At 40.9% G+C, this 72,089-nt stretch overlaps 1 long non-coding RNA gene and 1 pseudogene across 2 annotated transcripts; both read left to right on the top strand.

Moving 5' to 3' along the window:
- The first annotated feature begins 27,895 nt into the window (after nucleotides 1-27,895).
- LOC138822169 (uncharacterized) lies at nucleotides 27,896-61,319 on the top strand. Of its 2 annotated transcripts, XR_011370374.1 has the most exons (5): nucleotides 27,896-28,016; nucleotides 50,854-51,025; nucleotides 57,332-57,450; nucleotides 60,041-60,108; nucleotides 60,975-61,319. It is a non-coding gene; the product is annotated as an uncharacterized lncRNA (long non-coding RNA). The 2 variants fall into 2 exon arrangements; XR_011370373.1 differs by lacking the exon at nucleotides 50,854-51,025.
- LOC138822170 (U1 spliceosomal RNA) lies at nucleotides 34,412-34,556 on the top strand (annotated as a pseudogene).
- Nucleotides 61,320-72,089: the final 10,770 nt, after the last annotated feature.

Raw genomic sequence — 72,089 nt, 5'->3', positions numbered from 1 at the left:
TTGAGTGACATTCCTGTCTGCTGGGTCGCTCCATTTGGATGCCTCATTCTCAAATGTCTGAAACCAAAACCAATGCTTCTTTTTCCATTCTCTCTCCAATGGCTAGAGTTAACAAGAATAAAAAATAAAAAAAATAAGTCCCCTTTCTCTATATTTTTATTCCTCACACTATTACATGTCACTCCTACAGTCAGTTTGTATACAGATTCTACCACTTAAAATCAGTCTAAACTTTGTCTTCCGTCCACCTGGCTACCATCCATTCTGTAATACAGGCTCTTTGTCTTCCCTGATCTGGACCCATTGTGTTTGCCTCTTAGCAATTCTGTTCTCTTTTGCTTTTCTCCTCTATCCATTTTCCACACTGCTGCCAGGCATTTTTCTAAAATATGACTGTGACTCTAGGCCTTTCCTCCAGGGCTTCCCAGAAGCCAATCTAGCAAAGACCCATCCCCTTTCCAATGTCATTCCTGCCCCTTTCTCACTTCCCACCTTCCATGAGCCAGAGGTACCCCTCAGCTCCCCAAACATGGCTTCCCATTCCTACAGTTTAGAATAAGATGCTATAAGCATTCCCCCTGTTCGTCTCCACAGGATAATCAACATCCTCTTGAAGATCCAACTCAAAGGTAGGTAAGGTAGGTCTCTCCAGACCTCCTCAAGCAAACAAACTGCAAACTTCTCAAACAACTTACATGTGAGGCTACAACATTTACCATACAGTACTACACTGGCCTGTTTCTAGCTCGCAGGCCATCACTGAAACCTACTCTACAAAACACAATAGTCAGCCTCAGATGCTGTACACCTCAGGCTAGGGTAGTTTCACTCTCCAGGACCTCAACTCTCAATGCTCAGAGACTCCAGTGCCACACTGATGGACTGGTTGTAAGTACATTAAAAGACTTGGGGAAATCATTCAACTAACATATTAGAATGAATATGGGAAACCCATTGAGTATGGGGAAACAGATGAGTATGGTTTAGCCCTTACTTCTAAGGAGTTACTAGTAGAAAAAAAAAAAAGACAAACTGACATGAGTACCAAGTTGAAAAAGTGTAGTCAAAATAATTGGGGCATGGAAGAAAACAATTTTCCTGGAAAGTTTAGGACCCTAGGAATGGAAGAGTTAATCAAAGAAGCTTCTAGATCTGATAGTGCTCAAAAGAGAAAGTACCACAAAAGAGAGATGGAAGAAGCAGGAGACAAGAAAATGAAAAGTGCTTCACTTTAACTAGATTAAAGTTTGTCACGTTTGTCACCTGGCTGAGTGAGTATTCATGGTAAAATTCATGATGTAATCTTTGCAAACATCTAAACCTTCAGTTTTGAAAATAAACCACATAACAATCTCCTAAGTCAGACATTTCAATCCTTTTTCTCTCTCATACCACAAACACAGAAAACAGTTTAGTATCCACATAACAAACATTAAGGACGTGTCTAGCATTACTGACACGTTTACTGCCTAAACCCTTTTTCCATGACTACCTTCATAGTCAGTCTGTGCTCTCTATGGCTACATCTCTCCATGCCTCTCCCTCTGTTTTGTTATTCCCTCTTACATTCTGACCCTGTTCCTCTCCCCTGCAACTTGCAGAATGAGACTGCATCATCTAAGGCTGCTCCACTTACTCAAAGACAATGTGGGTAAGAATAGGCAGGTCTTTTGTGCTACCATAAACTTACCTAATTTTATTTATTTATTTTTTTGGTCTGTCGTGGGGCTTGAATTCTGGGCTTGGGTGCTGTCCCTGCGCTCTTCAGCTCAAGGTGAGCGCTCTACCGCTTGAGCCACAGTGCCACTTCCGGTTTTCTAGTGGTTTATTGGAGAGGAGAGTCTCACAGAGTTTCCTGCCCGGGCTGGCTCTGAACCGGGATCCTCAGATCTCAGCCTCCTGAGTAGCTAGGATTCCAGGCGTGAACCACTGGCGCCCGGCTCCTAATTTCTTTATCATAGTAGAAAAACTACTCTTTGCCAGTTGTCAGTGGCTCACGCCTGCAATCCTAGCTACTCAGGAGGCTGAGATCAGAGGATGGAGGTTCAAAGCCAGAATGAGATTCTTATATCCAATTAACCACCAGGAAACCGGAAGTGGTGCTGTGGCTCAGAGCACTCACCTTGAGCTGAAGAGGGACAGCGCCCAGGCCAAGTTCAAGCCCCATGACCAACAATAAATAAATAAATAAACAAACAAACAAACTACTCTTTCATTTGGAACCATAGTAATTATTGCTGCTGTGGGTTTAGTTTCCCTAAGTCTTTAGTAAATCCGAGATTTGAGTTGTTTTTTTCTTTTTTCCAATAGATAACTATGCCAGAAAAATAAAATAATCAGCATTCCTCCCTGTACTAGAGAATACTCAGATTTAATTTCTGGGGGGGGTTTAATGTTTCACTAGACAATTCCTTGGTCTATTTAATAATCTGAAATCCCTACAGAAACTTTAAGAGATGTTATATCACATAAAGAAATCATAGTATCATGCCTTTGTTCTTGTCTTGGTAGTTATTTTACTAATTTGATTAGATACATGTTTGTACTAACTTTTCAATTTCAAGGCTTTTTTTGTCAGCCACTATTCTTGTTGTATACTATGCAAGTTCAATAAAACATGAATGACAGAGCCATGCCTGAATGCAGAAGTATAGGAAAGAAAATAAGTGATGGCTCACAGTGATGCTTACCCAGGTGAGCAAGGGAGGCAAGTGTAGCTAAATAGCAGTAGGGGAAGAAAACAGATAATGAAGTAAACTGATTTCACTTCCAATTAAGATTCCATGAAAACAAAGGTGGTAAAGATCTACAAATTCTCCTAACCCAAGGACTGAGCAGAAGTACCACTCCTGGGATGCTTGGTGGTCCTAAAAAGGAGGCAAGTAAATATAAAAGCTCAATATCCAGAAGATGAATGGCAGGCCAGCTACTCATCCTCCTACCTTAAGCACTTTTTAAAAATTTAATCATTAAATTAAATGTTATAATCCAATTTCCAAAATTGTTCTACTCCACTTAAACTGCTGTCACCTATAATAACCTTGCAGGCAAATGTATTCATCTCAAACATTCTCTTCAAATTCTGAAACATCTGAAAATTTTGATCACCCTACTTTTTTTTGTTCCTGCTAGGAACACAATTGGCTCTAATGTTACAGATCTGACTCCCCTCCAAACAAACCACAGCTTCTCCGAAAGGTCTACTGTTTAGTTCCCTGATCTCTACATACTCAGGCCTAGCCATCACTGCTGAGGTTGGCAAAAGAGAACCTCTCTCTTGTCAGATGCAGGTGGCTCACTTCTATAATCCTAGGTACTGAGGCTGAGATTGGAGGATCGCAGTTGGAAACCAGACAGAGCAGAAAAGTCCCCGGGAGACTATTATCTCCAATAAACTACTCAAAACAGCCAAAAGTGGCACTGTGGCTCAAGAGGTAGAGGGATAGCCTTGATCACAAAGAGGCTCAGGGATAGTGTCCAGGCCCTGAGTTCAAGCCCCAGGAAGAAGAAAAAATAAAAGTGCCTCTCTGGTTACAGACATTTCAACTGGACACTAGTTTGTGCCTTAGGAAATTCCCTTTCACTGTCTAAAGCTAAACAAGTACCTGCATCACTCTAAGCTGGGTTATCCATCCAATTCTGATATAGCTGACCATTTGCAGGTCAATCTTTATGCTCTTCCTCCTCTCACTGTTCTGCCTGAACTGACTCTATCTGACCCTTCCATTATTTCACTGGGATTTTTTTTTCAACTTATTACTCTGTCTCTTCATTCAGCTTAAGACACTGCTAGCAGATGAATCTTCCTCTAGATACCATGGTTTTTCTCCTTTTCAGAATTATAGCATTACTTTTCTTTTTTTAGAACATAAAATGATGTTAATCAAAATGAACTACAAGATATGGAGACAAGAAGTTGTTATTGTTTTATTGTTTGCAGTTACTTTATTTTTTCTTTTGTTCTCCCCCTTTGGCTTTACCCACCTACCCCCCCCCATTGTCACTTCTTTTAATTTCGGTACCCTTTGTATTGCATATAAGTTTATCTGATTTGGGGATGGGAAAGGGAATCACAGAAATGGTCAGACAAAGGACAAGGGTAAACCAATTCAACAGAGATACTCACTAGACACTCTGTTGGAAATGAACTTTACAACTTGGGGGGGAGGGATAGCAGGAGAAAACAAGGGAGGTGGTAACAATGTTCGACAAGAATTGTACTCATTTCCTTACTTATGACTGTACATCACTTTTACAAAAAAAAATCTTGGGGTGGTTTTAATGTGCTTCTAGTGTTTTTGACACACTCTTTATATTGGGAGGGTTAACTGGAGTTTGAGCTCAAAGTCTAGCAATTAACTTTTTAGTAAATGATGTTAAAATGACTGACTAGCCATATTTTTAAATAAGATTAATCTTAGGTTCACACATCAGCTGATATACTATAATAAACTCCAATTGAATCAGATCTTAATGCAAAATAATTAAGTCAAACTAGTATCAGAGGGGGGGAAATTTGATTATTTCTATAACTATGGAAAAGGCCTACTATGACTTTTTAATGACTAACAAAAAATTCTTTTTTGGGGGAGGGAGGGTCCGGTCCTGGAGCCTGAACTCTGGGCCTGGGTGCTGTCCCTCAGCTCTTCAGCTCAAGGCTAGCGCTCTACCACTTGAGCCACAGTGCCACTTCCAGCTTTTTTTCTTTTTGCTTATGTGGTGCTGAGGAATGGAACCCAGGGCCTCAGGCATGCAAGGCAAGCGCTCTACCACTGAGCCACTTTCCCAGCCCCAACTAACAAAAAATTCTGAGTTGACTAAATAACATTTTTTTCAGATGTATGGTCAAAAAAAAAGCTCCCCAAATTAAACAGAAAAAGTAGATAAAAAGTCTGCAGTATATGACGAATCTTAAAATTAGAGATTAGAGAAAATATACCACAGTATCTTGAGTTAAAACCCCAGTATTGTCAAAATAATTAATATCATATGAAAACTAAGAACTCATCAGAAAAATGGGTAAAGATATGAACTAATACACGTAGGTGTGTGTATACACAAACATATATACATTTAAACATATAAAAAGATGTTCAACTTAATTCATAACACAAGAAATAAAAACTGTATTTAGGTGCTATTTCTTTTTTCTTTTTTCTTTCTTTTTTTTTTTTTTTTTTTTTGTCGATCTTGGGGCTTGAACTCTGGGCTTGGGCGCTGTCCCTAACCTCTTCAGCTCAAGGCAAGCGCTCTACCACTTGAGCTACAGTGCCACTTCTGGTTTTCTAGTGGTTTATTGGAGACAAGAGTTTCACAGACTTTCTTGCCCTGGCTGGCTTTGATCTCAGCCTCCTGAGTAGCTAGGATAACAGGCGTGAGCCACCAGCACCCAGCAGGTGCTATTTCTTAACCATCAAGATTGGCAAAAAATTGAGAAGTTATTGGCCAGGCTAATGAAAACCAAGCATTCTAATTCAGAGCCTTTTAAGAGAAATGGTCAATTTTAGGGTAGAGGCAGAAAAGTAAGAATGTGTTCCAAGAATGATGGTGGTAAGTATAGTAGCACATACCTATAATTCCAACGCTTAGGAGGCAGAGGCAGAGGCAGAAAGAACAAGAATCTTAGACTATATCATAGGAAGACTCTGTCTCAAAACAAGACATTGTAGCCAGCCAAAGAAGTGTTTCACTGCCAAAATGAGGGATAACTCAAATATCAAAAATATGATAATTTATTAAAAATAATGCAAAAAATACATGAGTCTACACTGATAGAAACATATACATGAAAGCACCCGAGAGGTAAAAAGGAGGTTGTTTTGTTGTTGTTGCTGTTGTTCTTGTTGTTGTTTCTGGCAGGTCCTGGGGCTTGAACTCAGGGCCTGGAAACCATCCTTGAGGTCCTTTTACTCAAAGCTAGTGCTCTACCACTTGAGCCACATGTCACTTTCAGATTTTTCTGAGGTAAGAGTCTCATGGATTTTCCTTCCTCAGGCTGACTTTGAACTGCAGTCCTTAGATATCAGCTTCCTGAGTAGCTAGGATTACAGGCATGAACCACCAGAGCCAGCTAAGACACTCTTTTTTTGGAGAAAAAAGCCAACTAATAACAAAAGGAATTGTGACATTTTTTAAATCAAGGCAACCATGGTAAGAACCATTCATCCAGACAATGAGTACCTATAGATTCTGAAGCCTAGGAGCAAAAGTTTGATTAGTAAATGCATAATAATAAACTCTAAAATTCCATTCCTTGAGATAGTTTTCCTGAAAATGAGAAACCTGGCCTTAACTAAGAGATGAAAGTTAACCTTGCCTATGGCAAGCCATCTAGACAGATAGGGCAGGACCTCACATAGTACACTAAGGAGAGCACAGTCCCATCCTTTCAGCAAGCCTAGGAGGGATCATAGTACATCTTCCACCGTGAGGTCAACCTCATTCAGTCTCCCAATCCCCATCAACTCTGAATACACTAATAAAGCGAAATTTCTTCACTCATGAAGTCATACCTAGAACTCCTGATGAAATTATACAGAGTTCCAATTCTCCTGCAGCCTGCCTGAGCAATCAGCTCCTTCCAGACATAGTTGAAATGTTAACTTTCCAGAAGCATCTATTAAAAGCAGATAATCTATCTTCATTAAATAAGGATCACTTAATGGATACTGAGAGTAAGTCAACACATTAAAACTGTAGCGTTCAGGAGAAAAGACACTAAGAATCAATAACTTTGTGTTAATCATATGAAAACAGAAAATAAACTGCAGCTAACTCCAAAGTTAACTGTAACTATTCATGTCACATAACTCAAAATGCTCACAAACAAGTCATTTTAAACACACCTAATTCTAGTTATCTCTTGGTATTTGTGGGTACTAAAGCCCACCATACCACAGATGCTCAAGTACTCCCTATAACATGGTTTAGTATTTGAAAATATCCTATGCACATCCTCCAATGTACCATAATCATTTCCAGATTATTATAATCACTATAAATGTTATGGTGAATAGCTGTTCTACTGCATTGTTAACATAAGGAAATCTGAAGTTGTCAATACATATAACAACTTTTCCTCCAAGCATTTTAATCTGTGGTTGGTTAAATCCAAGGATGAAGAAATCATGGATATAGAGGATTTGTAAAATTATCACAAAATAACCGTATAAATAATTTACTAATAACATAGATAGATTTATTATTTGCTCAATAAAGTTTTCCATTAACCTTCACATAATCTTCAGTAAAACTCAAAATATATCTTTTTTAAAAACAAAAGAGAAAATAGCCAGCGGTCCCTTTTTTCTTTTTTTGTTCAGTCATGGGGCTTGAACTCGGGACCTAGGCTCTGTCCTTAGCTTTTTCCTGCTCAAGGCTAGCACTACTACATTGAGCTACAAATCCACTTCCAGTTTTCTGGTGGTGAATTGGAGATAAGAGTTTCACAAACTTTCCTGCTTGGGCTAAACTGCAATCTTCAGATCTCAACCTTCTAGGATTACAGGTGTGAGCCACTGATACCTGACCAGATGTCATTTGTAGGAGCTTAATTTTATTTTGTTAAGAAATGCTCATTTAAATATGAAATTCTCTCCCTCCCAGGATACTTTGAACAACTGGTCCCCAGGTGGTGGTTCTCTTGGTGGGAGAAGGTAGGTCACTCAGGCCTTTGAAGGTTAAATCTGGTCTTCAGTACTTCCTCACTCTCTGCTTCCTTACTGACACTGAAGCACACATCCTCCCACACATCCTCCCACTGCCAAGGTGTTCTCCCCAAACCAGTGGGAGCCAGCAACCACGGACAGAAACTATGAGCTACTACAAAACAATTAATACCTTTTAAATTGTTTCTGTCAAATATTCTGTCACAATGGTAAGACACCTATTACAATGTACTTAACACCTTTTATTTTCAAAGATACAATGTATACATCTACAAGGTAAATGGAGGTAGTCTCATTACCCATCTTATGTACTTTTCTTTTGGGGGGGGGGTCCGGTTGTGGGACCTGAATTCTGGGCCTGGGCGCTGTCCCTCAGCTCTTCAGCTCAAGACTAGCACTCTACCACTTGAGCCACAGAGCCACTTCCGGCTTTTTTCTTTTTGCTGATGTGGTGCTGCGGAATCGAACCCAGGGCTTCAGGCATGCAAGGCAAGCGCTCTGCCTCTGAGCCACCTTCCCAGCCCCTCTTATGTACTTTTCCATAGAAACAAACTACTGAATTTTTTGTCTCTCTTCCTTTGGTGTGGAAACCCTAGGACCCTGTGGGGACTATGACAGGGTGCAAGAAGTATGAAGGCATATAGAATGATTGCTTCTAGTGGAAAATTGCTGGTTGTAAGAGTGTTAATCCTATAAAGCAAAGGATTATGAGTGTGTGGCTTTCTACAGTAATCTTGTCAAAAGACTGAATGGGTCCTTATATGTACTTATCTTACTGCCTCCTAATATCCTGTTATGTACCTCTTAGAATCTATTGATCTATTCTCCTAATTCCCTTAAACTAGCCCTGGGACAATCTGACCCTATAAAAATGGAGGATGGAAAAGACATCTTCAATGTAAGCATGTCTGTTGGCTAAACTCATTCTTTGTCCCATGGTGCTGGGGTGGATCATGCCTGTAATCCTCAGAAGGATGAGATCTGAGAATCTTGGTTCAAAGCTAGCCTGTACAGGAAAGTCTTTCAACTCTTGCCTCCAATAAATTACCAAAAAGCTGGAAGTGGAGCCGTGGCTCAGGTGGTAGAATGCTAGCCTTGAGCACAAAAGCTCAGGGACAGTATCGAAGTTCTGAGTTCAAGCCTCAGGACCAGCACCAAAAAAAAAAAAAAAAGATTATGAACTGATACTACTTAGGCATTTCTTCATCTATCAACCTAGTATCTGCTGGACAGAACCATCACTTAGGAAGACAAAATTATCCTTTACCTTTAAGCTTCCCCTGTAAGATTCTCAGACTTTCTGGCTATCAGCCATGTCTCCCTCTCCCCACTAGTAGCTCCTAAAATATCTTCTTACACCAAGAACATCTCTTTCCAAGGTACAAATAGTAAATTTCCCTTCTTATGAACTGAATGATGCCTCCCACGTCCAAATTATAGTCGATACTCTCTTATGATGCTCTAGGAAACAATTAAGAGTAGATATAGTAAGCCAAAAGCAGTGGCCATAATCCCACCTACTCAGGAAGAGGTACAAGGAAGATGAAAATTCAAGGCCAGGCCAGGCAAAAAGTTAGTGAGACTCCATCTCAACAAACAAGCTGGGCATAGTGACTCACTCCTGTCATCTAAACTACAAAGGAGGCAGAGGTAGGAGGATTTCACCCATATCAAAAACAGAGGGCACATTGGTCAAGTGCCTTCCTAGCAAGTAAAAGGCCCTGAATTCAAACTGCAGTACTAATCTTCCCCCCCCCCAAAAAAAAAAACAGAGCTAGAGTAGTAAAGCTCTCTTAAGTGGAATCAGTTTAAGTCCCAAAAGTTTGCTGCCCCTCTCTCTCTCTCCCTTCCTCCCGGCTTCTCTTTCTGTGTCTCTGTCTCTGTGTGTGTGTCTGTCTATCTGTCTGTCTGTCTGCTCCCCCCCCCCCGCCCCGTCATGTTTAGGACATAGCAGGGCACCGTTTATGAGGCAGGAAGCAACCTTTACCAAACAGGGAACCTGCCTTGACACTGAACTTCCAGCCATGAGAGGTGGAAGCAGTGAGTGAGTGTGGCTTACAAGCTGACATTGTATGATTGTTAGTCAGTTAGAGCACAGACTACACCAAGTCTGAAAACAAAAAGGTAAAAATGTTCTTCCATGTTCTGGGCTTCAAGCCTCCTCCAAAATTTCTTTAGGTTACAAGGAGAAATATTGTTCTCTATACTACAAAACTAAATAGCTGTGGCAAAAGCAGCCTATACTTGCTATTTGCGATATGTTCAAATAAGTAACAGATTCACATAGTTCAAAAGGTAAAATAACGCTGGGCGCTGGTGGCTCATGCCTGTAATCCTAGCTACCCAGGAGGCTGAGATCTGAGGATCACAGTTCAAAGCCAGCCTGGGCAGGAAAGTCCGGAAGACTCTTATCTCCAATAAACCACTAGAAAACCGGAAGTGACACTGTAACTCAAGCAGTAGAGTGCTTGCCTTGAGCTGAAGAGCTGAAGGATAGCGCCCAAGCTGAAGGATAGTTCAAGCCCCACAACCGACAAAAAAAAAAAAAAAAAAAAAAAGTAAAATAAAATTCAGTCTACCTAGCCAGGCACTGGGGGCTCACACCTGTAATCCTAGCTACACAGGAGGCTGAGATCTGAAGATTACAGTTCAAAGCCAGCCCAGGCAGGAAAGGCTATGAGACTCTTACCTCCGATAAACCACTAGAAAAGTAGGAGTGGTGCTGTGGCTCAAGCAGTAGAGTGCTAGCCTTGAGCTGAAGAGCTGAGGGACAGCGCCCAGGCCCAGAGTTCAAGCCCCACAAAAAAAAAAAAAAAAATCAGTCTACCTGTCCTCCAGCTACCTAATTCCTGCTCTTATGAAAGATATTCTATCTACGGAAATAGTTATGATTTTACTCTTTTCATTCTTCTTTGTCTTGATGTAAAAAGATTAGACAACACAGCAGAAAATAATGAGCTTTACCTTTTTACTTTTACAGCTATATGTGACTTTTTAAATACATATAAACTGGTTTCTGTTGCTCAGGTCTTCAGTATACTAATACATTTACTGTGTCAGGTAAGTCTGGTTTTGAAAAAGAAAAAGGAACTGGGACATAGCTCAATGGTAAAGTACTTGGCAGCATGTTCAAGGACTTGGGCTTTATTCCTACTGGGAGGAGAAGAGGACAGAGAAAATAAAGAGAGGAAGGAAGGGAAGGAAGGGAAGGAAGGAAGGGGGGAGTGAGGGAAGAGGGAAGAAGGGAGGAAGGGAGGAAAGAAAGAGAGGAAGAAAGGAAGAAAGCAAGGAAGTAGAGAAAGGAAAGGAAGAAAAAAGGAAGGAAGGAAGAAAGGAGGGAGGCAGGGACAGAGGGAGGGAGGGAGGAAGAGGAAAAAAAACAAACCATTTCCTCTCACATTTAAACACTTCCTATGTCAGATCATGTTACTATGATGAGGCTAACTTTCTTAGATGCAGCAACCACACTATAGTTATACAGGAGAAAAGTTTTCTTTAGCAAGTATTCAGAGAAGAAATGCCGCCCACATATCTGCAACTTTAAATTCAAATAAATATAGCAAAAATGCTATTAACCAACCGGTAAAGACAGATGAAGGGGATATATATGTTCATAGTATTTTTTCCAAATAAAAAATATTCCCTGGCATTTCCAAGCATTTTGTCTACCACCTTGAAACATACAATGTTCATTTCCCAACTCCTATGTCCTAACCTCTGGCCACATTCCTGTATTGTCCCAGGAAAGGAAATATAAGCATATTCTTTAGCTATTCTTAAGTGACTGGTCCTTCAAACTGTTCAAACTGGCTCCTCAAGGTCCTTCTTTGGTAGTCTACTCTCTCCTCTCTTCTTGCCTGAACATCCTCAGGACCACTCAGACCTTTACATCCCCTCAACATTTCATGGCTGGCACAACCAGTAGGCAATGAACTACCAAGAAAAAAATGATGTGAACATCAAGATTAAACACAGATTGAAACAGCACAAATGTTCAGTACTGTACCAAGAAGGCAACTACTTCATTTTCTTTACCTGAATATGTCACAGATCATGGGGGAAAGGGGATCTTAAAATACATGATGTCCTCCAACATACCACCAACAGGCTAATCAGTTAAGCAACTGCCTCATCTATAAAGTAAAAACTGAATTCAATTAGCTCTGAAGGCTGATAAGTTGCACTGTCCATTGATTCTTGACAGGGCCTTAAGTTTGTATTTAACACAAATTGATTGTCACTCTTTCCATACCAAACTGTTATTTCTTGAACCAAATGAAAACGTCTTTTAAACTTCCATGTGAGATGCACTCAAATGCTTCTTGCAATCTTCACAAGTGCCTAGAAAGTTATGCATTTCACATACGTTTTCCATCAATACATTGTATAAACATTAAACTTCACAAGTGCCAGCATGGAATTTTACTAACTACAATAACCTTAATGATAATAAAAGTTTTCTTTAGCTTTGGACCTATCACTAGTTCAAAAGAAGTGTGGGAACTATAGGCTATGGTTCCAAGGAAAGGGAAAGAGCGAGAGGAAAAGGAACACAAAAAAAGGAGACACAAAGGACTACACAAAGAAAACCCTAGGAAGTGGCGCTGTAGCTCAAGTGGTAGAGCGCTCGCCTTGAGCTGAAGAGCTGAGGGACAGCGCCCAGGCCCAGAGTTCAAGCCCCACGACCGACACACACACACACACACAAAAAAAAAAAAAAATCACAAAGAAAACCCTATTAGGCAACTGAGCAAGGCTTCCACAAAGAGAAAAGCAGTGAGCATCAGGGAGGAGGTGGCCTCTAAGCCAAGGCCTCAATGTCCCTACTTCTCCAGATGTGCTAGAATTTTTGTTTTCCTTTAATTTTGGACAGAAAGTGCACCTACAGGAAACATATTACTTATGCCTTCTTTTAAGACTCATGCTAAAGATCAGAATAGTAACCCACCATCCACAATTCAAAAACACATTTACCTGCCATGTCCCAATCCCTACAAATTACCTGTGAGTATTCTGCCCATAGCCTAGGTCTCTTACTCCCAAGAAACCAATGAGAGAAAAATAGGTTTAGCAAGTAAGTAATAGGTATACTTATACCAGTAAAGTCTATGCTTGAAAACAAGTCGTGTCCTCCAACAACAACAGAGAAGTCAGAACACAAGCATTTCCAGACAACTCTCAGAATGCCACTGTGGCTATCCTCAAGAATGTTAGGATACTTTCTGGGTTAAGAGGCTGGAACCACTTAGACACAGAAGGAGCTCTGGATGTCATGTCACCATCACATCCCATACAGACACTTCAAAGCTATCACTAGGATAGTAATTTAAAACAGTTTAGAGCAATCTTGTTATTCAAGACCCCAAATGACTGTGTGTGGGAAGTGGGGGCGGGGGGGGTGCTGGAGATCAAACCCAGGGCCTCATTTATACTAAGCACATGCTCTACCACTGAGCTGTATCCCAGCCCTGATCTTTCTGGAAAAAATATGTATACACGTATATATGTATATGTGTATCTTGAAACATATATATGTACATATTTTGAAATATATATATATTGAATTTATCTGCAGATGATATGGAACAACTAAATAGATTGATTCAATAAGCCTATCAAATTCTTGCAGCAAACTGTTAAGGAGTAACAAAAATAAATGGTAAAGAACAAATCCTTCTGTTCCTTTTCCAGAAGAATTAAATTAGTAATAAAAGAAATCTCAATTTAGAATTGTTTGAGTTTACTTAATTGGAGGCCAGAGATACTGGCTAAGTCTCACTATGCAATCTAAGCTGGTCTCAAACTGTTGATCCTTCTACCTTAACCACCCAAGTGCTGGAATCACAAAAAGGCCTTAGCACATCTGGCTTAGAACCCCTAAATGGGAGACAAAGATTTTAGTATCTTCCCCTATGAAATCACAGATTCAAGTAAACACACAGCACAGTAACTTTTTATGATCTAAAAGGCATAAACTATAAATTTCAAGGATATAATCCAAAGAGGGGTGATGAACACTCTTTTTTTTAAGTTCCACTTAATACTAGCATTTTCAGACAAAAAATGTAATACGGAAGTAGTACAACTATCAAAATTTGTGAGTCTATGTAAAATACTATAAAAATTTGAGAAGACATAAGAAAGGCAAAAGCTAAAGGAATACAAATGACACTATGGGCAAAAGTGATTACATGCTCAGCACAGCAATAATTAAACGCTGAACAAAAAGGGATAACCAAGTAAAACCCACAGATTAAAAAAAGAACTGCATGTGCAAGGAATGGAACATCTAGGAAAGCAAAACAATTGTCAATGGCCTTGACAAGATGGTAAACATACAGTAAGATTCACTCTCAAATTCCCCTTGAAGTAGGATTCGAGCACTCAAGGTCATAAGCCAGATACAACTGTGCAAGAGAAAAATCTGTGGCGGCGTTTTCTTTTTTTTTTGTTGTTTTGTTTTGTCAGTCGATGGATTTGAACTCTGGGCCTGAGCACTGTCCCTCAGCTCTTCAGCTCAAGGCAAGCAATCTACCACTTGAGCTACACCACTTCCAGTTTTCTGGTGGTTTACTGGAGATAAGAGTCTCATGGACTTCCCTGCCTGCGCTGGCTTTGAACCTCCATCCTCAGATCTCAGCCTCCTGAGTAGCTAGGATTATAGGAGTGAGCCACCAGCGCCCGGCGAGGCAGCATTTTCTTACGAGATGTACAAGAATTTCCAGAAGCTTCCTTGGTAGTTTAAATTCCATCACTGAAAGACTGTGTTTAGCAGCTGCCTCCTTCTAGAAGAAAACCTACAAAGTCTTCCAAATACTTGCAGGTAATCTTTCCCAACTATAGGATTCAAGTTCAATTGCCAGAACTCAGTAAATTGTATAGAATGTACCTAACTGCACCCTAACTGCACCGTAACTCCAGAAAGAGAAGAATCAGCCACACTGAACACAGACCCTGGATCTATGTGTACACTGAGACTCTCTCCCTTATCAGGCATATTACAAAAAGCAAACCTTACTACCCTAACAGTGAATAGCTAAGCATCTGAAGGCCAGAGTATCTTTTTTTCCAAACTGTGAGTCTCAAACTGTGAGGAGCAGTGAGGGATGTACTCTCCCAGCTGCTCATAGCTAGCTGACCCTGTAGTCCAGTGGAAAGACTGAAGCCCACAGCACAGAATCCAAGCAGCCATTAATCACTGTTACAGTGATGAACACTAGCTACCTTACTGTTCTTTCCAACAAACTAAGACCTGCAGCACAGAAAGAGAACTGACTGAAAAAGGAAGAGAAGGAGAACATGGAGGTGGAATTACAAAGGAATTTTACATGAGAATTTTACTCAGAATGAAGGCTAGCTGCCTGGCTGTGAGCAAAACAGAACCCTCACAAGTTACAAGAATGGACCCAAGAGAGTTGAGAAAGGAGACGTATGTTCCCATTTAAATGGGGGAATCTTATAAAATGTAAGAAAAATATTAAATATCTTTAGCATCTTAACTCTCCTAAGGAAAGGGATGTGGAATAGGGACTCACCCCAGGAGGGACTGGGAGATGTCAGCCAGTAACTATCTCCATGACATTAACTCACAGTGGTCTCAAGACTACCAATCCTAGCCCTAAACTGTTAAGTATAAAGAATTCAAAACAGATTTACTTGCAAAGATTATGTCATAGATATGAGTCAAAAAAAAATCACTATATTTTAAGCCAGGTGCCAGTGGCTCACACCTGTAATCCTAGCTACTCAGGAGGCTGAGATCTGAGGACTGCGGTTCAAAGCCAGCCCCGGCAGGAAAGTCCGTAAGACTCTTCTCTACAATAAACCACTAAAAAGCCAGAAGTGGCACTGTGGCTTAAGCGGTAGAGTGCTCACCTTGAGCTGAAGAGCACAGGGACAACATCCAAGCCCAGTGTTCAAGCCCTACGACCGACCAAACATAAATAAATAAATAAACACTGTATTTTAATCCTTAGTCCCCTGAAAAGAAAAAAGGTACAGATCTCAGTAGCAAATCTTTTAAAAGTAATGAACAGAAGAAAATCTGAAGCTATATCCATGAAACGTCTAAATCAATTACGTACATATTTAATCAACTCTAAGATTTTAAGATTCAACCATCGTATAAAAGCATAAAAGCAGTTATAGAGATTTGCTAAAATTTATAGATGTAGAAAACAGCAAGTCTCTTGGACTCAGTCCAGCACTGTGGCCTGATTTGTTCCCTAATCCAGAGAATATATCTGATTATTCCTATAAGCATAGTAGGTGCCTTCCAGAAACTTGATTTAAACAAGTTAACAATTCTGAAAGCTACCTAAAAGTGTGAGCACTGTGTGAATTCTGGGAAGACACTTGATGTAAGTCAAATAATAATATTTCATTGGAAATTAAAAATGCTGTTTTTTTAAATTTTCTAACAAAGAAGCCTGTACTATTTTTTTTTTGGGGGGGGGGGGTCCAGTTGTGGGACCTGCACTCTGGGCCTGGGCACTGTCCCTCAGCTCTTCAGCTCAAGGCTAGCGCTCTACCACTTGAGCCACAGCACCACTTCCGGCTTTTTTCTTTTTGCTTATGTGGTGCTGAGGAATTGAACCCAGGGCCTCATGCATTGCAAGACGAGCACTCTACCACTGAGCCATCTTCCCAGCCCCAGAAGCCTGTACTATTAACTAATTCATAGTTACTATCTTCAAAACACTTTTAAACTTAAAACATTTCATTTTATCCTCATTCTTTACTTCTCACATACTCAAGTTTTTTTTTATCTCAGAAAGGTTAATATCCCCCATCCACTCCCAGTGTCTCACTTTCCTTTGCTCGTCAATAAATTTACTCAAGGGCTGAGACAGTGGCTCAGTGGTAGAGCACTTGCCTTGCATGTATGAGTTCGATTCCTCAGCACCACATAAATGGAAAAAGCCAGAAGTGGCACTGTGGCTCAAGCGGTACAAGGCTAGCCTTGAGCTGAAGAGCTGAGAGTCAGCGCCCAGGCCCAGAGTTCGGGCCCCACGACAAAAAAAAAAAAAAAAAAAAGGATATGACATCAAACCTCACTTCAGATCACCTCAGACCTTAGTTTATCTGACAGTGGGTACCTAAAAGTCTGGTTTCATCTGGAATGCTTTCAGAACACCTTTGCCTTCATGGTGCCTCAGAATCTTCACTAGTCTCCTCATAGTGCTCCCGCCCCCCCAACTCCTACACCCCTAGGTATACACCCTATGGTGTATACTATGCAGTCTGCTATACACTGGCTGCCTTAACACTAGTCACATTACTACCAGATTCTAGTCCCACAGGCCCCTTGTTTAGAAACCTCACAGCTACCCCTGGTCCCACGGGCCATAAAATAGAAAATGACCTTGTCTAAATTCCAAGTCATCCATGGTGGGCACCTTCTTTCTGCAAATGTGCTCTTCAGAACACAGTTACCCTTAGGTTTAAGCTAACATGCTCACATCTTCTATAGACCCGGAGTAAAGAGTTTCAACTAGAAACAAAAAATATCATAAAACCATGTTAGTCTGAGCCACATTGTATATGCCTTATGATATTCTGTACTAGAATCTTGTAAGGCTAACAGCTACTTGCTTAAACTTAATACATTAGTGTTATGGAAATGGCAAGTAATCTTGTCATTTAATATTAAGAATATATTCTAATATATCTTAAGAGACCTTAGGTTTTTGGAAAATACTGAATTCTCAAATTTTCACAAGAATTATAATCTGATCCATTTTAAACTTTTAGATCTTGGGATGTGGATGTAGTCTAAGGGTAGACTATATGCTTAGGATGGGGTGAGGTCCTGGGCCTAATTTCCAGCGTGCGCGCACGTGCGTGCCTGCGTGTGTGTGTGTGTGTGTGTTCCCACATGCGCATGCACGCATGCACGCGCGTGCACACACACACACACCACACTCCCTTTTTTTTTTTTTTCAGTCATGGAGCTTGAACTCTGGGCCTAGACGCTGTCCCTGAGATCTTCATTTGAGCCACAGAGTCACTTCTGGTTTTCAGGTGGTTAGTTGGAGATAGGAGTCTCAGGACTTTCATACCCCGGCTGGCTTTGAACCATGATCCTCAGAGCTCAGCCTCCTGAGTAGCTAGGATTACAGGAGTAAGCCACCAGCACCCAGCACACACACACTTTTAACTTAGTTTGCCATACTGAAATCTTTAAATGACAAAATACTGGAGAAATCAAACAATCTATAAAGGGGAAAAAAACAAAGTATCAAAAACATGCAAAGAAATTATTGATTCTCAAAACGTGGACCTCTGAACAGCAAGAGCAGTGTGATGTGGAAGTCTGTTTTAAAAAACAAAACAAAAAAAGGCACATTTCTGGGCCTACCCAGACCTGCTGAGTCCGGAATGCTGTGTGGGGGCCCAGCAATGCATGTTCTAACAAGCCCTGGGAAAACCTGATGTACCTATAATGAACTCTGAGAACCACTTCTCCAAGACAACCACTCCACTGAAGAAAACCAAATTAAACCAGTAATTTTCTTGAATTCTTTTGTTTTTTTTATTTTCTGGAAAGGTATTTTTTTTGGTGGGGGCTATATTAGGGTTTGAACTCAGGGCCTCATGCTTGCTTAGGCATGTGTTCTACCACCTGATCCAGGCCTTCAGCCCTTTTTTTGCTTTGGATGCTTTTTTCAGGTAGGGTCTTGTGCTTTTACCCCAGAGCCAGTCTTGAATCAAGATCCTCTTACCTATACTTTCAAGTAGCTGAGATGACATCATACCTGGCTTATTGGTTAAGATAGGGTCTTATAAACATTTTGCCTAAATTTGCCTCAAACCATGATCCTCCTAATCTCTACTTCTCAAGTAGCTGGGATTTATAAGGGATCCTATAGAGCCACCATGCCCAGCCTCATATAATCCTGTAAGTAGAATGTATTTTGATTTTTCTGCAGTAGAAATTTGAATAATATTACTAATTATATACAGTCAGATATAAATTTTGCTGCAAGTAGTTTATATGGATAACTAAGAAAACAGTCTCCACACAATCACAGAAGTATCCAACTAAATCCCTCTGGCTTTTATTTGTTTGGCTGAGTTTGGTGTTGTTGCTATTAGCAGTGAAGGCTGTGTCTTATTATGGTTGGGTTTTGGTCTGGTTTCAAAGGTCAACAGGGCAATTAATGGGATACACAGTAGACTGACCAAGAGGCTTGCATCTTTACTTTCTATCTCACCAAAAAGGTCCTTCCATAAGTGTTTGCAAAGTAATCACAAAGAATTACTAGACCACCCCCTCACCACACACCATTTCACATTTTACCTTGGAATATAGCCTATGACTTTCTTTTTGACAACAGGTTTATATTTCTAATTGTGTTTTGTATATTTAGTTTTCATTGAATATTTAGTGCTAGAAACTGGGAAAACAGTATGTGTCCCACAATCCACTGTGGATAGAGGCAGGTTTAAAAGTCATCCACATATATTAATCTTTCTGATGCATACATGGTAAATTATGTATCACCTCCTAAAAGTACTAAACCACAGTCACCTGCATCACCCACGACCCCTCCTAATCACATGCACCAACTCCCCACCCTCAGCACTACATAGCATTCTACCACGTGTCATCTACACTCTTCCCTCTTTGGGTTCTTGTTCAAAAGTGATGTTTGATGTGCCATATACCTTTCATATAAATATGTCAAAGTTTAGCAGTATTTACCACTAAACATCTGCTGTTGGGACTAACACAGACTGAGGTTGCAGGTTTGAGAAATAAATATTCCATACTACAATCATTTCTGCAATGTCATGCCACATTCCAAGCAATATTTTCAGTCTTCTTTTCAGGCTCTATTAACATATAGTATTACCTTTTATTTTCTAAATCAGATTTTCTAACTAGCCTAGTTCAGTGCATGGATTTTATTTCCTCTGGAAGAGTACATGGACTAGTGGATAAAGCAATAGAAAACAACTACTGCAATTTGATTTGTACTTGTACGTCTGTCTGATCTGAGCACTAAGTCTTCCTGTTATTTTATTTTTCAGTCTATCATCAAATTAAGAGTAACAACCTCTACTACATATCCTACAGGAAAGAAGTCAAAGTCACAGTTAACAGTCCCTGGAGAGACTACATGCCCCACAGAATGTGAAGCCATTGTAACTGAAGGTGCTCAGTCTTCAACCCTTCCACATAACCTTCTGAAGCTAAACTGGAGGACAGCAAGACAAGACATGTCCCTTACATTTTAGGGAAGTATTACTCCAACCTGTGGCACTTTCATTTTTGGTTTAGATACCCAAAGGGTTATCATCATTGCAATTACATCCAACCTCTCCATTCTGCTACTGAGAAGGGATAATCTGAACAGCTCACAGAACATACAAATACTCTATCACATTAAGACCTCACAGAGATGGAAAATAACCCCAACAAGTACTTTATAATCTATGACTTGAAATCACTGCCATTAAGCCCACAATAAATCAAGATTTTTCTTTCAAATATAAATTATCTCACCAGAAATTTTTTTACCTGTTTTTGTACTAGACTTAACTTAAGCATAAGCAAAACCTCTAGCTGTGCTTTCCAATACAGTAGCCTCAAGTGATTGTATTTGGGGTCAGTTCTTAGGCCACACTGGCCATATTTTAGGTGCTCAGTGGTCTCAAGTGGCTAATGGTGTACACATTGGATAGTTCACTAGAAATATGAATAGCTTTAGAAATAAGTCGTCTTAGAAAGCCCAACAGGTACCTCTGCCAACAAATCTGAAACATGATAAAGCATCAGTGCTCTGGCAAGTCACAGCACAGAGAAACATGCTCGCTGTTTATGCTGTACCTCTTCTTCCTCCACAAATCAGCTGAAGTGGTACCAATGGTGAGCATCTCTCCCACCTTCTATTATCAATATCCAAGAACATCCATGCTGGTCAATGAAGAGTGAAATTGAGAACAACTGAGAAACACTGTATTTTGTTCCCACTTTCCTATTCCTCTTGCAAGAATGTGTTACTAGTAACATATTCTGCTGTTTCTTTAAGCCTAGCAACTATTAGCTGAGGTGAGGATGGCTCAGAATGAGGATGGGTGACACAGCAAAACATCAAAATAGGTAATACAATTTAAATCTGTGAATTTAAGTGGAACCAATACAACGAATTAACCTGTTTTTTTTTTTTTGTTTTTTTTTGTGGGTCCTGGGGCTTGAACTCTGGGCCTGGGCACTCTCCCTGAGCTCTTCAGCTCAAAGCTAGTGGTCTAACACTTGAGCTGCACCGCCAGTTCCAGTTTTCTGAGTGGTTTATTGGAGATAAGAGTCTCATGGCCAGGCATCAGTGTCTCACATCTGTAATCCTAGCTACTCAGGAGACTGGGATCTGAGGATCACAATTCAAAGCCAGCCGGGGCAGGAAACTCCAGTGAGACTCTTGGTACTGTGGCTCACGTGGTAGAGCACTCGTCTTGAGCTGAAGAGCTAAGGGATAGTGCCCAGACCCAGAGTTCAAGCCCCATGACCCACCAAAAAATAGTCTCATGGACGTTCCTGCCCCCGGCTGGCTTAGAGTAGCTAGGATTATAGGCGTGAGCCATCAGTGCCCAGCTTCTTGTTTACTTTTTTGAGACAGGGTCTCACTATGTAGCTCAGGCTGGCCCCAAATCTCTATGTAGCCCAGGATGGTCTGCTCAAGATCTTCCTGTATCATCCTGAGTGCTGAGATTATAGGTGTGCCTCACCACTTTCTCCTGAATGTAAAAAATCTGGAGCTCATTGTGCCTGTGTTACATAATTTTAAAAAAAAATCATCACTCCCAACTTTGAGGAGCCTGATTATTAGTAGAGCATACAACATGCAACAAATGCAATGATATGATGTGATAAATGAATGAGAGCGTATATATACAAGATACAGGAAGAACATGTTGAAGGTATTTTAATGCTTTCTGAAAATGGTACGCAAAATGCAGAGGAGCCAACTAAGAAGAACTGAGGAAAAAAAAAAAAGTGATGTAGAAGCCCAAACTGTCATGTTTTATGTAGGGTCTGTGTGGATTGTTTTTCCTTTTTTTGAACTCAAGGCCTGGGAGCTGTCCCTGAGCTTTTTTGCTCAAGACTACTACTCTATCACTTGAGCCACAGTTCCACTTCTGGCCTTTTTTCGGGGGAGGGGGACTGTTAATTGGAGATAAGAGTCTCAAAGACTTCCCTGCCTGAGTTGGCTTCAAACATGCCCCTTAGATCTCAGCCTCCTGAGGAGCTAGGTGTGAGCCATTCATGTACCTTAGTGGAGCTTTAAATTGTCCTCACCCATTCAATCCTTAAAACTTGGTAATATACCTACCTATGTCTGCCACACAGCAAACAGTATCTGACAGCAACCACTAGCAGGAATATAAGGAAAGTTATTTATGACATTATCACGATAACATAGTGGTCACAAATCCTTTTTTTAGGAGAAGCTTTCATTTAATGTGTTTAGAATATCCTTAAGAGAAAATTATCAGTGAACACATTTTCACAACAAACGGATTTCCCAGACATCTCAATGTTCTCACCAAGATTTTATCTGACCAGAAGACAAATGAAAACCAACTTGGGGAAATGGGAGGTGTAAAGGGAAGTTCCTGTACAAGGGAGAAGTTGTTTTGCCCCCTAAATTTTTCATAACAAAACTTCTCTTATGGGGGAAGGTGGGAGATGGGAAGGGATGGAAAGGGGAAACAAAGGAGGAGGCAAAAATGCTTGGTAAGAAATGTACTCAGCCGGGCGCTGGTGGCTCACGCCTGTAATCCTAGCTACTCAGGAGGCTGAGATCTGAGGATCCTGGTTCAAAGCCAGCCCGGGCAGGAGAGACCGTGAGACTCCTATCTCCAATAAACCACCAGAAAACCGGAAGTGGTGCTGTTGCTCAAGTGGTAGAGCACTAGCTTTGAGCTGAAGAGCTGAGGGACAGCGCCCAGGCCCAGAGTTCAGGCCCCACGACAGACCAAAAAAAAAAAAAAGAAAAGAAAAAAGAAATGTACTCATTACATTGCTCATGTAATTGTAACCCCCTGCATGGTATTTTCACAATTAAAAGCAAACAAACAACAAAAAACCTTCTCTTACTCTGTGCACAGCATGGTAATTGGGCTATATACATCATGTGACCACCAAACCTGCATCATGTCCACACCTGAAGGTCATTCAGCTGTTCATCCAAGTGCATCGGAAATGTATGAATCTTCTGGAATCGTCTCTTCATTTCACATTTTTTGTTCAATTCTCACACCAAACAGAAAACAATATTTCTGGGGAACTTGTTCTGTTCAAATTACTTGGAAAAGGTAGTCTGCTAGATCTTCCAAAAATTGACTAGGTGATTCACCTGCCTTTCAATCAGATAAAACTTTCTGACAAAAACTTTAACAAAAATGCACATCTACAAACGCAATGGCCCTCAAAACATACAATTATTTCTACTCCCTCATGTGACTCATAGGTAAGGGTTCATTTGCCTCCCAGGTTACCTCTCCCCTAACCTCCTGAGCTTCCACTTCCCAAGTGCAAAACGAAGATAAATTTTTTACCAAGTGTATTGGTGCTTGACAGAGACCTCATGAAGTGGCTGGTCAATAAAAAAGAAAAAAAAAAACTATTTTAACTATTTTTACTTTTTCATCCCTAAAGCTGTATGATTTCACCACTACCTGTCCATCAATCATGCTTAGTCTTCACTGTGCACCAAAACCACTGGGGAAGAGGGTGGGGTAAAATTTCACTTTGTCTAGACCTGCTGGGATTTAGGTTCTCTCGGTAGAGATTGGGCCCTGCATCAGAATTAATTTTAAAGCTCCAAGGCTGATTATAATGTGCAGCCAGGATGAAGAACCACAGATGGGTCTTCAGGCATCCACGGTTATACACACACCTGTGAAGTCCCAAGGATTTCTGAGCCAATCAGCGCCGCCTGCCTTCCTTCCAGCCTCGGGGACAGATGAGGCCCTGGATGCGGTGATGACGACGAACCAAATACTGCTCTTGAGGACCCAAGGCAACTGATTCCACACGGTAGAGCCTTGCCTCCCCCGTGACAGTTCCACTGGGGAACCTTGACCCTTCCCCGAGCCCCCGCAGCGCCCACACCCAGCCCCCTCCCGCCCCCAGCACGTGACTCGACACGCGTCAGCTGCACGCGGACTCCATCAAAACAAAAACAGAGGAGCCAGCCGGGTGGCGGCGGGGGCGCGCGGGGGCGGCAGTGAGCGGCGCGCGCTCCCGTCACTGCCCAGAGCCGTGACCGCGCCCCCACCACCCCCAGCGCCACCGGCCGCGCGCCCCGGCAGTTGGGGGCGGGAGGGCAGAGGGCGCCACCCTGTTTACCGCCGGGCCCCGCCCGCGCCTGCGCTCCCGGCCCGGAAACGGTCTCCCCGGAGCTAGCTGGAGCGCTAGCGCGCACCCACCCGCCGCGCGGCCCTGGGCGCTGCGTGGGAGGCGCCCGGCCCCGCCGAGCCCCCCCCATCTGCTGCGTGTCACCCCCGTCACGACTCTGCTACGCACTTCGCCCCCAGCTTGCAGCTCCGGCGCTTCTGCAGACCCCCTCACGTGGCTGCCTCCTCCCTGACACCTCGCTCTGGGGTGGCGAGCCCCAGCGTCCAGGGACCCCCCCCCCGCCTCGGATATCACCCTTTGGGGACCACCAAACCCACACTCTGCGCCCTGAGCGCACGCGACGCGGGGAGCGTGGAGAGGGCCACCGCTGTCAGGAGCCCACAGGGTTCCACATGACGAAGCTCCGAGCTCACCCGCACCGTCGTCATCGCCCCTCACGCAGCAGCCCAGCCGTGAGCTCAGAGACGTGTCAAGCGGCGCGGGGCGGGGGGGGGGGGGTCCTTGATTTTTCTTCCTAATTTTAAACACCCCTTCCCCCCAAAAACCCCAAGTCGCAACTCTACCCACGCGCTCACTCAGCCACCCCATGTCACCTTACACACGAGAGACTTAGCAACCAGAAATGCCCCCCACACACACCTGCGAGGTAACCGGCCTTCTGGAGCGGGAGCCCCACCCACCCCCGCTGGGCTGGGGTGCAAGCAACAGGGTCCGCGTCCCCACGCCTCGGGAAAGGGAGGGCGAGGCAGCCCCTCGCCCCGCCCGTCCCTCGTCTCCGGAGCGAACCTAGGCATCCGGCGTCCCTCCGGCAGAAGAGACCAAGTCAGCGGTCCGGCTCCTGGGAGAAGACGCCCCCTGCCCGCATTTCCCGCCGCCGCCTCGGCCACGGCCACGGTGGGAGACGGGAGGAAGGCGGAGTTGGGGATGTTGGTCTCGGCGGAGTGAAGAGGTGGGATCTCGAAATGGAAACAGCCCCCCCTCCCCGCGCGCCCTCCCCCTCCTCCTCCTCCTCCTCCTCCTCTTCTGTTTACCTCAAGTTTGAATTTTATCTGCGCAACATTAGCTGGAATGCGGACATAGAAAAAAACCACACAACTCCCTCAAGCCGGCAGCGGCTCCGGAGGAGCCATGTGGCACCCAGCCACCGCCAAGGGGAAAAAGTGCTCTTAGCAACACAAACATGGCGAAACAGCTCCGACATGCCCAGTTCGCGCAGCAGCCCTACCTTCCCTTGCCCTTCTGCCCCACATCCCGGCAGGAACCGCGGACCCTTCCCGGGGGCCCAGGAGGGCTCCCCGGAGCCTGAGGGTGGGAACCCAGGTCAGACTGGGGGGGGATGAACCAGAGCCCACCCGGGAAATATTCCGGATTGGCGACCATACCCTTCAACCTGGCTGGGCGTAAAAACACCTTGGTCACATACCCCTCCCCTGGGATCCAAGCGACCACCAAATGGCTCTCCCCGGGCCCGCTAGACCAGCTTTTCCCACCCCACGGAACTTACCTCCGGCTCTGGCTGAGCACAGGCTGCGGCGATCCCTGTTCTGGTTCCTTCCCAGCCAGGCGAGAAGAGAAAATGATGCGCACGTAGATTCTTCCAGAATTTCCCCATTGGTGATCACGAGACTTGGGAGACAGGTGCTGGGCTGGCCGAGGCTGCCGGCTAAAAGTTGTCTGTGCGGGGGGCGGCGGGGTCTCCAGGCCAGGGCCGAGGACCCCCGTTCCCTGCCCCCCCCCCGTTGTCGCCCACTTGTCACGCCAGGCTGCTGCGTGCGCTCGGCTGCAGGGGAGGTGGCGTAGTTTCTCTTCCTCCCACCTCTTCTCACTCACTTGTTTTCGTAGCCGTGGGCTCTCCTAATGCTTTCCTCTCCACAATGTTGTTTCATTATATCATGTCCATCATGTGACACCGGAGAGGCCTCTCTATGGAAACTTAAAGGGGCTCCCACGTGACTGCAGCAACAACAGCAGCAGGACTGGCGGAGGCCTCGGCGATCGTACCACCACCCACCAGGAGCCCCTCGCAGCATCCCGAAGGGGCTTCTGGCGCTGCAGAAGCCCAGATAAGGGAGCCACAGCATCCGGGAGCTGTGGCGTCGGTGAGTGCGTGGAGCCCGTGCTCATTACACAGCAAGCTGAACAGAAGGAGCGTCCTTAAATCCTTTCCTACAGTCACAAAACCCACGCTCTGTTAAAATGACATTTCATGGCTCCTACTTTATTTCCCCCAAGAGCAATGAGTTTTCTACCAGACCCGATTAAATTTTACAAAGTCAAAAAGAAAAATTGGATCTGTTCCTCTGCAAGTCAGTCATAGACCGCTAGCAGAACAGAAATGCCCAAACAACAACGAAAACAGTGAAGCATTTGATAATTACTCTCACCAATTGTAAGGCTTTCTGGAATTACATTCCTCTGGTAACTGTTGAAGATGTTCGCAGGAGGCAAGTGCAATGCAGTTTTTTTCTTTTCCGAAGCTATATTAGGGCTTTGTTGCTGACAACAGTAAAAAGTTGTTTGTGTCAGGAAGTGAGGTATGAAGATAGGACCTGCAAGGTAGAAACAATACCAAAGTGGCAGTTTTTGCATTCCTTTGACCACACTCTTTCAAATGGTGACAAGAGCACTGTCTGCTGTAACGTGAGTGGTATTTGGTAGGACATAGTCATTAGGAAAGCATTCTTATCCTTTAAATCATAGTGTGCCTGCTAAGCACAAGAGATTAAATATACATATGTATATACGTGTATAGAGGAGTATGTGCATTTTTATGATGTTTTGAACCACTAATCTTGGCCTGGTTTCTAGCATTTAACTGGAATATTTAACAAACAACTTTGAAAGACTTAAAAGTCCTGTGATGTGCTGAAGCTGTAACAGTATTGAGTATTTCCAGTATTACTGACTCACAACCCCCATCGGGTTTTCTACTTTAAATTCTAATGTTCTGTCTTCAAGTTTTTATGGGGCATGGGGATTTTATCCTGTAAATCTATGCTATATTACTGTTACTTAGTTTTGGTTCATGCCCTTCCATTTATCTAAGGAAAACTGGACTAGGGGAAATTAGGGAGAAAATTCCAAAGAACTCTAGAGTAGGATGGAACATTTTCCGTTCTTAGGGCCTTGCCTTGACTATCTCCTCTACCTCATCCGCCATGATAATCACTATAACTCTTCTATAACTCTTCTAATTCTATAAATCCTCCAAGTTTTATTTTCCAATCTCATGCCTAATTCTTCTATCCCTTTCCTCTTTTCAGTTCTAGTCTCCCTTTTCTGCCTGGGTCTGAGTTCAGCTCTGGCCTCCCCTAATACTTGTTCCTAATCTTTCCCTTCCAGCAGGGCCCCCATCCCCTCTTCCTTGGTCTCTTCTCTGAACTCTTTTCTCCTTACCTTTCTTGGACGGCCTTTAAAATTCTCCAGGTCTGGTCCTCGACTTGGGGGGTGGGGGGTGGGAGAGGCTTTTACCTTCTTTATCTGAAACAGCCTGCCCCTTACAGGGGTCTCCTTCACGCCCTCCTCTCTGGTCCCCTCTCCCAACTGAGATCAAACCCCAGCATTCCTCCAGGGCTTGGCCTAGTCAGCTGGAGCTTCATTTTGTGTTCGTGCCCCTGGGCCCCGTACCCCTGGGCTGGGAAGGAGTGTGTGATCCCCGAGGGACCACGGCGGATCCCATGGGCTGGGATCCCTAGCTCGCCCCCTGCGCCCCTCCCGGTCTCGGGTTGAGAAGCTTCCTGGGTGGATGGTTTGGACTTGCTGCCGCAGCTGCGGTTCTGCTGTGTCATGCAAGCAGGCGGCGGCGGCGGCGGCAGCGGCGGCGGCGGCGGCAGTGGCAGTAGCGGCCAGAGCTCCAGGGGGAGGAGGGGAGGAACCTGATCCTCCGGTAGAGAAGGGCTGAGGCAAACATCGAGCTCCCCCAGAGCCACCCAGGAGCTGGGAGGGCTCGGCTACCCCGGGGGGCCCTCCCTGCGGGGCAGAGGGTAAGTGGGGCGGCACAGGTGGTCGCCTTGGGAAGGGAGTGCGCAGGGGGGTTAGGTGGGGAGGCGGGAGCTTCAGGAGCCACACTGGCCCAAGTGAAGGAACTCAGAGTTCAGCTGAAAGGGACGTAGACTATAATAAGGGACCCAACCCGAAGCAGCAATAATTATTATTCTAATAACACCCTGCGACCGACCGGGGCTGCACAGTGTGGAGTTCTGTATCCCCACTCTGGATTGACTGGAAACAATGATTAGGACTGGAGAACCATCATACTAGCAATCCAGGTGCTTTAGGTTACCCTTGGATCGAAGAATCCAAACAGATCCCATATTCCTCCAGCCTTGCTGAGATTTCTGGGTTGCCATCTTCAAAACTAGGCAAGGGGATGGGAAACCTGCCCAAACTCACTTTACCTATGAAAATAATGCTCTTGGCCAAGGGCCCTAGACAAACAGCCTCTGGTGCAATTAAACAATCAATAGGCAAAAGAGCTTCACCCTCCCTCCTACCCTAAAGCTCTTTCAACCTGGGATGGAGCTTCACTGGACTTAAAAGAGGAAGAAAATGTGTTACATTCCCTTCCACCCAACCCCAGTCAGCCTGTCCACCACCCAAATCTGTGCGAGATACGCTTCTGACAGATGCTGCACTACTGCATGGAGACCGACTGAAACTCAGAACAATTTCACCTCCTGTGCCCTTTGCCTTTTGCCCATAGGGGATTCAGAAACGTAGCAGACCATTACTTCTTTCACCTGTGTATAATTCTCAGGACAGCTATTATTATTATTATTATTATTATTATTATTATTATTATTATTCCTTGTCATTTCTCTCCTAGACATTTCAGAAAGCACTTCTGAAATGTGCTTTTCTTTTTTAATGTCAGTCATACATTTAAAAGTAAAGGGTTGAGGGGATTAACTGAAAGGCTAATGACTGTCTCAAAAGCACATATGGTTGCTAGGGAACTCAAACTCATCCAGCTCTAATCACCACTGGGTTCTGTGGAAATCAAACTGCTCAGAGTGTTATTAAAATGAATGGCATTTAGTTCAAGGCTTTCTTGCTTCTGTTGTAGCATCCTGGATTATTATCGATTGCCTCACACCCACATATCTTGTTTTCCAAATTTGATTTCTGTATTTGCGTCACAAACAGGGACACTCATGACTAGACCAGTCAGGTTCACTTCCTGTTTCTCAGAACTCGTTTATATTTGGTCTCCGAGCACTAGCTGGTAAAATATTATCACACTGCTTCTTTTCAAAGAAATCTTTAACTTTCCACTAATAGAAAATTACCCCAATTAAGTGCTAATTCACATAGAAAAACATCATTATTTCAGGAGTAAGGTAGACTGTCAGTCAACTTTAGTAGCCACTTCAGAAAACTAGTCTTGAAATGTAAAGCCTAGAAAAACCCATCATCTTTATTTCTTTTCCTCCACAATTGTCATTCTTCAGCATTGGAATTAAACTAAGGTAGAAAAAGAGATTTAAGTGTGATATTTCTAAAATGAAGTGCATGTGCACATGCACATGTGTGTGCACGCGCGTGCATACACACACACACACACACACACACACACACACACTATACACTGAAGCTGGAGGAATTGTTTTGACTAAATAAGGCATAGAACTGAAAGGAATCCGAGCCCAGGAAGGAAGAATAAGCTTGGGCTACTCTGTGACACTGGTAGCACAAAGTGAAATTACAAGGCCATGCTATAATAGATAACCCCTCTACTTGGTGTACTGAAAGTTTCTGACCAGTGCCCCAATGTCCTAGAACCAGGTAACTTTGCTTTTCTCCCCCAGTTCCTTCTTTGTAACAAGGATATCACAAAGGCAATAACATAAAGATATGACTATTTAATAGTTCGGTTTAGATGGGAAAAACAAGGGCTAGGAACAACAGTGGCTAGACAAACCCTGGGTTCAATCCTCAGCACTAAAAAAAGTACTGGCCTAAGGGTTTCTTAAATTTTCTTGCATTTACAAAATCCTGCTTTTGGACTGAACTCATTACATAACTTCAATTTTAGCTGCATTTTGATTTTGTACTGTGTTAGATCATGGTGATACAAAACAACAGTCTCTGCCCTACAGGATCTTATAATGAAGAACCAGTGAGTACACAGTTGATCATATAACAGTGAGGTGCTATTTACATGTGAGCTCATAGGAGAAACCTAACCATAGGAAACAGGTCTTGAAACAAGTAGGGAAGGATGAGTAGAAGCCACCCAGCTAAGTGGGAAAGTTAAAGGAATGGTATTTTAGGAAAGAGAATATTGTGAAGTTCTTGACGTTAAATAGTATATCAAAGGAACCAGCATAAAAGACAGTGCCCAGGAGGTAGAAGCTTCTCCATAAATATTTTATTTTATGCATAGCACAAGTCCTGAAGTCTAGTCCTCAAGGCTATCTAGAAAGATTAACATGGTCTTATATTGTGAAAGGTTTTGTCTAAGAAGTTTGAACTTATCTAAAGGCCAATGGAAAGCCATTGATTTTTTTATGTGTGGTTGTTTTTTGTTGTTGTTGTTTGGTCAGTAATGGAGTTTGAATTTAGGGCCTAGGTACTGTCCCTGAGTTCTTTTGCTCAAGGCTAGTGCTCTACCACTTTGAGCCACAGCTCTATTTTCAGTTTTCGGGTGGATAACTGGAGATAAGAGTCTCATGTCTTTCCTGCCTAGGTTGGCTTTGAACCGTGATCCTCAGATCCTGAGTAGCTAGGGTTACAGGCATGAATCACCAGCACACCTGGTGATTTTTAAGTGATTAGATGTCCATTTTAGAAAGATCATTCCAGTTCAGAGAATTTATTAGTAACACTATTAAGCAGGGAGAGTAGTTAGGATATTGTTTGAACATTATAAAAGCAAACAGACTTCTAAGACAGCAAGACTAGAAATAGCAGGAAGAGAAGGATTCAATAAATACTTAAAACAACTGGATTTGATTATTGATTATATTTGAAGGACTGAGAAATGGAAAGAAATGTATGGCTTAGGTAAATGGAAGGATGGATATATCATTCATCACAATGGGAAAATCAAGAAGAAAAGCAGGTTATGGAAAGAAGGTAATTAGTTTACATATAAACATGTTGAGTTTCAAGTGTCCATGAGATGTCAAAGTGAAGCTGTCTACTACATAATTAAATAGATCTGGAGTCATCTAAATAGATGAGAGTTCATGGATATAGATGGAACTCAATGAGAAGATATACAGGAAGAAAAAGAGGAGGACCTACTATGAAATCCTATTGAAATGCCAACATTTTAAAACATGAGGACAGAAGGATACAGGGGAAGAATATCCACAGAGTCAGGAGGACCAGAAAAGCCGAAGAAATTTATATCAACAATATTAGCCCTAGCTGAAAAGTCAAGAAAGAAGAATTTAAAGTCCAAGGAGGCCATTGGTTTATTCGCTAAGAAAGATATTGGTAAAGGGAAGACAGAAACCAGATGGCAGTGAGTTGAGGACATGAGAATAGAGGAAGTAGCTAGAGGAAATTCTTTGAGATAAGTAGAAAAACCAGCCCTAGTGGCACGTGCCTGTAATCCTAGCTACTCAAGAGGCTGAGATCTGAGGATTGCAATTTGAAGCCAGGTGGAGAAGGAAACTCTTCCGATCAATCACCAAAATGCCAGAAGTGGAGTAATGGCTCAAGTGATAGAGCAGAGCTAGCCCTGAGCAAAATAGCTCAGGGATAGCTCCTATGCCTGAGTTCAAGCATCTAGGACTGGGAGACAGAAAGAGAGGAGAGAGAGAGAAAGAGAGAGAGAGGAAAAGAAAAGGAATGGAGGTAAGTAGGGAGGGAAATAAATGTATGTCGGAAAATACTTAAATTTATGGTATGTGAGGTTAAAAATTATATAGGGGAAAAAAGAAATAATAAAAAATCTTGGATTCTTTTACTATTTTTCACACTAAGTAGCATTATTACCTATCAATGGCTCAAGCCAAAGAGCATGCAGACATTCTTGATTCCTCTCTGAAGGTACTGAGTTTTTGTATCCAATCCATGAAGAATTCAGATCAAGTCTTCCTCCAAAACATTTCCAAAATCTGTCTCTATTGCTACCACCATTCTAATCCAAGACACTATCCTTTTTCTTCTTTGCACCAATAATAGCTTAAATGGCTTTTCTGCTTCCATACTTGCCCCTATTCATCAAAGCACAGCTAAATACATAGATAATGCATCATAAAACATAAAGCACAAGCCGAGTGCTGGTGGCTCACGCCTGTAATCCTAGCTATTCAGGAGGCTGAGATCTGAGGATCGAGGTTCAAAGCCAGCCCAGGCAGGAAAGTCCGTGAGACTCTAATCTCTAATAAACCACTAGAAAACCAGAAGTGGAGCTGTGGCTCAAGCAGTAGAGTGCTCGCCTTGAGCTGAAAAGCACAGGGACAGTGCCCAAGCCCAGAGTTCAAGCCCCACGACCAACCAAAACACAAAACAAAAAAACCATAAATCACAGTGCTCACCTTTTCTCTTCACAAGAAACATGCAAGTTATAATTGCAATGAGAGGTATTTATATATCAAGTTCACAAAAATCCTAAAGTTTAATAGCAAACTTAGGTGGGCAGATGGGGAAGTAAGCATGTTCCTACACAGGAAGTAGGAGGGAAAGTTGGTACAATGTTTGTGAAGGACAAGTTGACAGTTAATCGCATTTTAAATATACAAAGCCTTTGACCTAGTAACTCTGCTTTTACATATTTACCAAATAGATTCACACATATATGGAAGGATGACTCCTTCAGGACCCTCACCAAAGCATTATTTATATCATTAAAATTGGAAAACAACCATCAATGGAGAAGTGGTTAAATAAATTACAGCAGAGCTCTATATATGAAAGATAGGCAGTTGGTAAAATTTGTGAGGCACTTCCAGATATATTGATAAGGAAATATCTTAATACCTAAGTTTAAAAAAATTAAGACAAAGAACAACACATCTGTTTTGCTACCTGGCATTGCATTTCTTCTTTGAAAAATGAATTATACTTTTTAATCTGAAAATCATCTGTGGGAAGACTAAATAGAACAGGGAAAACATATTTGTGGATACAGCAGTAGAAAGGGTATTTCAGTGGGTGTGAGAGATGATTGGTGAAGGTGGTAGCATGCCCAGAGAAAGAAAGCTCAGAACTGAAGAGCTATCATAAGTTGCTTAATGAGTTGGGTGTGGTGACACAGTTGTGTAATCTTAGGTACTCCAGAGGCAGAAGAGAGATAGGGTCCAAGAAAAGTAGGACCAGGACTAAGCCTGAATGGAAAATAAAATTGGCAATGGAGACAGAATCATTAATCAGAACATAAAAGTAGGAGACTGTGGGGTCAAAGGAACTAAGAGAAGAATGCAAGAAGGAAGACCAACTTGTTAAAGCACTGACAAAGGGTCAAGGAAGATCATTATAACTTGTTCCTCTCATACTCCCTAAGTGCCTCCAAGAGTTGGATTCTTTTGTTTATTTTGGCATCTCTGGAGCTTGCCATATGCCTCACACATAATAAATGTCCAGTAAATTTTCATTAAATTCAAGAGAGAAGCACACAGGTTATAAAAACAAAGACATAAAAATCTGTTTGGATCTCAAAAAATAAATGAATAGAGCAGGTACTATAGTGTATAACTGTAATCCTAGCACTTGACAAGGCAGAGCTAGGATTCTGAGTTCAAGGTCAGCCTGGGCTAATAGTGAGACTGTGTAAAAAAAATCAAATAAACAAATGGATGGATAGATGGGTATTTATTTGATGTTTTTTGAAACCTAACTTGATCATAGGAAGCATAAGTTGCTCTTGAGTTAACATAAATTGGATGATATAAAGTACCTTCTAAACCATTTTGATTAGTAATATCTGCCTGGTCAATCATTTTTATCTTTACTTAGGTGCTGGATGATAAGATAAACAATTTGTTTTCCCCATCCATCACCCATCCTGATGCAGTTGATGGCATCCATGGTGCCATCACAGTTCTACAAGACATGTAACCACTTCTGGGCTGTCCAGCCCTAGTTCCCCTTCTGGGGAAAATACAACTCTAGGCAGAGTGAAGACTTTTAACCTGTTAAGATGTACTACATGCTTCTCAGTATGTTATTGTTTCTGCATAACAATATTGCTATCAGAATAGACCATTTTCAGAGAAAAGGAGGTGAAAATCTACAAGAGTGTCCTTAGGCAGGGTATCTAATGGTGCATGCTTGTAATCCCCGCACTCAGGAGAAACTGTAGAGACATGAAGACCACAAGTTTGAGGCCAGCCTGGGCTATGTAGCAAGGTCAACGTTAACCTGAGCTACAAAAGTAAGGCCTTGTCCCCCAAACTAACCAAGCAAACAAACAAAAACTATTCTCATACTTACCTGGCAATGAAGATATCAGGATCACAAAGGTGGTTTTCCTGGGGTAACACTCACCCATTGCATTAGGAATTTGCCGATTTCTGTAATTTCCTCAAAGTGGGAAAATTGACTGCATTATTTGTGATAATGGGGTTGCAAAAAGAAAAAGGGCTGTAGAATTAGAAATTTTAGGAGTAAAATCATAAATCTAGTTTAAACAATCTTAAAAATGTGACATTATTTAGTTTAAACATTCCCTATAAGTGAAATAAATATTTTAGGCTCTTCTGTCTCTGCTGCTATCCCATGTAATTTGTGTAGGTTCAGTCAATAATGTTTTCAGAATGACAAACTCACATTAAGATATATTTCTCAGGATATGTCCCTACCAGTTAGGAACTTGGCTGGTTTCATAGGGCAAACAAGAATTCTTGCTAATTGACTTTGTAAACATGTGAACCAAGAGAGAAAATAGTGCCATCCCAGGGGAGGGGGGGGGGAGTGCAAGCATGCATACTGCTCCTGTGGCGTGAATTCAGGGTCTGGGTGCTGTCCCTTAGCTTTCTTGCTCAAGGCTAATGTTATATCACTTAAGCCACAGCCCTACTTTTTTTTTTTTTTGGGGGGGGGGGTCCGGTTGTGGGGCCTGAACTCTGGGCCTGGGCACTGTCCCCAAGCTCTTCAGCTCAAGGCTAGCACTATACCACTTGAGCCATAGCACCACTTCCGGCTTTTTTCTTTTTGTTTATGTGGTGCTGAGGAATCGAACCCAGGGCCTCATGCATGCAAGGCAAGCGCTCTACCACTGAGCCACCTTCCCAGCCCCACCACAGCCCTACTTTGGGCTTTTGGTGGTTAGTTGGAGATAAAAGAGTCTCACAGAATTTCCTGCCTGGGCTGGCTTTGAACTGTGATCCTCAGATCCCAGCTTTCTAAGAAGCTAGGATTACAGGCACCAGGCTCTACTAATTCTATTTTTTAACTGTGTTAATTCATTCTATAAATTCCTATTAATGTTCTACTTCTTACACAATGCACTACTTACTGGGAATGGAATAAAAAATAGATCACTGAAAAGACATCTACATAGTAGATGAAAAATATAATAGCTGGTAAGTTCAGTAAGAATTGCCTAGATGTATCACAGTAAAAATGCATACATGTAATTATTTTTCTCCCTTTTTGGCATTATTGGTTTGAGTTCATCATAAGCAAGCACTCTTACCATTTTAAAATTTTTATTTTATTGTAAGGGTGATATACAGGGGGTTTACAGTTACATAAAATAGTGAGTACATTTCTTATCAAACATTGTTATCCCTCCTCATTTTCTCCCACTTACCCTCCCCTCCAAGTTGTACAGTTCATTTCCAACATCTTGTCTTGTGAGTATCACTGTTGTATTAGCTCACCCTTGTCCTTTGCCTCACAATTTTGTTATTCTCCTTCCCTTCCCCAAATTAAATAAACATATATACAACACACAGGGTACCAAAATCAAAAACAGTGACAACAGGGGATAAAACAAAGGGGGGAGGGAGAAATAACTTCACACAGTACATTAAAAAAAACTCATTTCCATATTTTGGTGTTCATTTTGATTAGCATAATTTTATATGGTCATATGTACATAGCTATTGAGCTATTGTGATTCTCTGCTAGGACTATCCTAGACATACACTAATTATTACAAATGGGGGAAACCATCAACCTTATGTTTCTTTTTTTCCAAATTTTTTATTGTGATTAAGTGGTTACATAATTTCCCAAATTTCACAGTATTGTGGGATAATGATGCTAAGTTAAAGTCACAAACACACTCTAACTTTCATGGAGCAAATTGTCTATCATGCTCTATAACGTTTATGAGTTCTATGAGCTTTGCAATACAGTTATTTCTTCCACATTGGGTGATATGTACATTTCTTTTGTTTTGCACAGCATCAGCTGTTCCCTCTTTCCCACTTGTTCCCTCCCTCCCATCACTGCCATTGAGTTGCTTAGTTCATTTTGATCAATGTCCAGTGCAGCTGATGGGTCCCACTGCTGTATGTTTTTCCCTGATTCCCTCTAGTTCTGTGTCATCATCCTGGTTTACCTCCAGTGTGCACATATATACCATATATGTGATCAGCAGCATGGGGTTATTTAGTAGTGATTTGACCAGATGAGTGGAAGTCCTTTGTTTCTGAAGTCTTGTTAATTTTGTCATATCACCTTACATTTTGGATTTACATCCACTTATCAGGGAGACCATGTACCGTTTGTCTCTTTGCTCTTGGCTTACCTCCCTCAACATGATTTCTTATAGCTCCATCCATTTCCCTGCAAATGCCATTATTTTGTCCTTTCTAATGGCTGCATAATATTCCATTGTGTATAGATTCCACAATTTTTGGATCCATTCATCTGTGGTGGGACATCTGGGTTGTTTCCATATCCTGGCTATTATGAACAGTGCTGCAATAAACATGGAAGTGTATGTGTCCTTGTGTACTGGTTCCTGTTGTTCAGAATAGATTCCTAAAAGTGGTATGACTGGGTCATAAGGGAGGTCAATATTTAACTTTCTGAGGACCCTTCAGACTGCTTTCCAAAGTGGTTGTATAAGTGTACATTTCCACTAGCAATGTAATAGGGTTCCTCTTTCTCACATACCCTCCAGCATTTGTTGTTGGCTGACTTCAGGATGTGGGCCATTCTGACTGGGGTAAGGTAGTATCTCAGGGTTGTCTTTATTTGCATTTCCTTCACAACCAGGGATGGTGAACATTTCTTCATGTGTTTCTTTGCCATTTTTATCTCTTCTTCTGAGAAGTCTCTCTTTAGTTCCCTTGCCCATTTAGTTAGTTAGGTTTGGGAGGGATTCGTTTCTTGAGTTCCCTGTACATACTGGATATTAACCCCTTGTCTGATATATTGCTGGTAAATATTTTTTCCCAGTTAGTTGGTTGTCTTTCTAGCTTGGTTGTTATAGCTTTAGCTGTGCAGAAACTTTTTATTTTAAGATAGTCCCATTTGTCAAGTCTCTTTCCAATTTGTTGTGACCCTGGGACTCTGTTCAGGAAGTTCCTGCCTGTGCCTATAAGTTCAAGTGTCTCTCCTACTCTGTCCTGCAGTAGTTTCAGAGATTCAGGTTTGATGTTAAGGTCTTTAATCCATTTTGAGTTGATATTGGTGCATGGTGATAGGCTGGGGTCCACTTTTAGTTTTCTGCATGTGGCCACCAGTTTTCCCAACACCAGTAGTTGAAGAGGCTGTGTTTCTTCCACTGTATGTCTTTGGTTCCTTTGTCAAATATCAGCTGACTATAGGCGTGTGGTTTTATTTCTGGATCTTCTATTCTATTCCATTGGTCTTCAGGTCTGTTTTTGTGCCAGTATGCTGTCTTTGTTATTATAGCTCTATAGTAGAGTTTGAAGTCCAGCACTGAGATCCCTCCCATGTTGTCTTTTTTTGCCTAGAATTGTTTTGGCTATTCTAGGTCTTTTGTTGTTCCATATGAATTTGTGGATTGTTTTCTGTATTTCAAAAATGTATATCATTGGGATTTTAATAGGAATTGCATTGAATTTGTATATTTTGTATATAATTTTGGCAATGTTGCCATTTTCACTATATCAAGTCTGCTGCCTATCCAAGAGCATGGAAGTTCTTTCCATTTCCTAGTGTCTTCTGTAATTTCTTTAAGTTTTTACAGTTTTCGTTAAATAGTTCTTTTACATCTTTGGCTAGGTTAATTCCTATTTTATTTTGGGGGGGATTATTGTGAATGGGGTTGCTTCCTTTTTCCCTCTCTGCTTGTACATTGTCAGTGTACAGGAAGGCAAGTGATTTTTGTGGGTTTTATATCCTGAGCGAGCCTAATTTTTTGGGGTCTGGCTTATTTCACTTAATTGGATTTTTGCCAGGTCTTTCCATTTCCTTATGAATGGGGTGATGTCATTCTTTCTGATGGAAGCATAGAATTCCATATGTGTATATACGATATTTTCTTGATCCATTCATCTCCTGAGGGGCATCTGAGTTGGTCCCATAATTTAGCTACGGTAAAAAATGCTGCAATGAACATGGTTGTGCTGGTGGCCTTGTTTACTCCTGGGTAAATGCCCAGGAGTGGGATTGCTGGATCATAAGGGAGCTCTATGTTTAGTCTTTTGAGGAATCTCCATACTGCTTTCCAGAGTGGCTGAACCAGTTTATATTCCTACCAAAAGTGTAGTAGCATTCCTTTTTGGCCATGTCCCCACCAGCATCTGCTGTTACTTGTTTTCTAGATAAGGCCATTCTAACTGAGGTTAGGTTGAATCTCAACGTGGTTTTGTTTTGCATTTATTTTTTTATTTTTGTTAGTCATGGGGCTTGAACTCTGGGCCTGGGCACTGTCCCTTAACTCTTCAGCTCAAGGTGAATGCTCTGCCACTTGAGCCACAGTGCCACTTCCTACTTTCTGGTGGTTTATTGGAGATAAGAGTATCACAGACTTTCCTGCCCAGGCTGGCTTTGAAACGTGATCCTCAGATCTCAGCCTCCTGAGGAGCTATGATTATAGGTGTGAGCCACGGGTGCCCGGTTTGTTTTGCATTTCTTTATGGCCAGAGATATTGAACATTTCTTCATGTGTCTATTGGCTATTCTTACTTCCTCTCCGGAGAAGTCTCTTTTTAATTCTTTAGTCCATTTATTCATGGGGTGGTTGTTTCTTTGAGGATTTGTTATTGGGGGTTTAATTTTTTGTGCTCTAGGTATATTTTTTGTATAAGGCCCTTGTTTGTTGTATAGCTAGTAAAGATCTTCTCTGAATCTGTGGGTTTTCTATTTATCTTGCTAGTTATATCCTTTTACAAGTAGAAGCTCTGCGGTTTAATCCAATTCTATTTATCCAGTCTTTATTCAATTTGTTGTGTTTCTAGATCCTTATTTAGGAAGTTTCTGCCTGTGCCAAGGAGCCCTAGTGTATCCCCCTATCCCTTCCTGTAACATTTTCAGGGTATCTGCTCTGACCTCAAGGTGTTTGATCCATTTGGCATTGATTCTGATGCAGGGTGATATATAAGGATCTAATTTCAGTTTTCTGCATGTGTATAGCCAATTCTGCCAGCAGCATTTGTTGAAGAGACTGTCTTCCATGTGATAATTTGGGCTCCCTTATCAAAGATTAGGTGGCCATAGGTCTGTAGGATCATTTCTGGGTCCTCAATTCTATTCCATTAGACCTCAGGTCTGTTCATGTGCCAGTACTAACCTGTTTTTAAAACTACAGCAATATAATAAGAGTTTGAAGTTTGGTATTGATATTCCTCCAGCACTGTTTTTCCTGCTAAGGGCTGTTTTTGCTATTCAGGTCTTCCCTTATTCCATATGAATTTTTTTGATTGCTTCTTCTATTTCATTGAAGAATGTTGTTGGGATATTGATGGATATTGCATTGATTTTGTAGATAGCAGGTCTCCCCCAAGAGGGCTTATTCCATTGCCTACATCCCTGTGGAGATCTCCTTAAAGTAACACACATTTTCATGATACTAATCCTCCCAATCCAGGAGCATGGAGATTATTCCACTTTCTTGCTTTCTGCCCAGGGTGGGCCTTGTACTTCATTCCTCCTACCTAAGGCATCCTATAACGTGGGTTGACACACATATACCACCATATCTGACTTGTTTCTTGAAATGGGGGTCTTGCTAACATTTTTGCCCAGGCTGGCTTCAAATGTAAATTGTTCATATCTCTGCTGGAATTACAAGCATCAACAACTGTACTCAGCCTCTCTGCTGTCTTTTAAGCAACAGATAGGCATTCAGACAAAACTAATTTTAAATTTGAACTCCTTTTGCATCCCAGTTGTATGACCTTGGGCTAATTATATAAACCATGTTAAGTTTCAGTTTCATCTTTTTAAGATGGAGATAATAATACTGAAGGAGCTTGTGGGGATTAAATAAGACAGAGCATGTAAATCAGCTAGTGTGGTCTCTAGGACATGCTAAGCCATCAGAAAGTTGTAGCTATTATTGAATTATAGCACTAAGAAAGTATGTAACTGTTCATAAAAAACATACAATCTACCAGGCCTAAGTGAAAACAGAAGCCAAAGTGGCATGGTCATAGATCATACAATAAGCACCTGCCATGTTTTCCCTAGAAACAGCTGCTGGGTTGTCTAAGAAGCCACACCTGCAGATCAAGCTCCCAGCCTCCCTCGCACTTAAATGCTAGTTCTAATGGGGAGAAAAGCACAGCAATATGCATTAAAATGTAAAATGTAAAGTCTGCTTCACATCTTGCATTCTTTAAGCCAGGTCAGCTGTGAGCCTCAGACACTTGTAGGTTCCATGCACTGTGCCCTTCCTCCAAACCTGGATTTCCACCCTCACCATGCCTCTGTTTCTTGCCCTTGTACTTTGTATCCAAGTCTCCCCCTAGATATAGGACCCAACCTAGAACCCTAACCCACTTTACCATGACACTGCTATCTTGTTTAGTTCAGCTCTCCCCCACAGAGGGGTTATTCCATTGCCCACATCCCTGTGGAGATCTCCTTAAAGTAGCACATAGGTGGCTAATGTTCAAGAGTAAATCTACTGCTGCAGTAAGTACAGACGGCTCAGGGCTAATAGCTTCCTGAAGTTCATCTTGCTGTGAGGTGCCAGGCTGTGCAACACCTGCTGACACTTCCATATTCCAAGTTGGCTTCTGTATTCATTACCTGTGCCCTGGAGAGAACCCCTACTCTAGATTTGGCTCAGGCCTTCTCTCCACCAGTCATGTGTTGTCAAGACAAAACTAATACTATGACAAAATGATTGGCACAGGGCACAAGGTAGGAATGATGGAGGACTTTCTGACATCAACTAACAACACTGTTCTGCTGAAAAGTGAGCATCAAAAAGGTCCGATTCCATGCTTAAGTCTAACCAGAGGAGTATATGTGAAATAAAAGTGGCAATTCAAGGGAAGTAACAACGGCACTCTTGAAATTGTAATAGCCACAGATGGCAATTCTACATTCACCACCCTGAGTGGAAGAAGAATGAATTAAGAGATCATATGGCCATAAGCCTTTGTGTGGTCAGAAACCAAGAATAAAATGACTTGGGAAGTATACTTTTATAAAATCTGTGACTCTAGTAAAGAACAATGAAACATGAAGAAGAAGGAGGAGAAGAAGAAGTAGTAGTAGTAACGAGGGGGGGTGGGGGGGAAGGAGGAGGAGGAGGAGGAGGGGGGGGGAGGAGGGGGATGGGGAGGAGGGTGGTAGTTGTTCTGATAACCTCTTCCAGTCCTTCTCCCTTTCTCTTTTGGGCAGTTATTGAGGATTGAACTCAGGGCTTCGAACTGGCTAAATAGATGATCTATCACTTGAGCCACACCCCAACCCATTTATTTTTGGCTTTAGTTTGTTTTCTTTAGATAAGATCTCAAATTGTTGCTCAAACTGGCTTCATAACAAGATCCTCCTATATCTACCTTGTCTGCTGCTGGGATTACAGGCATGGGCCACCAGATGTGGCACTTTGAAAAATTCATATTTTTACATTAGGAAATGTAGAAGAAGGTATCTGCTGAAGTCTCACCTTATCAGGGATGGGGCAATGTGTACATTTCAAAACCTGCCAGTGGATGCTTGAAATTGCAGATAGTATCAAACACTATATACTATGCTTTTTTCTTCACATATATACTCGTGGTAAAGTTTAATTTATAAATTACAGAGAATAAGATATAAATAATAACTATGGTAGAATAATATAAGAAACATTATTTAAAACTTATATTGTTTTGTCACCTGTAACCCCAGCTTCACTCTGAAAGCTAAGGCAGTAAAACCATAAGTTCAAAGCCAACCTAGGCAATTTAGCAAAAGCTATCTCAAATAACTTTTGAAAAGGGATTTGGAACAGGGTGTCAATGCCTCACCTCTGTAATCTTAGCTACTTACCTAGACTCATGTCCAACAAACCACTAAAAAGCTGAAAGTGGAGCTGTGGTTTAAGTGGAAAAATGTAAGCCTTGACCAAAAAATCTTGACCAAAATGGAGGCTGAGATCAAGGTTCAATACCAGCCAGGGTAGAAGACTCTTACTCTAATTAACCACCCAAAAGCCAGAAGTGGAGCTATGGCTCAAGAAGTAGAGTGCCAGAGCCTTGAGTGGAAGAATAGAAAAGTATTTGAAGTATAGCTTAGTGAGTATTTGAAGTATAGCTTAGTGGTAGAATGTCTATCAGAGTAAAGTCTCTGGGTTCAACCATTAATACCTTCGCCCCTACATACACACCTGTTTATTTCAGAAAATTTCCATTTAATATTTTCAGATCACAACTAAGGATAAACTGAAACCAAAGAAAAAGAAAACTTGGATAAGGAGAGACTACTGTATAACAAGGCCATGTTCAAAAGAAGGGCTCAGATCTGTGGTAATAAATCGATAAGGGTTAATGTCTACAAACAGCTGGAAGTATTAAAGAACAAATAGTTATTTTCATATTTTTTTAGTGCTAGAAGCCTAGCACTAAAGGACCTCTCACATGCTAGACAAGTGTTCTATGCCTGAGTACAAATTTTTATCCCAATTTTAAATGCATCTAAATGTTTAATGTGAAGTGAGTTTTTGTTTGTTTGGTGCTGGTATTGGGGCTTGAACTCAGGGCCTTAGCGCTGTCCCTTAGATTTTTTTGTTCAAGGCTTGCACTTTATCACTTAAGCCACAGCTCTACTTTCAGCTTTCTGGTGATTAATTGGAGATAAGAGTCTAGGGAATTTTCCAGCATGGGATAGCTTCAAACTGTGAGCCTCAGATCTCACCCTTGTAAGGAACTAGAATCACAAATGTGAGCCACCAGCATCTGGCATGAAGTAGTTTTTGAGGAGACTCAAAAGAGTCATAAAATTGGATTGTATCTACAATAGATGGTTTTAGAATAAGGAATTTGGGGGTTCGGTCATCTAGCTCTACTAGTATTCATTGCTTGCAGCAGATGAGTGGTTTACTTTCTGTCTCAAAGTGCCAGTGCTGCCAGTGGCCACTAAAAGATAGGAAAGTCAGTCAGTGATTAGCTGGGATGTAATATTGGGAAGTGCAGTACCCCATGGACAATGCTGAAGAAGAGTATGAAAGCAGCAAATACTTAAAGACAGGACTGAGTCCAGCAACAGCAAAAACCTCTAAAAAAAAAAGAGACCTTTGAAGAAAGTGACCATTGAGAGACGACCAAAGCCAAGTAATCATACAAATGTCCCAAGTCAGGATTAGATGGAGGCAGGGAATGTGTATAGAAAGGATCAGGCATGATGCAGAAAGGAATAAAGACCTGCTATGTCTAAGACAGGGGCAGATGGATAATGGCTTATTATTGGGAGAACATTTTGAAATGTGCCTGGCATATAGTAACATTATGTGCCATTTTGCCCTGCCTCTTTAAAATCAACTGATGGACTTAATGCTTTGGTTCTATAAGGTCCAGCTCATTTAGTTTCAATTCACCCTCTTGGAAAGTTCCTTTGAGAAAGGAATTAGCTAAAGAGTATAGGTGTGGGAACATAAAACAGGAAAAGACATTGCAAAGTAGTTATGACTCTGTTTAATACATATAAACACACACACATATGACAAAGAGGGGTCCAATAATTAGAAAAGAAAGACATTATATTTTGCTCATGAAAAATACAAAATACAATTAAGAGACATTACTAGAACAAATTCAGGGCAGAACCAATTTCCTATGGTTCTCTACATATTGTTGAATTGTTTCCAGTTAAAAATTATGATGTATCCAAGTGTTCATAATGCAACCTGACTTTATCTCTAGAGTTAATAGTATTAACAGTGGTGAGATAAATTTTTCAATAGCAGAACATTTGCTATTTTATATTAAAAAAATGAGCTTGATACTTAAGAGACAAAACCTCAGTTGTCCTCTCACATGCTGTCTGTTCCCTGCTGCTCCTTCCTATAGGGTGGTTGTGGAGTTCTAGGTGAGTTGACTCATTTTTATTCCCATGGGCGAAGCAAGTAGCCCAGCCTAAGCCAATCAGTGAATGGCATCCTTTGGCTTCCATAACAATCTCAGGTATGAGCAAGTGACTTAAGTCAGTTCCAAAGAGAATGGCAGGACTTTTGCTAGCAATGCTAAGCGAAAGATGTTTTCATTCTGGAAGTGAAAACAAGTTGGAAACAGAGGTCTTAGGACCTCGAGGGGAGAGACTGTTGAGAATAGGGCTGTCACCAGGGCCTAAGCAAGGAAATTAAGAGAGAAATCTCAGGTCCTAACCAAAGAGTGAGCCACCTGAGAACTTGGTGTGAAGGTCTTGAACTTTTCACTTAACAGAGAGAAAAAGTATACTCTCTGATTCAAAAAGACAAAACAAACATGGCTAAGAAGGAATGGATTACATTTCAGATGGATTAAAGAGCCAAATGTTAGACTAAGGGCATCATTCAAGTAGTAGAATGCCTGCCTAAAAAGCTAACGTCTTGAGTTCAAACCCAGTACCACCAGAAAAAAAAAAAGATTAAATATGGAAAATGATCCATTCAAAGGAAGTGAAATGTGTGGGAAAAAATCAAGTGGAAAAGGTACTTTTTTTTTTTTTTGGTCTGGTCGTGGGGCCTGAACTCTGGGCCTAGGCACTGTCCCTCAGCTCTTCAGCTCAAGGCTAATGCTCTACCACTTGAGCCACAGCACCACTTCTGGCTTTTTTCTTTTTGCTTATGTGGTGCTGAAGAATTGAACCCAGGGACTCAGGTATGCAAGGCAAGCGCTCTACCACTGAGCCACCTTCCCAGCCCTGGAATAGGTACTTTTGACCTTAAGGTGATAAAGGTTTTCATGAGTAAAATATAAAAATTTAGAAATAATCATGAAACTTAATGTAGGAGAATATTTAGTGGAACATTCTAATACTGAAAAGAGATAACCTTACTGTCCAAAAAGAATCATTGCATGAATTGTGGTATGTTCTTAAAATGAAATGTATACATACAATAAAAAGCAGGTTCTAGAAGATGCTGTCACATCAGAAACACTTGTTAGTTATTTTTAAATGTATTTTTCTCAGAAAAAACTGGATAATTACATTGTAAAATATTACCACTAATAACATCCTGATAAAATTGAATTTTCTTCTTCATGACTTCTGTATACTTGGAATCTTCCTCAGTAGACATATAACTCTTGTAGGCAAAGAAAAAAATTTAAATGAAATAGAGGCCCAAGGTGATTGAATGGATAAATTTAAATAAGATTTAAATTTAGATGAGATATTCAAATTTAAATGAGACTGAAAGCTTCTGATCCATATAAACTACTTCTAGGGATACAAAAAGAAATTCCAGATACGATCTTAAATGTGTGGTGAAGAATCATAGAAATGCCGTGTGATCTGGCTATGTAACCCAGGCTGAGCCTCTCAAGTGCTACAGTTACAAGTATGTGCTGCTGCCGCTCCCGTCTGTGTACGTTAAGGCATTTAACAAAATGCTCAATTGCTGTCTAAAATGATTATACATATTTATATTCTGGATATAGTATGTGCATTTATTTTTGTGTCTTTATCTATGCAAGATAACATAAAGTTCTTGATCATTTGCTATGCACAAAGGCATATAGTCTCTGCTTTTACTTTTTAGTGCTATGTATTGAACCCAAGTTCCCAGATAGAGGATTACCACCTATGTTAATTTTTGCCAATTTTTAAAAGTGGGGAAGTGAAACCTAGAACCTCTTGACTGATAAGTGTTATCACTTAAGGCTGGTGTCAACAAGAACTAGCAAAGTTTCATTGAAGTTAAGAACCTGTAGCCAAGCACCGGTGGCTCACGTCTGTAACCCTAGCTACTTAGGAGGCTGAGATCTGAGGATCATCATTCAAAGCCAGCCCTGATAGCAAAGACTGTGAGGCTCTTCTCCAATAAACCACGGGAAAATCGGAAGTGGTGGTGTGGCTCAGGTGGTAGAGTGCTAGCCTTGAGCTGAAGAGCTGAGGGACAGCGCCCAGGCCCAGAGGTCAAGCCCCAGGACCCACAAAAACACACACACACACACACACACACACAAACTACACATTTCCTTCATTCCCACATACCTTCAAGCCAATCCTCATTCCAGACCTCCTAGTAGGTAATAATATCATTTCCTTTAGGCAGAAGCTGAAGGTCAGAGATGTCAAGTTATCCCTTCCTTTCCTTTCACCTTCCCTCCCTCTTTTCCTAACTCACCTTACCCTCTCCCTCTATCCTTCCCTTCCAAAATAGCTATTAAGTGAGAAGATCAGTGACAGTTTGTCATGTTGGGCAGAGATTTTCATGAGATCCTGGTAGACAATACAGTGGACCATGGGACAATATTATACAGTATAACAGATGAAGTGGTTAGACTCCAAAGTATGGATCAATAGGAGGGTTCAGATTGGTAATAATAATACCACCACTCAATGAGGTCTTCTCACATGCAAGGTTCTGTGCAAAAAGAGCTTCCCCCATCTATCATCTCAGTTAATCTGTCCTCTCAACTGGAAAAGCAGGTATTGTTACCTCATTTTACTGGGAGTAAAGCAAAGAGCAGAATACTTTATGAACTTACTTCTGAATATGTATCTAGTAAGTAGAAGAGCGGGGATTTCATCATAAAAAATCTGGGTTCAGAGCCCATAGGCTTATTACTAATATATCTTCCTTTGGTCTTTGTTTTCTGTTATGCTTAATTCAAGTCAGTATCTTTCTAAGAATGATGCAAAGCAAAGGAGAGCCAAAATGCCAAGATTTATTGAGCACTTATGTCAGGAATTATCCTATCCTTCTTTAAGCCTCAGAACCACTTTGAAATGTAGACAGTAGTGCTCACTGATAAGAAAATTGAGATTTAGAGAGCACATGATACATCCAGAGTCTCAGGGCTGCTTGATAAAACCAGAATTCAAATGTAGATATGCCTGGGTCCTGAGCCCTTGCTCTTTTTATTACTTGACTAAAAAATCCAAATATGAAAATATAGTATTTAGTGGGAAAAAATGTAAAATCCTACAATTGGCTTTAAAAAGCCAATTATATAAATCTCAGATGAAAAACCTAGTTTGTCCACATTTCAAGTGCCAAAGCTCTCAGGCTGAGAGTTGATTGTAAAGCGCCATGAGTCAGCAGTCCAACTGTCTGAACACACTGACCGTCTCGGCAAAGCAGCATGACCAGAGTGCCCATGTCCTGCACCAGGGAGAGTGCTCCTACTGCTCTGTACACCGCTAATACCAGACAGGAACAACTGAGACTAATTCTAAGTGCTACACTTTCAAAGGGACTTTGACAGACTTTATGGATATCCAGAAGAAAGCAGCCAGCTGGCAACAAAACACATGGATAAATGCATACATACACATAGATCAAAACTGGATTATTTCATAAAATTGGAACAAGTAAGAAAACAAGATGGCTGAAACCACTTTCAGCTAGCTGTGGGGATGCTCATTAAAGAAAGTCCTCTTCCAGAGGACAGTGGCTGGAAAGACACAATTTGGGCCAATGACATGCTAAAATATGACTGTACCTTGCAGATCTTTTAGGCTCTTGAAATACTAAGCCTGATCCTTTAACATAGCAGGTGCTCTCAAATATATGTTGAAATGTACTACATACATTCCTGGGCAAAAACTCTTAGAGGTTGTCTTGTGGTTGTCTTGAGGCTAGAATGCTGCTCCCATCCATCCTGACCCAGCTTCATCTTCTTCCAATTACCTGCTTCCTTCACAGCTACACTCCCAAGAGAAGTCTCACTCCAGCTTAACTTCTAACTCTCAAGAATTTGTGTTCATTTTATCTTCTAATTACTAAACCTATTGTAACCATCTGACCCCAGGGAGAGCTGTTGATTATTTTCTCCTTGAAGATTATTTCTGCCTCTGCTTGTGACTCACAGGTACCTATATCCCATGCCTCCTTTTCATGGCTCTTTTCCAGTCCCTTCTCCCAGGTCCCCTCTAAAAAGTTGCTTGTATCCTTTTTGTTCAGGGTCCTGGCTTGGCACACATTGTTTGTCCACCTCAGGAACTTCCCTCCTTTAGGAGGACTTACCTAAACCTGTACCTTCATCCCAACCCCTTCCATTATCTATAGCCTTGCCCTTCATTCACACTGGGCATCCTGCTTAATATAGTAGTAATCAACCTCTTTGTACTTGATCTCCTGCTTTTGGCCTAATGTCACTGCACTTCAACCTGTCTGTCTCCTCTACTCTCAAGCCTCTATCTGTTCAGTAACTAGGCTCTCCCAGCTACTTCTAAATCTCCTATGTATTTGCATTACTTTTTATTCCTTTGCTATTATCATGATCCAGATCTTAATCGCATCATTGAGACAACTAAATTGGCCTTCTAGTTGGCTTTTTTTTTTTAGGGGGGGGGGTCCAGTCATGGGGCCTGAACTCTGGGCCTGGGTGCTGTCCCTCAGTTCTTCAGCTCAAGGCTAGCGCTCTACCACTTGAGCCACAGTGCCACTTCTGGCTTTTTTCTTTTTGCTTATGTGGTGCTGAGGAATCGAACCCAGGGCCTCAGGCAGGCAAGACAAGTGCTCTACCACTGAGCCACCTTCCCAGCCCCTAGTTGGCTGTTTTGGCTCCATTCTCCCCTTGCTATAGCTGGATCTTCATGCTGCCATTAACTTTTTATTTCTTTTGGTGGTACTGGGGGTTGAACTCAGGACACTGCACTTGCTAGGCTGGCTCTCTACCATCTGAGCCATGATTCCGAGTCTTATTTTGTTAAATATGAATGATCCCAACTCTCTCCTCTTTAAGAACCTCTGATAATTACTGTCTTCAACATAAACTCTAGATTTCTTAGCTGTAAATCAATTTTTTTTCACAATACAGCTTCAAGTCATTTTCCTGGTCATCACTGCATCTTTCTTTAAACATTTTTGTTTCTTTTCCCATCTTATTCCCCTTTCATAAAAACACTCCTCTGGCCAATTCATCTCTTCCTGCCCTATACCACTAAAACTTCAGGCACTTTCCAGAGAAGCTGCTGCTTCACCTTATAACTAATTTTTTTTTTTGCAGCGTTGAGCATCAAACCCATGCATGGCTTTGAGCATACTAGGCAAGCACTTGACACTAAGCTGTATCTCTAGCCCCAAAAATATAGTATTTAGAAACAATATACTCAAAACATATCATCTATGTATGAAGATGGCATAAGGAAACTCACTAAAAACTGTTAAATAATAGAAGGATGGGAGGTACATGTAAAGAGAGAATAATAGAGATTAATCTGATTTAAGTATAATATGCACATGTATGAAATACTATGGTGAATCCCCTTTGTAGAATTAATATATGCTAAAGAAAATGGATGACAAGAATGCCTAACAGGTTCTGTTGTGGGGAAGGTGCCAGTAGGAGAAAGTGGATAAACAGAGAGGATAAGGAAGAGTAAAGATGATCCAAGTACTTTATATGCATGTATGAAAATATAAGAAAATTTAAGAAGGGAGGAGGGGAGGATGGGCGATAGTGGCTCATGCCTATCATCCTAGCTACTCAGAAGGATTAGATCTGAGAATCTCTGTGTGAAGCCAGCCTAGGCAACAAAATTGATGAGACTCTTATCTCCAATTAACCAGCAAAAAGCCACAAGTAGAGTTGTGGCTCAAGTGATAGAGCACTGGTGTTGAGCAGAAAAAGCTAGGCAAGAGTATATGGCTCTGAGTTTAAGCCCCAGTGCTGGCAAACATGCATATATACAAGAAGGAAGAGGGAATGAGGAAGGATTGAGGAGGGAATTTGATCAGGAGACATTGTGTACACACACACACACACACACACACACACACACACACACACACACACACGGAAATCTCACAATGAATTTCCCTTGTACAACCAGCATATGCTAATAAAAATGTAAAAATTGAAAAATAAACCCAACAGACTTAGATGGGCAATTATAGACAGACAAGCCCAACACTGAGAGAAAAGAAGGACCCAGCAAGGGTCTGAGAAGGAACAGCCAATGAGGTAAGAGGAAAGCCAGGGCACATGATGGAAGGCAACAGAGACCATCAGTCCCAAGAAGCTGATGACAGCACAGATGAGGACTGAGAATGAGCCATTGGATCTGACATCACAGAAGCCATTTCACTTCTCATTTGTGTTTTAGTGGAGTAACAGAGACTGAATTGTCTTTAAAAGATAGACAAAATGAGGAAGGAGGTGCTGTTGAATGGGTGGAGGTTGGATAGATGAAACTGTGATGTCTTAGGTTCAGTGAATTGATCTGAAACTAAAATCAATTAATTATTTTGAACTCTTAAAGTAGCTTAAAAAAATCTCCAACTAGAGAAAGGATATGATTCAGGATGCAAGCTTTTCAGTGACAGGGGAATTTAAGAGTGGGATTACAGAGGCTGTAGGATTAACTTACTGAGGGTTCTGAGTGTTGTGACTGCCCTTTCTCCTTCTGTTCCAGTTCTTACAAGGGCCTTCATGCAGGACTTCTCAATAAGATGGAAAGCACTTGGTGTAGGATCTTCAGGAACCATTTCCAATTACCCCTTGATAGTGCGTGAGTTGTTGATAAATCTGTAAAGCTTCTTCTCATGCATTTGGGACTGGCCAACACTATACCTGAATAATCAGAGGTAAAACGAAAAAGGCTGACCTATCCAACACAATGCATTTAAAAATGTTGTATTTTGAAGTATTGCTATATAAAAGCTTTATAGTGAAATATTGGAAAAAGGCTAATGACGACCTAGATTTGATGAACAGCCCTACATTTGATGAACAGCTTTCTTGGATATTCTTAACTCTTATTCCTAGGGTATAATAGTAATAAAATTTGGAGAATACAAACTTCGGATAAACCAGGCTCAAAGGTTTTTTTTGTTTTTGTTTTTTGTCGGTCGTAGGGCTTGAACTCTGGGACTGGGCACTGTCCCTCAGCTCTTCAGCTCAAGACTAGTGCTCTACCACTTGAGCCACAGAGCGCCACTTCCTGTTTTCTAGTGGTTTACTGGAGATGAGTCTCATGGACTTTCTTGCCCCAAGCTGGTTTTGAACCGCAATCTTAGGATCTCAGCCTTCTGAGTAGCTAGGATTACAGGCGTGAGCCACTGGCAACTGGCTGAAGTTTTTACTTTAAGCTATTCCCCATGTGAGAGTCTTCAAGTAGCCAAAGTTTCTGAAGGCATTATGGTACAGATCCCACAGAAAATGTTTTTTTCATTGTACGACTATGATAATAAATTTCCCTTTATAGTATAATTAATGGGGTATCCGTGCCTGGGCTGTAGGACAGAAAACACCATAGAATATCTGAATTCTGTTTCCTCTAATTCTCCAAATGTGTCATTTGCTCTTGGCACACACTGTTCCCTGTCCTTGGAATAACCCAATCCTCTCCTGGGCACTCTGGGAGCATCTCCTTCCACTCCCAACCTAACAAAACCAGATCCCCTTTCTGTGTTCCCCAAACCATTTTTTGTACATAGCTCTTGTCTTTACCACCAAACTACAACTGTTTAATCTGGCTACCTCACTGGGCTGTGAGTTTCTTGAAATCTGTGTTTGTCTAATACCTGCTTTTATCCTTTGCATTTGGAATAGGGGTTGCACCTTTTGAACTTTCAATTTCCATTTGAATGGATGCAAACATGTTTGAGTATGTGAATACAGGAATGAATACAGAAAAAAAAAATCTGAAAGACAAGCACAATTACTTGTGCCTTTAATTCTAGCCACTCAAGAGGAAGAGGTCTGAGGGTCAAGGCTTGAGGTTAGCCCTAGCAAAGTTAATAGGAGTTAGTTAGAAAAGTAAAGTTAGTTAGCCATCCTAGCCACACAGAAAATATAAATAGGAAGACTGAAGTCTAGGTTGCACTGGGCAACAATCTTGAATTTGTATAAATGGTACTTTGCAAATCCAATTGAGGTGGCATATCACATATGGAAAAGGGTCAATACACAGTCCATTTGTAATATGTGTGGTCCTAGATGGTAAGAACCAAGTGATGAACAGTAGAGCTAGGCAGTGGAAACTTATTGGTTTAGATTTTCGAAAGAAATATGATCTGAGTGTTTTGGTTTCTTTTAAGCAATATGTTTTTTTCTTTTAAAATTTAAGGGCAAGGTACACAGTAATAAATGTATTTATCCAAAACAGGATTTCATTGTTTATAAAAAATGAAAAGCTAGCTGTGACACTTCTAAAATGGAAGTCACACGAACCAATCATCTGATTCCCTCCTTTGGTTTCTTTCCTGTCTAATCTGTAAAATGATAATAGCCCTTATTGGTATTTACATTATAAAAGTGTTGTTCGTCTAAATTAGAGAGTTCAAACAGGTATGATGTCTTCTTAAAAGACAGGCATTATATACAAATGAGGTATTATTTAGTTTTTTTTTCAGTCCTATCAAATAAAATGAACACTTTGCTTTAAACAATATCCAGCAGGTAGATGATTGACTTGAAATAGAAAAAAAAATCTCAAGCTGAAAACTGTACAGCATATCTGTGCACAAAGCAAAACTATTGGGTTTGTATGTGGTGTTTACCACAGCTCTTTCTCTTCTCTGTGTTCAATCACAAAGCAATGGCAGTTAACATTTCTGTGCAGGCACCGTGTGAGTGTGTTTTAGAGAACCTAGGCATCCTGGAAGTATTACCATCTGGAAACAATGTTTTCACTCAGTAAGCAGCACAGTTGGTTTTGTTGTTGACTTCAGGATGAAATGAACTAGCAGATCTCTGTTTAAAGTCCTGGCTCTTAGGGGACGAGTAGTTGGGCATATGTCCTCTCACCTTCCTGAACCAGTTATTCCTGATGTTTGTGTGCACTCAAGAGCAACTCCTGTCTTTGAGAATGGAGGGTCATGATGCCAAAGAGATGACTATGACAATGAGGTATAGGAATTGTGAATATCAGAAACTCTCTTTCCAGGATTGTGCCCTGGGAGGAATAAGGGTCACAATTAGCTTCTGGTGCCTGAGCTCATCTATAGACATAATTAGGTCTAGCCTCTATGTGGTATGTAGTGGCTTCAGCTCATCTGCTTTTTCGATCTTGTCCACACAGACCCATTGGTGTCCATTCATTGCGACTTTGCTACCTTTACTCCCCGGGACCAACCTTCAGCATTGCTCACGCTTACAATCCTGTTGTCCACCTGACATACTTATTTTGACTTCTCTCAGAGAAGCTCTCTGCTTGCATAGCTTCCAGGCCAGCTGTGGGGCCAGATGCCTGTTCCAGACTTCAAGGTGACCAAACTCCTCTCCTGACTCCTCTATAACCTGAGCCATGATAATAGGCTGTGAGAATAGATACCTAACCAGCCTTATACCAGAGCCTGCATTCATAACCTATTTAGCAATATAATCTTCCAGAGTGTTTTTTTCCTTCCTTTTTTTCTTCCTCCACTTCCCCCACCCCTCTCTGTGCCAGCATTGGAAGTTGAATCCAGGGCCTTGAACTCTTGCTTGGCTTTTTCATTCAAGGCTAGTGCTCTACCACTGGAGCCACAGGGCTTTTCGGTGATTAACTGGAGATAAAAAATCTTATGTACTTTTCTGCCCAGACTAACTTTGAATTCTCAGATTCTCAGATCTCATCCTCCTGAGTAACTAAGATTATAGGAGAATCACCAGTGTTCTGCTGAAAGTTACAGTCTAAAAAAGTTGTATCCTAACTGACAATGCCTGTTACAGATGACAGGAAACAAAGTAAATAATAGAGAAAGTTGAGGTGTGGTTCCTGTGGTAGAGCAACAGAGTGAGGTCCTGAGTTCAAGCCCTAGTACTAGGACAAAATAAGTAGTAAATAAATAAATAACTTAGAGAATGAGGCATGGAAGAACACACCTATAATCCTAGAAGAAGAAAGGATGAGGCAGGAAGATGGGGAGTTAGGGGAGGCAGGAAGATGGGGAGTTAGGGGCTTTCAGGATAGCTATAGGTGGAAAACACCAGCAGAAACAAGGTAAACCAGTAATCCCTCTGGCTTTAGGTAAGTGTGATGAAAGAGTGTCTCAATTTGCACTTTCATGTGTGCATGTATGTGCTGGTACTGGAAATTAAACACAGGGCCTTAAGCTCTGTTGTTTAGCTTTTTCCTCAAGACTGGTGCTCTACCATTTGAGCCGCACTTCTACTTCCAGCTTTTTGCTAGATAGATGGAAATAAGAGTCTCACGGATTTTTCTGCCTGAGCTAGTTTGGAATTATGATCCTCAGATCTCAGCCTCCTAAGTAGTTAGAATTACACAAATAAGCCACTGCATCTGGCTCAGTTGCTTTTTATGAAGAGGGTCCTCCAGCACAGACGGTGACCCAATAAGCAAGCACTTCGCATAGTTCAAGCAACAGCTATTCAGATCATGCCCATAAATTACAGCCACCACTAGATTAATGTCAAGGCAAACCAGTCCCCTAATGTTTTTTGGCTCTCAGGCTATTTCATACCAGAACCAGATCTTGATCACCTGACATAAACCCAGAAAAGTTCCTATTCTATAGGACTTGCATCCACAGAAATGCCACCCAATATCCTGACATCATGGAAACTTATTGTGCCACTCAGAAGACCCAGTATGTGTTCATCTACTTGTGTAGAAAATTAATTCTAAAAATTAATTCCAAGGATGAATCAGATTTTTAGCAACACTGGGAATATTTATAAAAAGGGGAGATGAGTATTTTTTATTGGATAAATAAGATGGGCACAATATCTCCTTTCCAGGAAGGAAACCTAAGCTCAACATAACTAGGAGCATGGACAGAGGATATGTATGACTCAAGCAGTAGAGTGCTTGCATGAGGCTCTGAGTTCAATTCCCAGTACTGCTGGGGGTTGGGGGGCGGCGAGGAGGGAGGGAGAGAGGTTGGTTCTATAAGGGCCCAATATTTCTATCCTTAGGAAGAAAGTCTAGGGGTTATGTCTTTCCTCTTTTAAGGCAAACTTTTTTTTAAGTTGCCTGAATGCATTGGTTCCATTTTTTTCTCAATGCACTGTGGCCTGCCTTCTGTATCCACTGATCCACTGACCCAGTTTCTTGCCAAACTGGTCAAATAGCTTCTAGGGGCACCTATGGGCGCTCTTCAATCTTTATTACTTTATCTTAAAACATTTTATAGCATTTATAGCATCTTATAGCACTTTGTTGAACATAATATACTTCGTGTGTGCTGGTTCTGGGCTTGAATTCAGGGCCTGGGTGCTGTCCTTTAGCTGTTTCACTCAAAGCTGGTACTCTGCTACTTGAGCCATCGTTATTAACTAGAGATGAGTTTCAAAGACATTCCTGCCTGGGCTGGCTCTGAACCAAGATCTGCTCATCTCAGTCTCCTGAATAGGCACCCCAGCTAATAATGTACTACTTCTGTTGTTGCTTGTGGGGTTTGAACTCAGGGCTAGGCATTGTCCCTGAGTGTTCTTGTTCAGGGCTAGCACTCTAACACTTTTGAGCCACATTTCCACTGCTGGTTTTCTGGTGGTTAATTGGAGATAGGAGTCTCAGGATTTTCCTGCCTGGGCTGGCTTTGAACCTCAATTCTCAGATCTCAAGCCTCTTAATTAGCTAGGATTACCAGCATGAGCCACTGGCATCTGGCAGTAATGTACTTCCTGAAATGTGCTATTTCCTTGTCCTCTGAGACAGTTCACACTTCTTGTTTCTCTCTGCCTCTCTGGTTCAACTTCCTGCTGTTTCCGGGGAATCCTTTCTCTCCCATCCTTAGAGTTGTGGTATTCCTCTGGATTCTCTTCTGGGTCCTTTTTTTCTCCAAACACCTTCCACAGTCTCACTCATCACTGTAAATTCTATTATCTGGTGTAATGATTTCCAAACCTGTACCTTTAAACTTCTAGATCCAGCTGCCTACTGCTGTTCTGTGAATGTCAAGCATCACAAACACAACCAATGCTGAATGTGTCACATTCTCCCCCACAACTCCATCTTGTATTCATGTGACATTACTATTCACTCTCTTGTCTAAGTCCAAAATCTGACCCCTAGTCTTGACTTCTCTTCAAAACTCCAACATGCAATCACTCATTTCAGTACAGTCTATCTTCTCTATACATAGGTCTTGTAAATTTCTACATAATTTAATGTTCTGCCTTTCCAGGCTCATCCCTAGTTGATGCATGCTTCCTCAACTGTGCTTTACTGTGTTTAGGACTCAGCATGGAGTCATCTCTGTGACTTCCTCAGTGTGATATGCTGTGTCCTCCGCCACAGGCAGACTTCCTACTTCTCCGTAGGACTAAATCCTTCACACGTTGTAAATCTCTATAGAAGTCACTAACTCCACATCCTTGCTTCCTTTTCACTTCAAAACATACTGCTTCATCCAGAGCTGACTTTCCTGATTCTTATCGTGCCCTCTAAGGTGAATTCCTTGTAAGCAGAGATCATATTTATCCTGCTTACCTTTATATTCCTTGTACTTGCAAAATATCTGGTACAAAAAAATGTTTAAATAGGGATACAGGTGGACCCATTGCAACAATGAGATGTACAAAAAAAACAACAACAATGAGACAAGTCGTTATGTTGAAAACGAACTTTGCAACTTTGGTGTAGGGGGGTTGGAGGGGTGGGGGGGGGTAGGGGGAGGATGGGATGGGAAGGGGAAACAAAGGAGGAGGTTACAATGCTTGATGAGAAATGTACTCATTGTCTTGCCCATGTAATTGTAACCCCTCTGTACAGTATTTTCACAACAAAAAAAATTCTCAAAAACTGAATGTCTCATTGTGAGAATGTAGAAAGTTCTAATCAAAAGCTACAACTTGTATGAAATAAAAAGTATCAAGTCCTTCTGACATCAAAAGGATTTAAAGATTAAACATAATAGAATGCTCCACCAAAACATTAGAATCATGAACAAAGAACAGTGAGTAGAGGCAGATTTCTAAGCTGTCCCTCTGGGCTTCTTTTCCAGAGCTCAATGTTCAGACAGCAAGCCATGCATTGAGGTCAGCCAAGCACCCTATCTGCTGATTCTCCATAAGCGGCTTGATTTACCCACTCCATACCTGAGAACATGGGGATTGGAATAAGGTAAGGAGTAGTTTTTCAGGCTTTTTTTTCTCTATTATATTTTTAAAACTACGTTCTGTTTCTAAAGAGCAATATTTTAAAACTTCACTCTGAAACATCATCAGATGTGACTGGCTTCCTGGCGATTTGAGTTTTTCTTAAAATGTTGAATATCTGTGTCCAAAGGAAAGGGAAGTCTCATGATTTTCTAAATTTTCTATTTTGTTTCATGATGAATTAAACTCATCATTGATTTATTGATTTTTTTTCCTAATGTGACTCCAGATGGAGAAAGGGGATTTTGTGGAGTCACAAAGACTTGCTACCCATACTGGGCAACCTAGATCCAGACTAAGAACACAGACAAGAGCAATGCAGTTCAACTTCAGCCAATTTGCTATAAACAGCTGTTGCCTCCTCCTTGTTCTCTCTTTTTTGCATTTGTTTTTTCATGACATTAATGTTATTTACTTATATTCTTTTTTAGATTGTCTCTCAAGAATGTAAGCTTCAGGAAGGCAGGGATTTTGTTTTGTTCAACACATGGAATACTACACAGAATACACCCAACAAATACTTGCTGACTGAATGAATGTCTTATAAAAGTTGTTTTGTTGCTTTTAGTAGGTCTTTAGGATCTAAAGCAGGTCCTGATTGCATCTGTCTCCTTTGATATTTTTATTGATCCCTAAGATGGTAACATTGATGTCATACTGAAGAAATTTACAGATGACATGCAACCAAAGGGATAACACATAAGTTTGTGGATACAATCAGATTTTGTTATTCCCAAGTCCTGACAAATGCAATAATGAATCATATCTAATAATACAAAGCTAATGGGTATAAATGTAAAGTACTCAAAAGATCCCCAAAATTCAGTTATACAAGCACAGGGTGAGGGTGTATGACTTGCAAACAACACACCCTCAGGTCTTCCTGCTGATTTTAAGGAGATAATGAGTCAACACAGTGTGATGCTGCTCCCAAAAACATTTATCTTCTGTATTAATAGAACTATAGTGTTCAAAAGGGGCCTAGTTCTCTAGTACTCCTTGTGATCAAACCACATGTTGTTTTGTTTTATAAATTCTTGTCTTCAGATATTCAGAGACATTGATAAATGAAAATATTCAAGAACAGAGAAAAAGAAACAGAAGGGTCGGACAAATTGTCATTCAGCAATAGCAAGAGGGTTTTAAGGTTATGTGTGGGTGAGGAGGAGAGTGACAACATTCATAGCTGCTTTCTGAAGTCTTAGGGGGGCTAACATACATTGGAGAGATACCACTCTTCCTAGGAAATCAAGGCCCAATGAGTAGAAGCTAGAAGCATGTATATTTCAACATCATATAATTTATCAACAATTATATTAGTCTAGGCATTAAATGGACAATCACAGGAGGTAGTTGGTTCCCTGAAAAGGGAGTAGAGTGTCTAGAAGCTGAGAAACCATGCCCCATATGTTGGGAAACTTTGTAATGGAAGTTTAAACACTGAGTGTGGGAGTAACAGAGTGGGGAGAGTAAGATAACAAGTAAGCATGTATTGCAATGTGTATCTGTTATATGGCACACACCATAATAAGTGATTATTATTTCATTTATGCCTTTTTCTTTTATCTTTCTTTTTCTTTTTCTTTGTCTCTCTTTTTGTTTTGTTATTTGGGACAAAGTCTCACGACATAGTTCAGGTTGGCCTTGCACCCTCAATCCTTCTGCCTTCTAGTTCCTGATTCCTGGTATTACAGACATGTACCACCATATACTGCAAGGTTTCCTTTTTTTTTTTTTTTGTCGGTCGTGGGGCCTGAACTCTGGGCCTGGGCACTGTCCCTCAGCTCTTCAGCTTATGGCTAGCACTCTACCACCTGAGAAACAGCACCACTTGCAGTTTTTTCTGCTTATGCGGTGCTAAGAAATCAAACCCAGGGCCTCATGTATGTGAGGCAAGCACTCTACCACTGAGCCACCTTCCCAGCCCAAGGTTTCCATTTTGAATACTCACATCTATCTTACTAGCTCTGTTTTTACAGATGAGAAAAGTGAGGCATAAAGGCTTTACAATTTGCCTAAGGTCTTACATCTTGGTGCAGAGCCAGGATTTGAACTCAAGCAGTCAGATCCTTGACCTTAATTATCATGTTATAACAATCCTTAGTTCTAGAAACCATTCTTTTCCACTCTGAGATCTTAGCACTCTAATGTAGCACTTAAATTAGGGAGTTTATTATTGCAAAGGGTAGATGGTTCTACAATAAATAGGTTACTTCTATGTCTGGTAAGCAGAGTTAAATGCCATTGGCATTTACCACTTGTGCAATAGATAGAGCTCAGATTATGACCTGACACATATAGATGCTGAATAAGTATTTATGAAATGAAAAGGATAAACAAATGCAACCACATAAAATTGGCAGCATATGAAGGGCACAGCTTAGTATCTTACCTCTGCAGACAGAAACAAGCACTTTTTTAGTAGTCTACTATGGACACAATGCAAAAGTGATAATACATCATTCTGGGCAAAGAAAAGTCTTGAGTGTTCTTGCACGACTGTTGTGATGATATTCATTTAAGCAAATATTTATTGAGTACCTGTCCTATGCCAGGTATGTCTAATGTGCTGAGAATGCAGAGGTGAGTCAGAGGATACACTGTTAGTGGGAGAGATGGACAGGTAAGAGATCCTCATATGCAATATAAAGTGTTACAGCAGAGGGATGGAGAGGGTGTGGTGCAACCATGTGTGAGCGTGTGTGTGTGTGTGTGTGTGTGTGTGTGTGTGTGTGTGTGTGTGTGTGTGTGTGTGTGTGTGTGTAAACAGAGAAGAAAGGAAGTAATTCTAGCTGGTTATAGGAATTGTCTAATACTTGATTATGCCTCAATAACTCTCATGTGTTATCTCATTTGAGTTTATTTGATCTTTCAAAGTAACATGTGAAATTGTGATCTTATTTTGTTCAAAAGATAAAATAGAATCCCAGAGAGGTTAGATGAGATTCTGAGTCATACAATTAATACTAATAGTTGCTGACACTTACAGAGTGCTCAGGATACCTGAGACTCTTCTAAACCCTTTAAAGAGTCCTTTAAGCTGGGCTCTAGTGGCTCATGCATATAATCCTAGCTACACAGGAGGCTGAAATCTGAGGAATGTGGTTCAAAACGATCCCCAGCAAGAAAGTCCGTAAGACTTTTATCTCCAACTAACCACAAGGAAACTGGAAGTGGCACTGTGTCAAAGTGGTAGAGTACTAGCCTTGAGCAAGGGAGCTCAGGGATAGTAACCAGGCCTGAGTTCAAGCCCCAAAATGGACAAAAAAAAAGTCCTTTAAACCTCAGAACTCTATTAAGGCAGTTATTGGTAATCATCACCATTTGACAATGAGAAAACTGAAGTAAGATCTTTAAATAGCCTATAGTAAAGTAGTTGGGAGGTGGAAAACTGGGATTGGCACTGGTCACTACAGCTTTAGAAGACACTCACAAAATCACTGTAACTCCAAGTTCTATTTTCTTTCACATGACTTTGCTTCTTAGCAGATGCTGCATCCAAATGGGAAAAAATGCCAACGTGGGAACAAGTAGCGCTATACAGGCCACAATCTCTGGTGTTTGGGAAGGGATATTGTGAAATGTTGAAGGTGCATTAACACAATCATCCAGAAGCATCATGGCAGAAACTCTAGATATTCTATGCTTTAAGTACACAGGAGTTTTCACAGATGTCAGAATTTGGCATATTTTTCTCCAGGGCAACAGTCTGGGAACTCGGGAATATGACTTATTACTCATAGAAACTAGCTACCAATACTTACCTTTTAAAATACACTTTAAATTTTTCTAAAAAGAAGACAAGAGATTAAGAATGAACCACGTTCAGTTCAATACTTTGTAGATTAGCAAGAACTGAGATACAGCAAAGGAGAAAAAAGCATGTAATTGTTTAAATTGTCCAAACTTTTTCTCTATAATAAAAATTCTTAAGATTAAAAAATAGTTCAATCCAATATTATTGTGCCTTCCTAATTAAGTTGGCTTAGTTCTGTGGCAAATCTGAAAAAGAATTGGTTAGTAAAATAAATTACCCCTTCCTCAATAATTACTACTTATGCCAGTGTGGACTTGACCTATGTGATCAAAGTGATTGTGTCTGTGTGTGTGTGTGTGTGTGTGTGTGTGTGTGTGTGTGTGTGTGTGTGTGTGTGTGTGTGTGTGTGTGTGTGTGTGTGTGTGTGTGTGTGTGTGTGTGTGTGTGTGTGTGTGTGTGTGTGTGTGTGTGTGTGTGTGTTTTAGATAGCAATCTTCCATAATTTTTTGAGAGTTGGTTATTTTAAAATCAGCTGCTGGCTGGGGTTTCTGTGGTAGGTAGTGGGGCAGAAGAGGTCAAAGCTCTTTAGCATTCTTTCCTTCAGAGTAGAGGGGGGCTTGAGGTTTGTTTGGTTTCCAGTTTTTAGTTTTGTCATTTATGGAGACTTAGTAGATTCTACTGATTATCTTGCCCTTTGTGATTATGGATCTCCATTTTCCTGGCTTCAAGTCTTTTGTAAACATTTGTTCTCCAGGAAGCAGGAGAGTTGGTTTCATCATGCTTTTTGTTCCTAATATCATTTACTTCAAGTTTACTTTCAAGGTGTTATATAACCTATCTTTATGTCTCTACAAATAAATTGTGTCTAGTAACTTTGGTGTAATCGCATAGGAACAGCCAATGTGATGGTAAGCTGATGATCATTGGAATACTTCTGTTAGTAGCTGGAACCAAGAGTCTTCTTGGAGAATTACATTTGAAATTTACCATGGGATTTAGCATTTGAAATTTCAAGTTTCTTAAATCCCTTATTTTTGAGCTACCAAGTAGCCGTGTTCTTTTTTTGGGGGGGTCCGGTCATGGGGCCTGAACTCTGCGCCTGGGCACTGTTCCTCAGCTCTTCAGCTCAAGGCTTGCGCTCTACCACTTGAGCCACAGTGCCACTTCTGGCTTTTTTCTTTTTGCTTATGTGGTGCTGAGGAATGGATCCCAGGGCCTCCGGCATGCAAGGCAAGCGCTCTACCACTGAGCCACCTTCCCAGCCCAAGTAACTGTGTTCTTATAAACATATTTTCCTATTTCATCATTGAGTCAATAAAACTTGGAAAATTATTTTCTCACATATTCCATTTTTTAAACCTGAAGGTAAATTGCTTTTTTTTTTAAATGCCACATCCAAAACCAGCAGTTTTTCATAAAGCTAAGATCAAATGAATGGAATGGCTTCTCCTGGCATTTGGGATGTATGTCTAATTAGAACTTTCAGTATTTCAAACATATAATTTACTAAGGTTGAGGGTTTTAGTTCCAAACTTTGAATTGTTGAGATGAAACAAGTGACCCTTATTGGAAAGATGTCAAGAATCAGCTTTCTTAGGGTGACCTTTAGTTTGTTCCTGGCTAAATCAAAATATTGCCTATTCCCAGACTTCAAAATGTCTGAACTTTCCATAGTGTTTTAAAAAGATCCAGGCAGAAAGCTGGCACTGCTCTGCTGCTGTGAACAGATCTCCCCTCTCTCCTCCATAGTTGACATTGGGTCTGCATAAGCGCATGCTCCAGCTCAGCTGGCCCCATCTCTGCTCCAATACTGAGTCATCTTGCACCTCCTGCACCTCCTCCAGGGTGTGGGAGGTTTTGCAAACGGATAGATATCAGCCTTGGAACTAATTTGACATACTTTCTAGTCCAAAGCTGGTGCTAGACACCAAGGACTGTTACAAATGTTCTCAGACGCCATTATTTACAAGTAGTAACATAGCTCTCTGAATAACTAGAATCCTGTGTGATCTTGGACAAGCAACTTAACCTCTTTCTAAAATAACTCTTTCACATGATTTTTGAATGGTATTACATATGAAAATACCTAAGACAAGACCTGGAAAGTTGCAAGTGTAGACTGAATTCATGGGAAGCAAGTACTAACCAAAAGAAGATCAAAAGAACAAAGAGACCCAAATCAAAAATACCTGCCTAGAGTCATTTGTTAAATTTCACTTCTAAATGCATAACTATAACCTATAGATGACTGAAGTCTACACTCAGAACAAAAGAGGCATTAATTAAAGGGTGGGGTAGACAAATGAAGAGAGGGAAGGGGAGAATGCAGTCATAAAATCTAATGCATATCCTATAAAACTAAGAAAGCTGAAGGGAGTAGTAGGGCTTGGAGGTATTGAGGAGAATAATGAAAAGGGTGACACTGGTTAAGACACAATTGTATCCATAAACTGATTGGCTAAATGGTAACTAACTTCTTTGTATAACTACTTAAAGATAATAAAAATATAATTTTATAAATGGCACATTCAAAAAAATGAAAAGTAAATTAAAAGCAATGAAAGGGGATGGGAATGTGGCTTAGTGGTAGAGTGCTTGCCTGGCATGCATGAAGCCCCGGGTTCCATTCTTCAGTACCACATAAACAGAAAAAGCTGGAAGTGGCCCTGTGGCTCAAGTGGTAGAGTACTAGCCTTGAGCAAAAGAAGCTCAGGGACAGTGCCCAGGCCCTGAGTTCAAGCCCCAGGACTGTCAAAAAAAAAAAGCAATGAAGGGACAATAATCTGATTATTAAATTCAGATCATGATATAATTCTAAGTATTTTTCATTTTAAAATCTTTTATTGATCTTAAAGGACTCATTCACTGCATGGATAAACATATAGTATTTCATATTAGCTATTAATATACTAAAAGTATCAGTAACTACCTTTTTCTTTCTTTGCATCTACTTCCATGCCCTGCATTTATGTTAGTGATACAAAAGGAGTATTCAAATTGGTAACTTCTTGATCTCCTTGAGATTCAGAAAGCAGGAAAGAGAAAGAGAAAGAGCCCCCTAATTTCTCAAAAAAGGGCTCTCCCAAACTGACAGGAACTAACCTTACAATTTTATAGGTAGAAAAAAAGTACGAGAACATTTTGCTAAGAAATGTAGCTACTCAGGAGCCTGAGATCTGAGGACCACATTTTGAAGCCATCCCAGGCAGGAAAGTCCACGAGACCCTTTATCACCAATTAACCACTAGTAAATGGAAGTGGTGCTGTGGCTCAAAGTGGTAGAGTCCTAGCCTTGAGTGAAAAAGTTCAGGGACAGCATGCAGTTCCTGAGTTCAAGCCCCCTGATCAACAATAAAATAAAATAAAATAAAAATGCTTTTTTGTCTGCAAGTTATTTTACTGAAATCTGAGATTCTGATTTCAGCATGAATGTGACTTTGGAGGGAAAACATTTTACCATACTGGATCAGTTGTTCTATGTTATGTAAGGAAAAAAAACAAAATATGTTTACTCCTTGGCTATAAATTTAAGATTATCCTGTTGCACCAAATGACAGATTTCTAAATCTCAAACCTTAATTCAGAGCTATATTTTCATAAAAATATTAGTTGTATTCACTCAAAACAAAATATAATGTAGTATCAAATGATTTGCCTTGCTCAATTATATTTAAAAAGTATTTTATTTACCGTGCCAGAAGTGAATTATAGTTGAATAGTAAAAATGAGTGCTGCTAAATAAAATATTTGCCTTCGGCTGGGAATGTGGATCAAGTGACAGAAGCTTACCTAGCATGTAAAAGGTGGATTCAATCCCCAATATAGAAAAAAATAAAATATATGTTTTAGACAGGGTCTCATTGTTTAACCCAGTCCTGGAACTTGTTGTATGGCCCAGGCCTGGTCTTGAACTTGCAATCCTTATGCCTCAGTCTCCTAAATGCTTGGATTATAGGTGTATACTACCATGCCAAGTTACAAGATTATCTCTCTTTTTAAATAAAAATTTGCTGATTACAAAGAATACAAGAAAACTAAAGGGGTTGCTTGGTAATAAATTTATGCTTAGCATACACAAGGCCCTGTGTTCAATCTGCAGTACACAAACAAAAATCATATATGTATATTATAAAATATATCTAAAACATAAGAGTAGAAGAAAACAGTATCACCAGATCACCTATAATTTTATCATACAAAGATAATCATCATAAACATTTTATTTCCTTATAGTGGTATTTCTATAATACACATATACATTTATATAACATACACATACATAGCCACATGTACAGACAGACATGCACCCAAAATAATGAATAGTTTTTTTATAGAAAATTTAAAACATAAACCAAGGTTGACAGAATAATGAGCCCCACATCCATCATTCTGCTAGCCCATCAATACCCTTCTACTCTTATTCCTGTTTTTTTCGGGGATTAGGCATGGTTTGTTGCAGTGCAGTGGATTAGGCCTCAAGCATGCTTGGCAAGTACTTTACCACTGTTCTACATCCTAACCTTATTCATTTTATTTTGAAATGAATTCCAAGATACTATATCATTTCATCTATAAATATTTCAACATGGATCTTTAAAAGGACTTTGAAAGTATATACCCATTAGCCAGATGCTGTTGATTCACAGCTATCATCCTAGATATTTGTAATGCTAAAACTAAGAGGATTGTCCTTTCATGTACTAGGCTACTACTTCATCATTAAACTTCACTACTAGCCCCTCATCTCATCCTTTCTTTGGGGGGGGGGGCCTGTCATGAGGCTTGAACTCTGGGCATGGGCACTGTCCCTCAGCTTCTTCAGCTCAAGGCTAGTGTACAACCACCTGAGCCACAGCACCACTTCCAGTTTTCTAGTGGTTTATTGGAGATGAGTCTCATGGACTTTCTTGCCTGGGCTGGCTCTGAACCATGATCCTAGGATCTCAGCCTCCTGAGTAGGTAGGATTGCAGGCATGAGCTACCAGCACCCAGATCATCTCGTCTTTTAAACTTATTGCTCAAATAATCCTTATTTGGTCTGGTAGCATCTTCAAATTGGTTCTAGACTTCTGATACAACCCTAGCCTAGTTGTCTTTGATAATTCCCTTATATTTGGTATGATTTAGATTTACTTTGTGTATTTCTACACAGCAACAACGTATCTAAATTTATGACATATATACATACATTGCACATTTATATACACACATATACATAAAATACAAAACTATAGAATATTAAAAGTCTTGAAAATAAGAATCAAGAAATAACCAAATGTTAATATAAGATTGAGTAAACAAGCTCTGGTATATTTATACAGTGGAGTTCTGTGCAGTTATAAAAAGGACTTGGGAATCTTTTGATATATTTATTATAGACTGATCTCTAGGCTATATTGTAAATAAAAACAAACTAAAAAACAAATGGAAAAAATATTTTAGCTTCTTTGCTCACTGAACAGACTAGAAAGTAAACCATTGCAGAGAGCACCTCTGGCTTCCATAGATGACTTTGCTGAGGAAGGAAAAATACTACACACACATTCATATGCATATACTTATTTATTTTGGTCAGTTGCTGGGCTTGAACTCAGGAGCTGGGTGCTGTCCCAGAGCTTCTTTGTGCTCAAGGCTAGCAATCAACCACTTGAACCACACACAGTGCCACCTCTGGTGTTTGAGTGGTTAATTGGAGATAAAAAGTTTCATGGGGACTTTTTCACCCAGGCTGGCTTCAAACTATTATCCTCAGATCTCAGCTTCCTGAATAGTTAGGATATAGGCATGAGCCACTGGCACCTGGTTATTTCCTGGTTTGTTTTTTTTTTTTGGTCCGGTCATGGGGCTTGAAATCTGGGCCTGGGCGCTGTCCCTCAGCTCTTCAGCTCAAGGCTAATGCTCTACCATTTGAGCCACAGCACCACTTCCCGCTTTTTTTTTTTCTTTTTGCTTATGTGGTGCTGAGAAATCGAACCCAGGGCCTCAGGCATGAAAGGCAAGCGCTCTACCACTGAGCCACCTTCCCAGCCCCTATTTCCTGTTTTTAACATCAGTTATTGAGCCATTCTATTTCTTGTCACTTAGATTGTTTGCAGTTCTCTATACTTCTACATAATACTGCAATAAAGCATTAGTGCACTTTTTATTTCCTAAGTACAGATTTTTCTATGTAGAATTAACTAGCTGAAGGGTAGTAGCATTTTTAAGCTCTTGATTAGTATTGTTTAATGGGCTCTAGAAAAGTCATACAAGTTATATGACACAGCAGGATAGGTATAAGTAATTGAACCACTGTGTTCATGGTAAAGGATTATTGTTATTTTTTTGTGTGTGTCGGTTGTGGGGCTTGAACTCTGGGCTTGGGCGCTGTCCCTGTGCTCTTCAGTTCAAGATGAGCGCTCTACCACTTGAGCCACGCCACTTCTGGTTTTCTAGTAGTTTATTATAGATAAGAGTCTCATGGACTTTCCTGCCTAGGCTGGCTTTGAACCATGATCCTCAGATGTCAGCCTTCTGAGTAGCTAGGATTACAGGCGTGAGCCACCAGCGCCCGTCTTGAAGGCATGTATACTTGATGTGTTTCTGCCAATCTAGTTGGTCAGCTAGAACTTTTCCTTTGTTTTTCCATCTTTCCTTTTCTTATAGTTACTTTAAAAATAATTATAAACAGTACATGGAAAAAATGGAAGTGCTAGAATACTGCTCTTTTTAGTTTGCAAATAACTACATATCAACAAAGAGTAGAATGGCCTTACTAGACTGAATGTATTACTTATAATTTTTATTAATATAGTTGTAGATATGTATATATGGCATTTATATCATGAATTAAGATATTAATTTTATAGGTTTTTTAATGTTTTAGGTACCCATATATGAAATTCCCAATGTTTTTAGTTATAACCTACCTTAGAAAATTCTCTATTAATATTATTAAATAAGTCAAAAAAAGTACCTGACAGATGAAATCATCCACTGTCTGAACTACAGAGATCTTAAAGTTCATCTGGCCTCACTCTCTCATTTTATACTTTGGAAAACTAAGGCAAAGGGCAGTTACATAACTTTATTAAAGTTGTACAGCTACTCTGTGACAAAAGCCCAAATGTGACTCAGTGCAGTCAGTATTCTCTCCATGCATCTTCTCAAAACCAGCAAAATTTTGTGGAAGGCAGCACACAAAAATAAAAACAATGGTTGTGTTAGGGAAATGGAATTAGGGTATTTATTTTCAAAACTCTTTCACCTTTTCAATTAAAATGAAACTTACAGAAAATGGAGCAACAGCATATTATAATCTCAAGTAAAAGTGCACTTCTGTTATTTGAGAAGCTGAAATACAGTATGGGAGCCAGGCATTGGTGGCTCATGCCTGTCATCCTAGCTACTGGGAGGCTGAGATCTAGAGGATCAAAGTTTAAGCAGCCTCTTCCCCTCCTTCCCCCCACTCAAACACGCACACTAGGCAGAACAAATCCATACCATTCTATCTCACAGGAGGAAGCTGGGCATGGTGGTGTCTACCTGTCAAACTAGCTATGATAGGAAGCCTAAAATAGGTATATAACAGTGCAGACACATGTCTTGGCATGAGACTCAACATAACCAGGACAACTAAGGACTGGAAGGGTGGCTTAGCAGTACAGGGTCTGCCTAGCAAGCCCAAGACTCTGAGTTCAAACCCTGTAGTACAAAAAAATAGTTATGGGCCTTCTAATATTTAGCAGTCAATATGGACAATATCTAAATGCCTCATATATATTTTCTCCTAAATGCTGCTGAAAGCACTTCACCTGCATTATCTCTTCACATTCCAACATGACTCTCAAGCACAGAGATGTTTTCTTCACTCAAGAGGCCTCCTAAGTGTCAAGACTCTGGATTTTAACCACTGTAATGACAGACACACTTGGTTGCTATCATTGACTCCCCAGATCTCCCTCTAGGATCAAAGTTCAATCTTAGAAATCTACATACTATGATGGGACTTCATTTGAAGACTAGGATGGAACTTCTTAGGACAAAATTTTTAGAGATAGTTTTTCTATCTCTCATCTTCACTTGCTAGCTCCAATTTTTCATTCTTATCTATGAGTGATATTTCCTCATAGTGTTAAGAGAAATGTATAATTATCCATTTTTAGTAGAATATCTGATCCATAGTAAATATTCAATAAATAATAACTACTCTTCAGCTATTATTGTCATCATTGTTAGTATTATTATTTACAATTGCCTACCAATTATCATTAGGATTGTTTTATTAGCCAATTTTTTTCACAGTACTGGGGTTTGAACTCAGGGCCTTGCACTTGTTAGGCAGAAGCTTTGAAACATGCCACCAATCCATTTTTGCTTTAGTTATTTTTCAGGTAAGGTCTCTCATTTTTGCCTGAGCCACTTTGGATTAAGATCTTCCTAATTATGCTTTCTGTGTAGTTTAAATTAGATATCTCTTAGAGTCGGCTTATTTGCTAGATGGGGGCTTACAAACTTTTTTTCCTGAGGTAAGAAATCAAAATCATCCTCCTCCCAATCTTTGTCTTCTGAGTAGCTAGGATTATAGGTACAAACCACTGTAGGGTTTTTTGTGTTTTTACTTTTTTTTAATTGTGGGGGGGGGAGGGGGATGTTGTGGGGCTTGAACTTTGGTCCTGGGCACTGTCCCTGAGCTCTTCAGCTCAAGGCGAGTGCTCAAGCACTTGAGCCACAGCACCAATTCCAGTTTTCTGGTGGTTAATTGGAGATAAGCATCTCACAGACGTTACTGCCAGGGCTGGCTGGGGCTGGCTGGCTTTGAACCATAATCCTCAGATCTCAGCCTCCTGAGTAGCTCAGATTACAGGTGTGAGCCACTGGCCCCCAGCAGTGTTTTTTCTTTTTAAGCCAAAATTCTTGGAAGGGATGAGGGGCTAGTGACTCAATAGTTGTTTTTCTTCTGACAAGAGCCAGCAGTGAAGTATTAAAGTTCAGGGAAGGAAAGAAAGAAGTCCAGGTGAGATCTAGAGGCCTCAAAGACAATTAGAGCAAGTTGGAGTAAGTTAATAAAACAGCTCATTTGAAGTCCAGTGCTCTCATATAGGATCCTATAATCCTTATTAGAATGCCAAAGGGCCTAGTGGGGAATGAGGAAGGCCACTGTCAGCATGCCGCAATCACAAACTGTGTTCCTGCCCAAGGAATTTAATGCTTCATGGCCACTGCATATTCATGTTGAAGTCAAGGAGCAGGGCAAACAACCTGCAGACTTCCTTATGCTGTGCTGGAAACAGGCTTTCTGACACGGAAAAGCTCCTTATTGTATCCATAAGCACAGAATGTAGCTGGGATATAGCTCAGTGACAGTTTACTTGCCTAGCATGTGTGAGGCTGTGTTATATCCCCCAACACACAGACACACAAACACACACACAGAGAGAATAAGTAAAATACAGTATGTTACATATATTGTACTGCAAGACAAGGCAGTTGGGAGCAAGTGGTTAACATCACTGAATAGAATCCTTATTCTAGAAGAAAGCATGAGGTTGCTGTCATAGCATCCTCTGAAGGAAGGTTGGAAGAGCATTTTAGAAATAGCACTCAGCCCTTTTCATACATGTTAAGTGAGGTAAGCCAAGCACAGACAGACAAATGGTGCGTGTTCTGATATGCAGAAATTAGATCTAAAATACACAAAGATATGATAAATTATACAGGATTCTAGACACAATGAGATCTAAAGAGGATACTCCATATGTGCCTCTTTACCACAACACACACACACACACACACACACACACACACACACACACACACACACACACACACACACACACACACACACACACACACACACACACACACACACACACACACATGTTGAAATGAATTCCAAGATACGGAAACAAGATCTTTTTTAAAAAATTATTTTTGATGATTCTGTCTTCTTTATGTATGGCATATTTCTGTGTATATCTTAGGGAGAGTTTAATACTCGAGGGAAAAAGGGTGAAAAGTGCAGCATTTGGGTTACCTCACTTAACATGATTTGTTCTGGTTCTATACATATCCCTACAAATGACATATTATTCTTTCTAATGGCTGTATACATCTATTTTGTATAAGTACCACAATTTTTGGATCCATCCATCTATTGTGGGGCATCTGGGCTGTTTCTGTATCTTGGTTATTATGAATACTGCAGCAATGAACATGGATGTCCAGGTGTCTTCATCACATCCTGACTTGTGATGCTCAGGGTAGATTCCCAGGAGTGGTATGTCTAGGTCATAGGGAAGCTCTGCTTAGTTTTTTTTCTTAGGAGTCTTGAGACTGCCATCCCAAGTGGTTATACTAGTTTACATTACTAGTTTACAGTGCTATAGGGTTCCTTTTCCCCAAATCCCTGTCAACATTTGTTATTCAAAGTCATAATGTTGGTCAATCTAACTGGGGTGAGACGGAATCTCAGTGTTATTTTGATTTGTGTTTCTTTTATGACCAGGGATGATGAGCATTTCCTCGTGTTTTTTGTTTGTTTGTTTTGTTTTGTTTTTGTGGGTTTTTTTTTTTTTTTTGCCATTCTTACCTCTTATTCAGTTAAGTCTCTCCTTAGCTCCCTTTATAAGGGATTGGTTTACTATGTTGTAGAGGGGGGGGTGAGGATAGTTTCTTGAGCTCCTTGTATATACTGGATATTAGACATTTGTCTGATATATTTCTGGTAAAGATCTTCTCCCAGTCTATTGGCTATCTTTCTAGTTTAACAACTATGTCCTTAGCTGTACAGAAACTTTTTATTTTGATATAGTCTCTCTCCTATCTGTTGTGCTCTAGGACTCAAGAAATTTCTACCTATAAGTTCT

The sequence above is a fragment of the Dipodomys merriami genome, unplaced genomic scaffold, assembly GCF_024711535.1.
Source record: "Dipodomys merriami isolate MVZ:Mamm:240054 unplaced genomic scaffold, mDipMer1.0.p SCAF_994, whole genome shotgun sequence".
NCBI classification, from domain to species: Eukaryota; Metazoa; Chordata; class Mammalia; order Rodentia; family Heteromyidae; genus Dipodomys; species Dipodomys merriami.
The sequence above is the reverse complement of the archived record's forward strand: the minus strand, read 5'-3'. Positions and strand labels throughout refer to the sequence as shown.